Source organism: Hyperoodon ampullatus, assembly GCF_949752795.1.
Source record: "Hyperoodon ampullatus genome assembly, chromosome: X".
Classification (NCBI taxonomy): Eukaryota; Metazoa; Chordata; class Mammalia; order Artiodactyla; family Ziphiidae; genus Hyperoodon; species Hyperoodon ampullatus.
The window spans coordinates 112,666,321-112,738,409 of record NC_136913.1 but is presented as its reverse complement, the minus strand read 5'-3'; the positions used below and the strand labels follow the sequence as shown (position 1 = coordinate 112,738,409).

Here is a 72,089-nt window from a genome sequence, read left to right as displayed (position 1 = left end):
GTAATCCAGTAAAGATCTGTGGAGAGCCCTCTTTTCTGATGGCTTGGACTTCTGTGAATTGCAGGGACGCTTACAGAGTTTTTGAGAGTTTTACACCTCAGAAACACTACCAACCTGGACTGGAAGGAACAGACAGGGACAAAATGAAGGAAGAATAACTGGAAGAGCCATGGATGCAAACACCTGGGCCAAACTTGTGGTTTTAGAGGGCAGAGCCACCAGTTCCTTCTAGAGGCCAGAGCCACTGCCCAGGCATGAGTGTGTAGGGCCATCATCAAGGAACGAGGGTGTGGAGCTGCTACTCAGGGCTAGGGGACGGGGCCACCACCAGAATCCAAGTGAGTGGGGCAACCGTCAGGGTTCCAGAGGACAGGGTCACCGTGTAGGCCTGAGAGGGTGGGATCTCTGCCCAGAGATCAGGGGGTGACGTCACTACCCAAGGTTCAGGGGGCAAAGTTGCCACCCAGGATGGAGGCAGGCTGCCAGCCAGGGCCAATGGGACTGGCCATGTTCTGGGTTCCAGAGAGTAGGGCTCCCTCCTGAGTCCAGGGGTTGGGGTCTCTGGACAGAGCTAAGAGGTACAGACCTCCTCCTGTTCCGAGAGCAGAGCCTCCTTCTGGGTTCCAGAGGGAGGGGCTAACTCCTCTGACGCAGAGGGCAGCATAGCTGCCCAGGTCGGAGGGGGCAGAACTTCCATCCAGGGCTCAAGGACACCACCAAGAGCCAGAGGGCCAGGCCATCTCTACTGCCAGATGGTGGGGCTGAGGAGGTGGGCCAGTGGACAGAGCCACAGAGAATTATTCTAAAGCTATTAATCCTAATGGAATTTGCCCTGTTGTGTTACAAACTGCTTTAAACCAGTGACAGCTTTTTTCTTTCCAGTTTCTCCCTTTGGGAATGGAAATGTTTATCCTATGCCTGCCCCACTATTATATCTTGAAAGCAGATAACTGTTTTCTAGGTTTCACAGATCCATAGTTGGAGAGGAATTTTGCCCCAGGATGGACCATGTCTTACCCATATCTAATTTAGATGATATTTACATGAGATTTGGGGCATAAGAGTTGATGCTAAAATGGGTTAGGACTTTGGGGGCTATTGGAATGGGGTAAATGTATTTTGCATGTGGAGAGGACGTGGATTTGGGGGGAAGGCATAGGGCAGATCATTATTGGTTGAATTGCGTCCCCAGAAAAGTATATATTGAAGTCTTCACCCCCAGTGTCTCAAGATGTGACCTTACTTGGAAATAGCATCACTGCAGACATAATTAGTTAAAATAAGGTCATACTAGAGTGGGTCCCCAATCCACTATGACTGGTGTCCTTATAAGAAGACAAGCACGTGAAGACAGAGACATGCCAGAATTCCATGTGACAATGAAAGCAGAGATTGGAGTTATGCTGCTGCAAGTCAAGAAACACCAAAGATTACCTACAAACATCAAAAGCTAGGAACAGTCAAGGAAGGATTCCTCTACAGGTTTCAGAGGAAGCATGGCCCTGCCAACCCTGTGATTTCAGGCTTGTAGCCCCTAAGACTCTGAGACAACAAATTTCTATTGTTTTAAGCCATCCAGTTCGTGGTACTTTGTTACAGCAACCCTAGAAAACTAATACAGACTCTGATACTCCATGCTGTCCCACACATTGCTAATCCCCCATCCTACTCATGCTCTGAATCTCCATGCCAGATCACCCTTCCATGTAAATACCCTCATTGACCGGCTTGGGCTCTGACACTCCACACTGAGCTGCTTGTAAATTGCTCATAAATGTGGATGCCTTCTTCTCTCATCCTGGATTCTGATTCTTTACACCAAACCAACCCCCATAGAAAAACCTTTTCACTCTTCTCAGGCTCTGACTCCACTCCAGGCTGCCTTCATCTGTGGTTTTCCACCTTACCACAATTGAGCACCCCCACCCAGAGCCGCTCCTCTGCATGGACACCTACCTTGCTCTGTCCCATCTATTTACTTTAGGAATAAATTTTTATAGAAGAGATGGGAAGCGAAGGAAAGGAAGGGGTAAAAGAAGAGTCAGACTTGGTTTTAAGCAATAAAATATGAAAGATGAAGTCAAAATCTCTTTCACATTCCTTCATGATCTCATTCACCTCCCTTTTTCCCCAGGGGACTACTATCCTAAATTTTTCTCTTTTTCATGTCGAATTTTATACTACTACTACATAACTGGTTATCCATAAACATGATTCAAACTTCAAATAAATTATATCATTCTGCAGCTTACTGACTTTTGCTCAACATTATGTTTTTAAAGTACATGTTGTTAATATATGTAGCTCCAAGTCTTTCACTTAAGCTACTGTATAGGCATGAGTACAGCATAATTGTTATTTATCCAATCTCCTGTTGATAGGCATTTAGTTAAGTCTCACATTACAACTGTGGGTTTGTCTTTTTCTCCATTCACCTCTATTATTCTTGTTTCATGTATTTTGAGGCTCTGTTTTTTGGTAAATGTACATTTTGGAATCATTATGTTTCCTGGTGGTTTGATCCTCTTATCATTATGTAATGTGCCTCTTTGTATCTAGCAAGTGAAGTCTACTTTATCTGATATAAATATGGCCACTCTTGTTTTTAATTAATATTTGCTTCAATAATTATTTCCATTATTGTATATTCAACCTACTTATTTCATTGTATTTGAAGTGCATGTCTTATAGACGGCATATAGTTGGAGAATATTTTTAATCCACTCTGCCAATCTCTGTCTTTTAATTCATTTATTTTTCTAGTTTTTTTACTGAAGTATAGTTGACATACTATATTATATTAGCTTCAAGTATGCAATATAGTGATTCAACATTATATACATTGCAAATTGATTACCACAATAATTCTAGTACCCATCTGTCACCATACAAAGTTATTGCAATATTACTGACTATATTCCCTATGCTGTACATTACATCCTTGTGATTATTTTATGTTATTTTACAATATTTTATTATTTTTAAATATCTTTTTAAATTAGTGTCTTCATTTTCTTTGTATAAACACCCAGAATTTGAATTGCTGGATCGTATGGTAGTTCTATTTTTAATTTTTTGAGGAACCTCCAAATTGTTTTCCATAGTGTCTGCACCAGTTTACATTCCCTCCAACAGGGTAGAGGCTAGAAAAGCAGCAAAGAAAATGTTAGTAAAGGCTGGGAAATGGGTGAACAAAGTAGAAGCTCTAAAAGTGGTGAGGAAACTGTAATAGAAGGTTGGAAAATGACATCTCATGTCATGTAGTAACAAAACAATTAGCAAAACTGTCACCTGCAGTAATGTGGAAGATGGAAAAAAATGTACCTAATGAACTTGTGCATCTAGTTAAGGAGAATGTCTAGTCATGAAGAATGTTGAGAGTGTCATTTGACATTTAGCTGCACATCATAATGTACAGAAAGAGAGAGGTAAGCTTAACAGAATTTACAAAAAGAATTTTAGAGGAAATATAGAAGGGCAAAGATTTTCTGGGTCAGAAAATGAAACTGTTTCACATTTTGAGTTTTCCAAGCCATCAAAGATTAAGAGTGTAACTGTAAGATCCTTTGTGAAGACACCAGAAAGATATAAGCTGGTGCCTAAGAGACAATTTCAAATAGAAAAAAGTCATTGTATGTAGGCAGAACACTCTTTGACATAAATCGTAGCAATATTTTTTTGGATCTGTCTCCTAAGGGAAAAGAAACAAAAGCAAAAATAAACAAATGAGACCTAATTAAACTTAGAAGCTTTTGCACAGCAAAGGAAACCATCAACAAAACAAAAAGACAACCTACTGAATAGGAGAAAATATTTACAAATGATATGACTAATAAGAGGTTAATATCCAAAATATATAAACAGCTCACACAAATCAACATCAAAAAAAACAAACAACCCAATTAAAAATGGGCAGAAGAACTGAATAGACATTTTTCCAAAGAAGACATACAGATGGCCAACAGGCAGATGAAAAGATGCTCAACATGACTAATCATCAGAGAAATGCAAGTCAAAACCTCAATGAGATACCACCTCACACCTGTCAGAATGGTTATCATCAAAAAGACTACAGGGCTTCCCTGGTGGTGCAGTGGTTGACAGTCCGCCTGCCGATGCAGGGGACACGGGTTCGTGCCCCGGTCCGGGAGGATCCCACATGCCACGGAGCGGCTGGGCCCATGAGCCATGGCCGCTGCGCCTGTGCGTCTGGAGCCTGCGCTCCGCAATGGGAGGGGCCACAACAGTGAGAGGCCCGCGTACCGCAAAAAAAAAAAAAAAAAAAGACTACAAATAACAAATGTTAGCAATGATGTGAAGAAAAGGGAACCATAGTACATTGTTGGTAGGAATGTAAATTGATGCAGCCACTATGGAAAACAGTATGGAGGTTCCTAAAAAAACTGAAAATAGAAATACCATATGATCCAGCAATTCCAATCATGGGCACATATCCAACAAAAACACTAATTCAAAAAGATACATGCACCTCAATGTTTATAGCAGCAATATTTATTGATTCAATAGTAAAGATATGGAAGCAATCTAAGTGTCCATCCAACAGATGAATGGATAAAGAAGATGCTTCTTTATGGAAGCATCTTGGAATATTATTATTTATATCATTATAAATAATATTATTTATATTATTCATATAATAATATTATATAATATTATTTATAATAATGTAAATATTATTAATATTATAAATTATATTATTTATATTATTATAAATAATAATGGAATATTATTCAGCCATAAAAATAGAATGAAATTTTGCCATTTGCAACAGCATGGATGGACCCAGAGGGTATTATTCTTAGTGAATCTTAAGTCAAAGAGAGAAAGACAAATACTGTGTGTTATCACTTATATGTGGAATCTAAAAAATAAAACAAATGAATAATATAACAAAACAGAAACAGACTTACAGATATAGAGAACAAGCTAGTAGTTACCAGTGGGAAGAGGGAAGAGGAGAGGGGCAAGATAGAGGTAGGGGATTAAGTAGTACAAACTATTATGTATAAAATAAATAATCTACAAGAATATATTGTACAGCACAAGGAATATAGCCAATATTTTATAATAATTTTAAATAAAGTATAATCTACAAAAATACTGAATCACTATGCTGTACACCTGAAACTAATATAATATTGTAAATCAACTATACTTCAATTTAAAAAGAAAAAGGGCATTGTCCCACAGCCCTTAACATGCTACCCAAAGTAGAGAGAAGCCCGTCTCAAAAAGTGTTCCCTGGTGGCTTCCCTGGTGGCGCAGTGGTTGAGAATCTGCCTGCTAATGCAGGAGACATGGGTTCGAGCCCTGGTCTGGAGAGATCCCACATGCCGCAGAGCAACTAGGCCCATGAGCCACAACTGCTGAGACTGCGCGTCTGGAGCCTGTGCCCCACTACAAGAGAGGCCGCGATAATGAGAGGTCCACGCACCGTGAGGAAGAGTGGCCCCCGCTTGCCACAACTAGAGAAAGCCCTCGCACAGAAATGAAGACCCAACACAGCCAAAAATAAATAAATATTTTTTTTAAAAAAGTGTTGTGGGGGGGGGGCTTCCCTGGTGGTGCAGTGGTTGAGAGTCCGCCTGCCAATGCAGGGGACATGGTTTCGTGCCCCGGTCCGGGAAGATCCCACATCCCGCGGAGCGGCTGGGCCTGTGAGCCATGGCCACTGAGCCTGCGCGTCCGGAGCCTGTGCTCTGCAACGGGAGAGTCCCGCATACCACAAAAAAAAAAAGTAGAAATCATTAAAATAAAGACAGAAAGAAGGTGACTGATAGCTGGATACAGAGTCAGCCAGCTAGGCAGGTGGATAGGTAGAACTGATTTTTAAAGGAGGAGGCAGTAGTAAAGACAAAAGAAAAAGGTATAAAGAAAAGGAGAGGGAAAGAAAGGAAATGCTTTGAAAGAGGAGTAGTATAAATTAAGCAAAGAAAAATGGAAGGAAGGAGGAAGGGAAGAAATAAGAAAGGGGAGAGAGGGAGAAACAAAGAGGCATGAAAGGAGGAGGAGACAGGAATGGACAGAAGGACGGAGAAATGAATGAAAAAGGACAAGAGGGAAAGGGTGGGTGGATGGATGGTGAAAGGAAAGGAGGAAGCAGGAGGAAGGAAGAAAGAAATGAAGAAAGGTAAAAGGATTAAGGGGCAGGAAGGAGATAGTAAGGGAGGAGGAAGGGATGAGAGAAGGAATGAAAGAAGGGAGGGAGGAAGGCAGGCATGCATGCAGGCAGAGAAAGAAAAGAGAAAGACAGAGACCATGAAAGAAATGGAGCGAGGAAAAGACAGAGAAAGGGTAGGAAGGGAAGGAAGGAAGGAAGAAGGAAAGAAGGAAGGGAGGAAGTAGAGAGCAGGGAGAGAGAGATCTAAAGAGGAACTCAGGTAAAATCCAATAAAATAAAGATAGATGGATGGATGACATCTAGGTGGTTTGGTAGGCTGATGGATAGATAGGTAAGTAGACAGGATTTTATATGGAAGATCTGGTTTTTAAAAAGTCAATATTAAAAAGATAAAAGGAGAGAGAGTGAAGCAAAGAAAAAAGTTTAAAAGAGGAAACCAGTTTAAAAAAAAAGTCTAAGAGGGAGAGAGGGAAGAAGAGAGGGAGGGAGGAAGGAAAGGAGTAGAAAGGAAGGGAAGAAGGAGGTAAAGAAGGCAGGAAGTAGGGGGAGGTAGGGAGGGAAGGAGGAAGACAGGCAGGCACTAAGTTTATAAAGGATGAGTCAGTAGAGAAGAAGAGTTAAAGAAGGAAAGAGAATGTAGGGTGAAAATGCAGGAGCCGTTACAAAAATCAAGAATAGTCATGTGGTGGTGGACAGAGATTTTAAAAGTAGGAGTCAGAAAAACAAAGACAAAAATAAAGAGAGAAAGACAGATGATTGATAGCTGCATAGATAGGTAGGTAGGCAGTTATACAGATCATAGGTAAGTAGCAAAGTAGGTAGGTAGATAATTTTAAAAGTGGAAGCCAGTAAGGAGTGAAAGCCAGTATGAAAAAGAGAGAATGAGAGAGTTACAGCAGGAAGAAAAAAGTGTTAAAAGGGGAGCCAGGACAAATGGTAAAAGCAAATATATATATGGAATCTAAAAAAAAAAATGGTCATGAAGAAACTAGGGGCAAGACGGGAATAAAGACGCAGACCTACTAGAGAATGGACTTGAGGACATAGGGAGGGGGAAGGGTAAGCTGGGACAAAGTGAGAGAGTGGCATGGACATATATACACTACCAAACGTAAAACAGATAGCTAGTGGGAAGCAGCCGCATAGCACAGGGAGATCAGCTCGGTGCTTCGTGACCACCTAGAGGGGTGGGATAGGGAGGGTGGGAGGGAGATGCAAGAGTGAAGAGATATGGGGATATAAGTATATGCATAACTGATTCACTTTGTTATAAAGCAGAAACTAACACACCATTGTAAAGCAATTATACTCAAATAAAGATGTAAAAAAACGGGGGGAGCCAGCAGAAAGAGAGTAAAAGGAGAATGGGAGGAAGAAGAAATGAGGGACAGAGTAAAGAAGGTAAGAGGAAGGAAGGGAAAAAAAGGAGAAAGGAATGAAGGAAGACTAGAGGGAAGGAGGGAGAGAGGAAGGAAGGAAGATGGGAAGAAAGGATGATGGAACAGAAGTAGGAAATAAGAAAGAAAAGAGGTTTATAATGATGAGTCAGTAGGGGAAAGTGCTACATAAAGCAGAAAAAGACAATGTGAGAGTGAGGGCGGGGGGAGCCAATAAGAAAATCAAGTACAATTGTGTGCAATGGAAGGGGGCGGATTTATAAAGTAGAAGTCAATTTTTTTAAAAGACAATACAAAAAAAAATGGATAGATAGCTAGGTAGGTAGAGGGATAGATAAGGAGATAGATAGGTAGATAGGTAGGTAGATAGATGATACATAGATAGATAGATAGACAGACACAAAGACAGATAGAACTGATTTGGAAAAGGAGAAACCAGTGAGAAGTCAGTACATAAAAGGTAGAGAGTTGGAAAGAGAAGAAATGAAAACTTTTTAAAGTGGGTCGGTAAATAGAGAGTAAAAAGAAAGAGAAAAGAGAGGACAGGAGACAAGAGGGTGGGGGAGGGAGGGGACAGAAGAGGAAGAGGGAAGGGAAAAGAAACAGAGAAAAAGAAGTTTTAAGGGAGAGCATAAAAGGCCTTTTTTAAAAAATGAGTGAGAGAATGCGTTCGAGAGAACGTTTAAAAAGGACCAGCCAGTAAACGTAGACAATGTGAGAGGGAGGAAGGAATGAAGTTTGTGAAGGAGGAGTCAGTAAGAAAAGCTCACAGTTCAGTTCAGTGATAAGATGAGCCTGTAACCTTCTGCCTCTGGGACAGTACATCACTTTAGCAGCCAGATTGCTCCTTCCATCTTCAACTGTTAACTTCTCCTTCCAGTAGGAAGAAAGTTTCAGGTAAGCATCTTTTTTTTTTTTTTTTTTTTTTTGCGGTACGCGGGCCTCTCACTGTTGTGGCCTCTCCCGTTGCGGAGCACAGGCTCCGGACGCGCAGGCTCAGCGGTCATGGCTCACGGGCCCAGCCGCTCCGCGGCATGTGGGATCTTCCTGGACCGGGGCACGAACCCGCGTCCCCTGCATCGGCAAGCAGACTCTCAACCACTGTGCCACCAGGGAAGCCCCTAGGTAAGCATCTTAAACAGTGGCCACCTCAAATGCTTTTTGAAAAAGAAAATATAATAAGGATTTATGTTCACAGCATTACAGAGGTGAAAAGAGAATGAAGATGTCTATTTCACATATGAAATTGACTTACACCACTGTAAGAAGCCCATCATTTTCTACCACGTGGACACCACGGGATACACAAAACTCTAATGAAAACCCAATTAGCACACATATAGTTTGAAATCCTCTTGTCTATTTCTAAATGATGAGAAACAGAAACGGTAGTCACCTTTTTCACAAATCGGGTATATATATATGGTTACCTCAGTCAGGCTCTGAGGCACAACCAAGAATTGTCATGGCCACTGCGGGGTCTCCAGCACATGGCCTACAGGGCCTCCAGCACAGTCATTATGCTGGTCTGCATCCACACACAAAGAAAAAGCCATGTTCTTCTTGAGCAGGACGGAGGGATGGAGTTTTTCCCTTCTGCCAGAAGACAACTCTGTCCCCCCAAGTATAACTTTAACTACACAAGATAATATTATAAAAGTGATTGTCCTGCCTCCCCATCACGTCTGTCCTAGCATTCCTCAACCTCGCCACTATTGGCATGTTGTGCTGGATAACTGTTTGTTGTGGGGACCATCCTGTGCATTGTAGGATGTTTAGCATCATCCCCAGGCTCTATCTGCTAGATGCCAGGAGCAGATCCCCCTCCCCAATTTGTAGCAATCAAAAATATCTCCAGACATGTCCAAATTCCATTAGCCCCTGGGGTACAAAATTGCCTCCCATTGAGACCCACTACCTATCCTCTCTAAGTCCTCCCCACAACCCCATATACAGATTAGGCTATGGCTCCCTCCTGTTGGGCATGAAAGGATTAATAGAATCTATCTTGAATAACTTTGTCATCGCCACTATTAAAAATAAATCTTATTGTGTTTTTTTAAGCTTCTTATCCAAAGATCAAGGAAATGAGTATCACTGCCGGTCACCAGAAATTACACCAAGGACAAAAACGTAATTGTAATATTATGATTAGAAATACTAAAATAGTAATTTGTGTAAAGACTGGATTTGGTACTGATTGCTTCTGCTTATAATGTGGATAAATCCTCTGTCCTCTGTCATAAATGACGGATTTTGAGTAATGCTTACCAACGATGCTACAGCCACTCTTGTGGTCCTAATTACTCAGTTGGAGTCACTGTCTCCACATGCCTCTGAGCAGGACAGCCCACGTTTTGCAGCTGACAACTCTGCAAGCCCAGTGCAGAGCCCTGTCCCCTCCACACACAGCCTCTGCTCCTGATCTCATTTCTGTAATTCTCCATTCCCAAAAAGATCCCAAAGCATTTTTTTAGGCTGTGCTTCACTGATTGCTGCCACCACAGCTCCCATACCTTGCTCAGCAGTTCTGCCTCCTAGGGAAGCTCATTGGTTTCACCTGGAGCATCATCCTTGCAAATTGCTCACTGGAGGTGCTTGCTACTCATGTTTCTGAAGCCTATGGCCCTAAAGACCTCGTGAGGATCAAGACCCAGACCAGTGCTTTCTCTCAAAACCCTGCCCTTCCTTAGGCTTTGGACTTTTCAGGCCTGAAGTAACTTCTCACTTTACTAGCAGCAGACATATTTCATTCTGCCACATATTTCTCTGCAGCAGTGGCGTGTGCAATCAGTGTCACCACTCTTTTTTTTTTTTTTTGCAGTACGCGGGCCTCTCACTGTTGTGGCCTCTCCTGTTGCGGAGCACAGGCTCCGTACGCACAGGCTCAGCAGCCATGGCTCACGGGCCTAGCCGCTCAGCGGCATGTGGGATCTTCCCGGACCGGGGCACGAACCCGTGTACCCTGCATCGGCAGGCGGACTCAACCACTGTGCCACCAGGGAAGCCCCAGTGTCACCACTCTTACTCCCCTGTTCCTTTTAGAACTGCCCAACTGAGTAGTAGCTGTTGCCATTTTAACATTTCAACCTACTTCTTGAGTTGGCTTCTTTAGCACATGTAGGGCTAGCACTATTTGCTGGATCTAAGTGCCTTCCTTTCTTTTGTTTTCTGGCTCAGTCATTGATTTTTCTAACATACTCCTCTAGATTCTGCCTTTGTGGGGTCCCCAAAATGGCTCAAACCTTCAGAGAGCTTCCCCATTGTTCTGCTTCTTTCCCAAAGATGTTGTCTGGGGCAAGAGGTGTGGCTTATGTTCTTACTCCTTTAAGTGTCAGCAGTATGGGCACTTATTAGAAATACAGATTCTCAGGCCCCACCCCAGACCTACTGAGTCAGAATCTGCATTTTCGTAAGATCCCCAGTGTATTATATGCACATTACAGTTTGGGAAACACTGGCTTCCATGACCTCATGGAGGTGGAATAAAGTAAGGGGGCTTGGATGACTTTTTTGTCCTCTGCCTTCTCTGGTCTTCAGAGAGATGCCCTTATCTCCACTGAGATAGTGCTTGGCCTGTTGCCATTCACAGTTGATTTGGCCATCACTGCCATGACTCATGGTCTAGTCTCGCTTGGCTTAGTAGAATCCTCTGGCTTTCCCATTCCACCTCAGTTCTGGCTGGCTGCTCCACTAACACTCAGGATGGAGCCCTCTTACCCCCAGCCCAGTGACTCCCCATGGCAAGCTTCCCAGCTAGACTCTCAGCCCTTTCTGGGCCATGTGTATACCACATGGGAACCAAGAGTATACCACATGGGAACCAAGAGTGGCTTAAGAAAGCAAAACCTCAAGGGGAAATAGGGAGAGGTGGGTAAAAGGGTACAAATTTTCAGCTATAAGATGAATAAGCTCTGAGAAGCCAATGTATAACATGGCGACTATAGTTGAAAACACTGTTTTGTATAATTAAAATTTGCTAAGAGAGTAGAACTTAAATGTTTTCAACAACAACAACAAATGTAAATATGTGAGGTGATGGATGTGCTAATTAACTAAATGGGGGGAATCCTTTCACAGTATACATATATATCAAATCACCACAATGTATATTTTAACTATCTTACAATTTTATGTCAGTTGTAAGATAGTTAAAGCAAAACTTCAGAGAGAGCCTTGCTCTGCCTGACCACACTGTATTGCAAGGTTTCTGGGTCATGCCCCAGGTGAGGAGGAGGAGGCAGGGGTGGGGGTAGCCGAAGAAATCTCTTTCTAGAGTCCAAAACAGAGAGCAGAGCAATAGCTCTTCTTTTCTCTCCATATTAACCTCAATTATCTGAAGCACCAAGGCCCAAATGTGAAGCCCCATCTGATTTCTTTGCTCTCCAGCCTCTCCCACCACCTTTCCATTTTCCCACCATCTCTGAGCTGCTAAAGGAGTGGGCTTTTTTCCCCCTAACTTTCCTTAAGTCATATCCCTTCTTTCTGAGCCCAGATAACTGTTATTGGTGGGCTTAGGGTATCTCCAGTACACTAAAGGAGAATTTTCTAAGTATTCCAGGCTCTTGCTACACAAAAAAGAAGATAAAATTTAGGGAAATTCTTGAGACAATTGCATGGCTTGCAGGTCATACTGCCTTGGCTGTGTCATCATATTTTGGGATGACAGGTGCTGAATATTACCTGGGTGTTTATTGTGGCATTCCTCCTGTTAAAAATTCTAACCTCCCCTCCTCTAGCTCCACCCCCAGGCAGGTGGATGCCTATGGAAGACTAGGGTAGAGGTCTTGTACTTAGAGAGTCAAAAATGAAAAAAATAATATACAATTTAAAAAATAGCCCTGTTGCATAATGGCTGTTTCGCATCTGTCAAGCCCCAAAAGTGAGCACAGCAAAAGATGGTCTCCAGACCTATATGTAGAAGGCATGATCACTGTAAAAAGTGTAAAATATAGAAAAACATGCAATATATGTAATGTGACAACCTAATAAACTTGGGCAAAAGGCATGAACAACCATTTTACTGAAGACATACAGATGGCAAATAAGCACACAAAAAGCTGTTTAACATTATTAGTCATTAGGGAAATATAAACCAAACCACAATGAGATAACATTATACACCCTGTAAAATGTCTAGAATTTAAGTAACTGACCATACCAAGTATTTGCAAGGACGTGAAGCAACTAGAACTCTCTGACATTGCAGGTGGGAATGTAAAATGGTACAACCACTGTGGAAAACATTTTGGCAGCCTGAGTTAAACTTACATCTACCACATGATTCAGTCATTCCACTCCTAGGTATGTGCCCACGAGAAATGAAAATATATGTCCACATAAAGACTTGTACATCAATGTCCATAGCAACATTATTCATGATAGCCAAAAAACTGGAAACAACCCAAATGTCCTTCAGCGGGCAAATGGATAAACTGTACTGCATCCATACCATGGGATACTACTCAGTAATAAAAAGGAAAAAACTATTAATACAGGCAACAATATTGATGAATCTCAAAATAATTATGCTGAATGAAGGAAGCCAGATCACCCCCCCAAAAAAAAGATTAGTACATCCTGTTTGATTCCATTTATAGCAAACTCTAGAAAATGCAAACTAATTTATAGTGAAACAGATCAGTGATTTCCTGGGGGACAGGAGTAGAGAGAGGGGTGAACTACAAGGAGGCACAAGGAAACTTTTGGGGGTGATGTAAACGTTTATCTTGATTGTGGTGATGGTTTCATAGGTTTATATACATGTCAAAACTGAACAAATGGTACATTTTAAATATGTGCAGTTTATTGTACTTCAATTATAATTCAATAAAGTTTAAAAATTAAATGATTTCTCTTTCATTTGCTATAGGACCATCTCACCATTTGTATAGTTCTGTAAATATTCCTGAAAAAACATCACCCTCATTATCTTCTCCTCATGATGTACAGAGTAACACAACAGAACAAAAGGTAGAAAGCTGTATGTCTCAGGTGCTTTGTATTGATCATTTATTTATCTGGTTAACTTTCCTGTCTATGGGATAGCCCCTTCACTGGCATGGTACTGATTGATTAGAAATAATGGTGTTCTACACAGGTCTGGACCCTCTCCTTGGCAGAGAAGGTTCTGAGTCAGCTTCATGCTAAATGTACCATGTAGTTGAGCAGAAACTAACAAATATTCGATGATGATGATGATGATGATGATGATGATAGCTAACATTTATTGAGAACCTGCTGTGGGCCAGGTCCTGTGCTAAGCTAGAAGGAAGGAAAAGGGGGGAAAGTAGGTGACATAGGATACAAAGATGGAAAAGACATATCACTGCTCTTGAGGACTCATCTTCCAGGGTTCAGACACACATAAAACAGAAGTCCTTACAGTCAAAGGAGAGAAGAGTTTTGATTTGTACAAAATGTAGAAGCACAGAAGATTTAGAGAATAGTGCTGCCAAGAGAAATCTAAAAATGCTTTATAAAAGGAGGGCTTAATTGAATTAGGTCTTGAAACATGAGTGGGAAGTTTCCAGATGAGTAGATGTGAGGATATGGTGAGGCCGTATTGCAGACAGGCTTAAAGTGTTAAGTGAAGGCATGAAAGTTCAAGCCAACAAAACCATGGCAGAGGAGGAAAGCAGACTAAAAAGGTAGGTTGAAGCCAGAACTTAGTATACCTTGCTGAGGTATGAATTTATTCTCTCAGGAGTAGGGAGCCGATGCAGGGTTTTGAGTAGGGGTGTGAAATAAGAATGATTTGGGTTTAAAAAGATAATCTGGTTGCAGTGTGTGAGATAGATACATAGAGAGAAGAGATTAGAAGCAAGATAGTTTTGAGTCTACTGGGATAGTCCAGATAAAAATGATAAAGGCCCGAACTAAAGCAGTGACAATGAGGGTAAACAGGAGGCCACAGATTTAAGATATTTCAGAATCAGACTATGTCAGGATTTGGTGACTCAATAGATGAGTAGAACCAGAGAAAGGGAGATGACAGTGATGATGATGATTTAATTTTTGTGTATGGGTTTTCTGTGCTCCCGTAGTGCTGAGGCTTACCTCTATCTCAGAACTCATTATACTCCATCATATTTGTCTGTCTGTCTTTTCTACTGGATGATAAACTTTTTTTTTTTTTTCTTTTTGCGGTATGCAGACCTCTCACTGTTGTGGCCTCTCTCGTTGCGGAGCACAGGCTCCGGCTCCAGACGCACAGGCTCAGCGGCCATGGCTCACGGGCCCAGCCGCTCCGCGGCATGTGGCGTCTTCCCGGAGCGGGGCACGAACCCGTGTCCCCTGCATCAGCAGGCGGACTCTCAACCACTGCGCCACCAGGGAAACCCTGGATGACAAACTTCTTTTTTTTTTTTTTTTTTTTTTGAGGTACGCGGGCCTCTCACTGTTGTGGCCTCTCCCGTTGCGGAGCACAGGCTCCGGACGCGCAGGCCCAGCGGCCATGGCTCACGGGCCCAGCCGCTCCTCGGCATATGGGATCCTCCCAGACCGGGGCACGAACCCGTATCCCCTGCATCGGCAGGCGGACTCTCAACCACTGCGCCACCAGGGAGGCCCCTGGATGACAAACTTCTTGAGGTCGGGAATTATGTATCTTATTTCAGTTCCAAGCCATGTACTCAATAAGCATCAGATTGGATTAAACTAGCCTTATCTGAAATAAACGGAACAATTCTAAGCTTTCTGGAATGGAGCGCTGGATGGATTGTTATGCCTTTAACCAGAATATGGAAGACAGAGAAGTAGCAAGTTTGGAAAGATGGGAGTACCTGGGTACATGATAAGCTTCATTTTAAACTAGTTAAGTTTAGGTACCTGTAAAAGATATCCAGTTAAGAGGTTAATAATAGATATTAGCATTGAGACCAGAGCTTAGGAGAGAAGTAGGAGATGAGGGGAAAGGGGAGATACTGTATTAATTTGATTGCTCTAGAGTTAGCAAAAGTCTCTTTTAGAAGGCTGAGTACTAATTAATTTTTTGGCTTGTATGTTAAACCATACAGAAAGATAGAGAAACAATTAAGACATCATATCCTTTAAATGATGGAGGTAAGAAAATAAACAATATTTGTAATTGCTCTGATATCTTCCAGTTAAATAATTAGTTTTATCATATAGTTTTCCAAGTTATGCTTTTTTCCCTGATTATAAAATCTATGATTAATTTGATAAAGGAAGATATAAAAATTATTCATGATTGTATATATTAGTATCACACATTTTTGAGTGATTGCTGGGTGAATAGGCTCTTTGGAATTGGCAAAGAAAGCGTGGGGAAGTTAGACCCTCTGCTGTGGCTGCCTATATAAATTCCCAACATACTGCCATTAGGGAGTCCTACTGCAGAGAATTCTCCCCATGAAAGTCTCTACCCTCTAATGCCATCTTTTCTCCCCAGACATAAAAATACATCCTGTTTCCCATCTCCCAGGACTGGGCTAGAGGTTAGCTAAGTCTCTGTTAGTCTCTGCAAAAGATTCCCACGCATATCCTGCACACTCACCAAGAGCACTAGGACATCTCCACCTGGGCAGCCCACAAGCACCTCAGACCCAATGTGTGTAAAACCAAATTCATCATCTTCTAGTCACCCCCAAACCCGTTCTCTGCTTCTCCTAATTTTATTCAGGCACAAGACCTGAGTCATCTTTGACTCTTTCCTACTGCTCATATTCTACATCCAAAAGTTGCCACCTTCTGTCCAATCCACCACCTTAAATTCTCTCATAATCTTCCCTTCCTTTCCATTCGTGCCACCCATGCCCTTAAGCACTACAATAATTTGCCTCCAATCTCTTCTTCCTGTTAATCTAGCCTACATTTTGCTGTGAATGTAATCTTCCTGAAATACAGCTTTGGACATATGATTCCTCTACCAAAAAGTCCTCAGTGGTTCCCCCTTGCCTACTGAATGAAGTGCAAAACAGTTCATTCTAGGGCAGGGGAGTGGTGGGAGATTTAGCTGGCAAAGTAATTTAGGGCCAGAAGTTAGGGAGTTCAGGCTTGTCCCTGATGGCAGTGGTGGGCCACTGGAAGCTGGTAAGCAGGGGACTTCAAAAAAAGGCCTTTTATACTTGGAGATATTGCCTTAACTTCCATAAATAAATACATCGTTGACTATGGTAATTCTAGACATTATGGCAGCCCAACAAGGAGAACTATATCATTTTTTTCTTATTTAAAGGTACCTCTTCTTTCCCCCAGAAATTACAAGTAGTACTTCACTTCAAACTCCAGGTGTTTCTGCAAAAACAGCAAATGTCTATAGACACTCTCTACAGGATACTTCAAAACAAGAGGCAAGTAATATTTCTTTTGTCCCAGATACAGAAAGAACAAATGAAATATGAAATTATGATCAAGATTGGCATAACACAGTTTCATGTATTAAATGAGAATTCAGAACAGCCTTATTCCCTGAAATTAAACACCCTATAGTAAGATTTTATAAAAATTGAAATGTGAACCCACAGGAATAATCCTGTGCTACTTCAGACTTCCAGCACTCATGGTTATCAGTTATGTTAGTGTTGCCATACTCTAAGTGTAGGGAATATCAGTAACAAGCTGTAAGCTAACAAAAGAAAAATGGTGAGCCTGAGAGTTTAAATGTGTTAAATAGATCCAAAATTTGAATATTTGTCTCAATTCTTAATAGAGATTTACCAGAAACAACTTGAGTGTTCCCACTTAGCCCTTAGGTTATAGTCTTCCTAAATGATGAGCTTCAAGAGCTTCAAGGTCCATACCTATGCCCTGCAGAAGAATCAACATATTGGGCTTTTGTGAATCATTTCTCTTCTAGTGCTGATGGGTTGTGCAGAGACAGCCATACTGCCTCGCCCTATCCCCTTTGTGACCAATGATCACTCATCTGATGGCGGGAAGTTGGCAACAGACATTCAGGTTACCTGGTCACAACATATATTACCTCTGTGGGTTGCCAATTTGTCATTCATTATAAGAATCAAATGTACCTCCTTGGCTCCGTTAGCACTGCATTAACTGGCTCATCTGTTCTAAAGTTAACATATTTTGCCATATTCTGTGTCAAATGCATAGAAAGTGACAGACTCAATTATATATAACTCTTCAAATGTAGCATGTTAGCCACAATATGCTTCTCTATATAAACAAATATTTATAAAACACCTGCTGTGTCCAGGGCACTGTGCTACTGTGCTAACATCCATAATCTGCATGCTTAGTATCTGATTAAAGAATCTTCTTAACTACTTTAAGATAGTTTAGTAGTTGCACATCAGGAATTAATAACTTTTTTCACTAGCCTCACTATACAGTCAGAAAAAAAGTATTCTCTGAGTGTAGAATGGACGGCAAACTTAGTACTACATATGTTATCAAAAAAAACCCAATAAACGAATTTAGACCATCTGTTTCTAAAGAAGGCTTTAAAATACATTGGACAATATGAGTAAATCAAATGGTCACAAATACCTAATTTATTTTGAGAAATAGCATGACCACTTTTATTACAATAGAATCCAATGCTATTTTTCAGCTTATTTCACCCATCCCATCAGTGTCAGGAAATGTACTTCTGGTGGCTTGTGTTCAGCTCTCAGGCCTGGAAAACAAATAAAGTCTACTCTGTTGGATTTATCTTCCTGTATAATTACCTAAGCAGGTAGAGCTCTTGGCCAAATCAAAGAGTCACATCCCTTGTGTGCAGAAAACCTGCTCTGTGCTTTCCAGCTCTCTCAAAACATTTTCCCTATAGCTAACTTTCTTTAATAACCACACATACTCTTTTTAGCTATTCAACTGATTACCTTCCATGCTGATCAGTGCATTCCTCAGTTAGTTAATTTTAATATACTAATGAATTCTATAAGCCTTTGAATTCTGTAAGTAATGTACGTAATGTAAACCAAATGAAACACGTGTATATTATAAATGGACTTTTTAAATCACTTTATTAAATTTCTGTGAGAAATAGATGATGTTCAAATTCTTTGAAAACTCATTTGAGGATTTTCTTTGTTTTTTCTTGTGGCATGTATAGGTGACATATGCTGATGTGAATGGGGAAAAGGCCAAGAAATCAAGCTTAAACTATGAGTCAGGTAAACATTAACAATAACTATTAAGGAAATCCTGCAATCCATTAATGCATTCATTCAACTAACATTTATTGAGCTTTTGCTACATGCCATGCACTATGCTAATTACTGAACACATGAAGTAGAGAAGCCATGGTCCCTATCCTGGATTTTACAGTTCAGTGTAGAACAGTCATGCCAGTAATCACAATCCAATATGATAAGTGCAATAAAGGAGGTATATACAAAGTCCACTCTCCATAGGGAAGCCAAGGAAGCTTTTACAGAAGGTGCCACTATTGAGCTGAGACATGAAGGATGAGAAAGAATTTTTTAAGCAGACAAATGGAAAGAGAACCTTCCAGGAGAAGGGAATACATCTACTAAGATATATACATTAGAGCATAGTGGGTTTGTGGAAATAGTTTTTTTTTTTCAGAATTGCTTTAACTAAAAGTTCAAGTTAGAGAGTTACAGAAGATGAAGCTTGACTGGTAGATAAGGGTTGGATCATTAAGATTCTGGTAAGCTGTGCCAGGAAATCTACCTTTTATCCTGTTATCAAAGGGCAACTATTCAAGAATATTCGCAGGAGCATAATATGGTCAGACTTTGCCTTTTCTGCTCACAGACATAGAAAACAAACATACAGTTACCAAAGGGGAGAGTAGGGGGGTAAATCAGGAGTTTGTGATTAACAGGTACACACCACTATATATAAAATAAATAAAATACAAGGACCTACTATATAGCACAGGGAACTATATTCAATATTTTGTAATAACCTATAATGGAAAAGAATCTGGAAAAGAATCTGAATCACTTTGCTGTACACCTGTAACACAACATTGTAAATTAACTAGACTTCAAAAAATGACCAAAAAAAGGAAAGAAAAAAAAGAATTTGCCTTTTATAAAAAAGGAAAGTGGAAGTAGACACGAAGAGACTGGAGGCAATGAGACAATAAAAATAACAGTTAGCATATTGAACACTTACTATGTACCAGGGACTATACTAAACTATATTCTCTCATTTAACCCTCCCAACAATAAAAGTATTTTTATCTAACATTTTACACATAAGTAAACTAAGTCTCAGAGTGGTAAATTATCATGCCCAAGATTTCACATAATATGTGGCAAAGCCAGGGTTTTAACCTAGGTCTTACTCAACCAATCCTAACTGCAATACCATACTGCCTCTTATTACAATTAAGAGGCTATTACAATAGTGAAGGCTAGAAATGAGTCCTGAACAAAGTCAGTGGCAGTGAGGATGAAGAGCTGGGCACAGATTTGACTCAGACTAAGAGGGTTGAATGGATGAGATTTGGTTACTGATTGAATATGGGGGAAGAATGAATTGAAGACAACTCCCAGATTTCTAGTCTGAGCAACTTAATGGATAGTGAATAGTGGTGCCATTCAGTAGACAGGCAATACAGAAAGATGAACAAGTTTGGAAGAGAAAAAATAAGTTCAGCTTTGAATATGTTGAGTTTGAGATGCCTGAGGGCATCCAAGTGGGACATCTAAGTGGAACAGTCAAGGAGGCAGTTGTAGATATTGGTCTGGGATGCATGCGAGAAGCAGTGAAAAGAACACCTTATATCAAAACCTATGGGAAATAATAAAAGCTGTTCCCATAGGTTTGATATAAAGTGTTCTTTTTAAGGTAGATTATACTTTCTCCTTTTTATTCCCTCTTTGATCTAAGAGTTATCCATAAGTATGTTTCTTAATTATCAGGAAATTAATATTTTGGCCACATTTTTAAAGTCAGGTTCAGAGAATGTAGCCTGTAGATTTTTAACACATTGAAGTTGTTAATGTTTTCTTTGTGGCCAAATATGTGACTGATATTTGAAAGTGTTCCATGGACATACAAAACAATGTGTAATTCTCTATTTAAAGGATATAAGGCTCTAAATGAATTTTAAATTATATTTATTGATTATATTATTCAATTATTATGTCTCTACTGATTTTTTTGTCTACTAGATTCTTTTCTTACTGTCTGCTAGATGTGTCCAGCCATCAAAGAGGTGTATGGAAGTTCTACACTATAATTGTATTTTTATCAAATTCCCATTGCATTTCTAATAGGTTTTACACAGTTAGGCTCTTTAGGATATTTAATGCACCATGTTGCTAGAAACCATAGAAGAGTCCCTTATTCTTTTAACCGCACCATTATTTATCTATTGCTGAATAACCAAAAAAACCCCTAAAACCTGGCAGCTTAAAAAAAATCATCTCACAGTTTCTGTGGTTAGGAATACAGAAGCAACTTAGCTGGATGGTTCTGATTCAGGGTCTCTCATGAGGTTATGGTCAAGATGTCATCCAGGGCTGCTGCAGTCATCCTAAAGGCTTGACTGTGACTGGAAGATTCACTTCCAAGGTTTCTCACTCACATGGCTGTTGGCAGGAAGTCTCAGTTCCTCACCATGTGGGCATCTCCATACATCTCTTGAGCATCCTCATGATATGGCATCTGGCTTCCCCCAGAGTGAGCAATCCAAGAGAAACGGGCTGAAGCCAAACTATATTTTACAACCTAGTCTCAGAAGTTATACACCATCACTTCCACTATATATTCATTAGAAGCAAGTCACTAAGTCCAACCCACACTTAGGAGAAAAGAATTAACCTCCACCACAGGAGGGAGTATTATGAAAGAATTTGTAGACATATTTCAAAAACACCACAACAGTATTATCTTCACACGTTTTTTCAGGTTTGTTCACTATTAATTCCAGCTCCTTCCTTTCCAAAACTGTACACACTCAAAAACATACTCATACACAAAGAAACTCAAGAAGGTACATAGAATTTAAGTAAAACTTCTATGCAGATCGCTGGAATTTATTGGTTATTCACAATACACTTTACATTTATTGGGAGAAAAATAAATAGATATTTGACTTTGAACTGGCTTTAATTGGTAATACTACCAATACTTTCTAATACCTTCTATTGTCTAAGACTGTTTAGTCATGATTGTGCACAACTGACATACACCATCCCAGTATTCCTATGGATGTATTCTACATGAAGACTTGCTTTAGTATCATTATCCAGAAATAGTTACTAAAATCCACTTATAGAAATTTGCTAGATGGCATACAAAGCATGTTAGACAGTATTTGAGTGGGAAGAGATTAATGACAGGCAGAATAATGAACAAACACTGAGCCAACGCATGTGTTAAAGAATTAATTCAAGGGACTTCCCTGGAGGTCCAGTGGTTAAGACTCCGCGCTTCCACTGCAGGGGGCGCGAGTTCGATCCCTGGTCGGGGAACTAAGATCCTGCATGCCACGTGGTGCAGCCAAAAAAAATGAATTAATTCAACAAATAAATGTTCTTGAGTGCTTAGTATATGCCAGGCACTGTAATCTAGTACTCACAATACAGTATAGTAAGTCCTATAACAGAAGGATGTATAGGGTGCTTCAGGAGCATTGACAGAGAATGCGTCTATCTAGGCAGATATCAAGGGAGGCTCTCTGAAGGAGGTGACACAAGCTGAATGAGTCCTAAAAATGAGAAATTTAAGAAGGACACTAGAGTTACAAGGGAAACAGGGCAGAGGCAAAGGGAACTGCGTGTTGTTCAGTATCTCTGGAGCATAGAATATATGTAGAATGGTGACCAGAGATGAGGCTGGTGAGGAAGGTAATCATCCCAGATCTTAAGGTGTATTTGATGACTGACTGGTAGTCCCTGGAGGGTTTAAACAGAGCATTGACAGCAGGGAATAAAAGACCTATTAAGATATGTTAATTACCATTTTACAAGTAGCCCATGAAGGATACCAATAAATAGTAATTTTCTTTTTCTCTCTGAAAATTCACCTGCAGCTCCCAGAATCTTCTTTTCTCACAACTCATCAATTAAGTATCTAAGAAAACTTAATAAAGTAATGTGTTGCTTTAAATTAATATTTAAATAATTACACAGGAGTGCTGTTTGAATCCTCCATTCTTGTAGTTTTACTTGTCTGTAGTAAAACTCTCCCCTTGTGCAACCTCTCAGGACTAAGCTAAAATTGTAAAGTAGGCAAAGCTAGCTGTTCACGCTCTTCCACCTCCTCTCTCTGTTCTCCCTTTAGTCCTGTGCCCCCCTGATAGACAGTATTTTCACTCCCCTTTCAGGGAGCACTACTTCTGGGATCTGGATCTATTCTTTTCCCCTGTCCCCACTCAAAAAAGCTACATTACTTTTGCCTTTTGAGGTTACTGGTTTTCTAATGATGATAAATTAGTTTACTATTTATTTATTTATTTACTTACTTACTTACTTACTTATTTTTAACATCTTTATTGGAGTATAATTGCTTCATAATGATGTGTTATATATATAGTATTAATGACTTAATCTGTTACCCCCCTAAGGATATTTGCACTGTAATCCGAAGTAATCAGTCTCTCATGATGCAAAATAAAGGCCAGTGGAGAACTTTTCTTTGGCCTGGGAGCCTTTCACCCCTCAAACCTTGGTGGCCACCCATTCTGCTGATGTCCTATTCCCCTCAAACTTGAATAATAGTTCATGCACATAAAATAACTCCTGATGGAACACACATACCCAACACCATCATCTTTTAAACACTCAACAAACCAAATGAGGTTCAGGATAGTTTTTATAAATCCCAAACTCTGATGCAAATGGTTGGGTAAAGTGAAGTAATGTGTGGTGGTAAATGGTACTGATGTTCAGACCAAGCTTCTTAGAAAAGGATTTGGGGGTAGGAGTGATAGCAGTCAGCTTGTCTGATTTGCTGAGGGCTCATGGGATACAAGGATGCTGAAGGAAGGAAACTGACTAGCTCAGTATCAAGGTAGTTTCAAGAAATAAAAGTGAGAGAATAATGATTATGTGTAGTTTTATAGAGTGTTAATTCCTGCCTCCCTCTTCCTCCTGCCCAACTCCCACCCTAGACTACAGAACTACAGAATCACTTGAGTCTTTTCAATAGCAAATGCTCTGGATACCCTTTTATTAAAAATCAGCTAAGATGAAGAACTCTGTATATGACCTGGAGCTTCTCTCCCATTCCTCTCAAATACACAGGGTTAAAATACCTTTAGCTATACCTAGGGCAATTCCAGGACACAGCACAAGAAAACCTAGCTACAACACATCTGGTATGGCTCTGCCCATTGCACCCATGTCACATTCCTTTACCTTACAGAAAAGAACCCAGGTTCAAGGCCTTTGGCTTAGTCCTCTTGTTCTAATGTAGCTCTTTGCTTCCCAAGACTCAACTGTGGACACATCATGTCTGTTCCACCATTTACCTCCTCTCTCTTCTCTTCCTCCAACTCCTTGGTTCTCTGTTTTTTCTAATGCTAACAAAAGGACATACACAGTAAGCTTAATAAAATAGAATTAGGAACCAAAGAAGTCAGGACAGGAGGAAGCAAATGTGATAAGATAGCGATGTGGTAAACAGTTGTAATTATTAAGCTTTGCATTTAGATACTGAGTATGTTCTGATGATTGGGATAGAAGATGAGAGGAGAAACAGAGTAAAGAAGGCAGTGAGTTTGTTGTCCTGAAGACTGTGCTCAGAAGTTTGTATTTCACTCATTGAGTGACAGTCTAAGGTTTTGAGGAGAGATGTAATATTATCAAATCAGTAACTTTGCTGAACACCCCTGATAGCATCATATGCGACACATTGAAGACACTTAAGTAGGTGCTGGCTGCAGAAGTCCATTAATGATTTGTAGCCTGCACAGTGGCCTTCATTTGTACACAAAGAGCTAAAATATGTTAAATGGAAATTTATTTACCAAACTTTCTTGAGAACCTACTATGTTCAAAGTATAGTGCTGGCTATTAGACAGATACCAAGATGAATAAAGCACTGCCCCTGACCTCATTTGTGCTTCACAAAGCACCAGGAGAAAAGACAGGGAGACATGAGCAATACCAGAGAGTGAATTGAGGGCAGGACAGTGGATAAAATGTTAGGCAAAGGGAGGGCCACCCATGGAACTACCCTGTTTTTGGCTTATCAGATTGGACCACTGATGTTAGGATACAGAGGTGCTGCTTTTAAATCCCATTCACACTGGAATGAGTAAACGGATTTGGCAATAGAATGGACTACATGTATGTATGATCAGGAGGTATGAGACATCACTCCAAAGCTGTGGGCCTGAGGTACCAGTAGAGGACCACCAGTTACACTAAAACATAGATATTCAGAAGGATTAGGCAGACAGACTAAAATTCAGTCTTGTCACATTAATCTTCAAGGGGTGGTTGGCCAGTTATCTTTTGGACTAAAGTGAGATTGTATGGAGGAGAAGGTTAGGAAGAGAAAGGTTATATTTATAGTTTTATGACATAGCAAGTTAAACGGTGAAAAACTGTGCCTTATCTTTGGGGCTTCTAAACTAATTTTCATTAATATCACCACCCGCTTTATTTAAGAAGTAGAGAGTTGGCAGTACAAATGACCTAAACCTTAGATGCTTTAGTAGCATCAGCCTATTAGGGAAAACCACCTAAGACTAGGGAAAAGTGGATGGAATATTATGGCACTCCTAGAATTGTGGTGGAACTTTATTGTTAATAACAGTGAGTTCATTTGCATGTTTCTGCTCAGTTGACTCCAAAGAGAAGCTGATAATTCATTGCAAATTGCAGATTTGTATCCAATATTACAACTAGTTTCTAGTGGTCTTATATAAGGCTTTTCTGATCTATATGGTTAGTTTTGTTCTTAGTTCTGTGCTATTTCCTTTTATCTAAATGCATGCCTTTGGGACAGAACGTCTGTGGGGACAGGTAGAAACATACACAGGACTCCACTTGCTGCCTGTGGTATAAGATAGGGAGAGCAGAAAAAAAGAATCTGGGTGCATTGGACTGCAGAGGATCTACAAAAAAGAAATTGTGCTGGAGTTGGCCTAAGAAACTGGGTCTTAGAAAAATGAATGAAGCCAAAGGATAGGAATTATGTCACTGATGTGAGCATTCATGTTCTAGGTTCTATATTACAAAAAGGTATTAGTCTGTGGATGAGCTATTGATGCCTAACCCTAACTGAGACCTTTTCCTGCTAGGATTTAGGTTGTAATTTCACAGTCTGACTGTATGTCTCAAAATTAAATTGTTAGGCCTTGGAGGAAAAAGTAAATTTGATAATATAAAGGCAGGCCAAGTAAAAATGAAAATAGAAGCACCATGTTTCCTTTAAGAAGGTCAAGAAGAGAGGCAAGGGATCCATGGAGGCAGAAAAATATGAAAGTAAATCATAATTAGTCTTAAGCCTTGATTTTTTAAAACTTTTTGTTATTATTCTATAATTTACATGATTTTGTTGTTCTCTTGCTACAATTTAGTAAAATATAATTTTGGTTCCATGTAGTAGGTCATAACAAATAATTCTGATTAGAACACAGAATAGAATATTGTGTTACCTAGAAAAGGGGTCTATCTAATTTGGTATTGCATATGATCTGAAACCCGTTATTTTAATCTATCATTGTCAGTGGATCATCCATAGATCTTTTCCTACTGTGGGGCAAGGAGAGGAGATTAGGAATTTTGAGGAGGTGGGTAGAAAGTGAATTATCAGAAAGCTCTGACCAAGCAGGACAGGCAAAAAGGACTAGCCCATCCCCTCTCTCTCCAACCCCATCCGTGCTCCTCTCAACTCACTACAGAACAAACATGGCTAAGGTGGATCAAGAGTGGTTATATCAGATAGGTGTTAGTTTACTCAGCACCTATTATTCTACTCTTTATGCAGCAATTACTCTACTCCTCTGAGTAATTAATAGAGCATGTCCTATACCCAGGGGCCAATTTCTAAATAAGAGGCTAAATAGGAGGGTTAGATAAAAAAATAAAGCTTATTCTTCTCTGTGAATTGCTGGGGAGGAAAAAAAACTCCCAGGCACAAAGTGGGTAATCTGATTCAATGATTAGGAATTTGGAGGAAAGTTACATAAATTATTAACCATAAGAAATAAAATCAATCTCTTTTTACTTTTTCAGGCAACAAGACTACCATCAAAATCACTGTCAAGAAAAAGTATGTACGATGAAACTCACTGATAAAGCAATTAAGGATATTTTCTAATATGTTATTAGAGAAAAATCTGTGAATCAACCAGCAAAATCATCTGCTGATATTAGTCAGTTTCCCTCTTTGCCTTTTTCTCTTCCTTGCCTTTCACTCTCAGTTAATCTTGAGTTTTGCAGAAGTCCAAAATTATTGTTAAAAGAGTTATTGTTAAGGGGGGTACAAAGTTACTGTTATTGGCCTTTTGCCCAGGGAGCTCAGGAGGGTAGACTTGGGGAGGCTTAGGAGGTTTAATCATCACGGGGAAAGCATCAAATACCACAAACCCACTCCATAATGGGAAGACATTAAGGGAAATAACTTTGCAGACCCCTGCAGATCTGGCTCAGGGCTGAGCATCCTGCCCCTCAGGCAGGTGAGCCAGGATGCCTAGATCTGTCTCTTAATTCTCCTTGGAGTAAGAAGAGTCTTAGGATGGCTACTCCATCAAAAGAAGGGACCTGGTCACAAGAGAGCTGCAACTTGGGCCAGGCAGAGAAGAGGGTAAATTTGAAAAGCCCCAACTCTGGGGCTAGACAGAGGAATCATGAACAAGAAAGGGGTTCGGGGGAGTAGCACACTCACACACTCTTTCACACATACACCTGATCAATTCATAGAATGTGCAACAAACACAAAGGCTGAGACATACTGGCACCAAAATGGTATTTCTTGGTTTAACAGTATAGTGAAAATGAGCTGAATAATCAGATTCTACTTATCGCATTTCGCTTCATTAAAAACTTGATGAATGTCCCAATTTTATATGTCAAAGTTGGACATGCTTCTTCTCAGCTACGCTAAGAGTAGTAATGTAGGTCTGCTGTACATTATCTCTGGTGATAAGAAAATAATATATATTGAAATTTTTAATTCATATGTATTGGAACGGATTTAGATCAATTTAGACCAAGAAGGTGAGTAACTTACTTATTAATGTTTAAACGTTATTCTTAGAAGTGTTTGATTTAGGACATTTTACATAAGTAAAACAAGTCTTTTTCAACCATATGCTGTCATTTCAAACTATGTTTTTCAAACTCAGTAGCCATTTTCTGGTCTGCACAATAGGTGAAAAAAAAATACATTACGAGAGCTAGATAGTAGTGATGTTTGTACAACATTGTCAATGTACCTAATGCTGCTGAACTATACACTTTAAAATGGTAAATTTTACGTTATGTGTATTTTATCACAATAAAAAAATGCATTAGGAGATTTGGGAAATGGACTCGAATAAAACAGCTTTTCCTTGAAGTGTCCCTCAAACCTTCTCTAATGGGTCAGGAGAGAATATGCTACATACGGCAAGGTGTTAACTTTGATTGTTGGCCTATACCTGAACAACATGGGGCTACCTTTGGAGATAATTCTGAGGCAACAACAACATTATAGGGAATCGGGTGCCCAAATGCCAGGACATCAAACAATGCACAGCTAAAATGCCAGGCATCCAGCCTTTGCTGCCACTGACTTGTAGCCACAGACTTGAGAAATAGAGTTCCTGTGGAAGGTACACACTCCTGGTCTGGCTGTCTTGAGGATAACAACTTTAAAAAGAATACTGTTTTATTATAGGCAAAAGGATTTTTATGATCCCAAAATATATCGGCAATAAGTACACATACATAAACAGTTATAGAGTTTGGCAGGTGCACTTTGCATCTGCCCCTGGTCCAGTCTAAGCTGTAATAGTGAGCATAATTAACCATGAGGAAATGGCCATTCAAGTCTGGTCCCTGGGTTTCTACTTCAGCTCATACTAAAAGAGCCCCAACTTCCCTCCACTGCTTGGCCTTCTGGCTCTCTGAATAAGAGTTCTGGCTCAACCTTTTTTCCTTCCGAAATTAATGTGTTTCTTTATTTCTTTTTTTTTTTTTTTTTTTTTTCAGTACGCGGGCCTCTCACTGTTGTGGCCTCTCCCATTGCGGAGCACAGGCTCCAGACGCGCAGGCTCAGCGGCCATGGCTCATGGGCCCAGCCGCTCCGCAGCATGTGGGATCTTCCCAGACCAGGGCACGAACCCTCGTCCCCTGCATCGGCAGGCGGACTCTCAACCACTGCGCCACCAGGGAAGCCCTGTTTCTTTATTCCTTGAGCTGTCCTCTGCCTCCCAATCCAAGACAGTTTGCACTGATAATCTTCCGTTGGACCTAAGCCTGTTCATTTCCCTTAAATAATCAGTGATAACCATTGCCCACTGATTAAACTTTAACAACTAGCTGTAGTCATTTGCATATACAAACACAGTCAATTGACAGAGGAAGGCAGCAACAGGCCAGCCACAGAACCCACAGGCTGACCCCTCCACTATGGGACTTCATTTTTTACCCTCATCTCCTAGCTAAATGGATGCCTAAGTAAAAGGAGGCTATATCCACAAAGGCACATAAATGCTTGAACTGAAAATTTGTTTCATGAAATAGTTTGTTAGAGGTAACCTGGTTTGTATTTTTAAGAAATATTGCTTGGGTCATAAACACAGTCTTACTTCTTGCCAGGGCATTTGTTTTCTATGAGCCTAGACACCCACTTGGCTGTTTTTTTTTAACCAGGAAGCCATTTATCCTCAGCAATAAACTTTTTTTTTTTCCTTTTTTGCAGTAAGCGGGCCTCTCACTGTTGTGGCCTCTCCCGTTGCAGAGCACAGGCTCCGGACGCGCAGGCCCAGCGGCCATGGCTCACGGGCCCAGCCGCTCTGTGGCATGTGGGATCCTCCCAGACCGGGGCACGAACCCATGTCCCCTGCATTGGCAGGCAGACTCTCAACCACTGCGCCACCAGGGAAGCCCAGCAATAAACTTTTATAGTTCCAAGAGATTTGGAGGTTTTTTTCTGCTTTATTTTATTTTAATGGGTGTACTATTTTATTAACATTTAAATTTCACCAACAGTGAGCTCAAGTATATGCTAGCCATATGTTCAGATTTTTGAAACAAAGATAAAATGGACAGACAGCTTTAAGGGTGCAATGTATTTAACACTACACAATATATTCAACAATTAGACAATCTAGGTGGTGGTATATCTATACACTTAGGAGCACAAGTATAGGGTCCAAGGGATTTTGAATCAAAGAAAATCTTATTCAAAAAATAGATCACAGGGCTTCCCTGGTGGCGCAGTGGTTGAGAGTCCGCCTGCTGATGCAGGGGACACGGGTTCGTGCCCCAGTCTGGGAAGATCCCACATGCCGCGGAGCGGCTTGGCCCGTGAGCCATGGCTGCCGATCCTGTGCGTCCGGAGCCTGTGCTCCGCAACGGGAGAGGCCACAACAGTGAGAGGCCCGCATACCGCAAAAAAAAAAAAAAAAAAAAAAAAATAGATCACAGCCACAGAGAATAAACCAACTTGAAACTAATCTGGTGTTCTAAATAGATTTCCTATGTTCTCTCTATACACTGTGGCTGGATTGTAGCTATGCATTGTTTGATAAAAGGAATTAAAGGTTAGTCCCTGTCCTTAAATAGAGTAAATTCATATGTGATTTCCCTTGTATCCCTGCTCACCTCCTTTCCAGATAACTTCTGAAGAACTGAACAGTATAATTCAAAATATAATGACCTGCGTTGTGGCTGCAGTGACCAGTGTATTATATCCAGCCATCACAAAATATGAAGAAAGGTCGCGAAATATTACATACCCAATGCCTGATGACTCTACCCTCTCTTCTGATAGTGAGAGTTGCTGTAGCACATGCCGTGAAACATTTCTATATGAAACAAGTAAGATGGTTCAGGCAGAGCCCTGTGCAGAGGCAGGTGACAAGTCAATAGGGCAACCAGTAGCACCGTCAAAATCATCTTCTGCCCATAAAGAAAGAACAGATGTAGAAAGAACACATCACAGGAAAGAACACTCAGAAAAGAAACCTAAAACCCCTGAACCTAAATATAATGAGAAATTTGAACCCCCCCCAAGCTTAAAACCTGTAAATCCAACAGTCACCTTGTTGCACTGATTGAAACAGGCACAAGGAAATGTAAAGATGCTACCACTGGGCTTCCCTGGTGGCGCAGTGGTTGAGAGTTGGCCTGCCGATGCAGGGGACACGGGTTCGTGCCCCGGTCCGGGAAGATCCCACATGCCGCGGAGCGGCTGGGCCCGTGAGCCATGGCCGCTGAGCCTGCACGTCCGGAGCCTGTGCTCCGCAACAGAAGAGGCCACAACAGTGAGAGGCCCACATAACGCAAAAAAAAAAAAAAAAAAAAAGATGCTACCACTGAAACAGATGGCTTAGAACGCCCACTGTCTCCTGATGAAAAAGCAAAAGCTGTAAATGAGATGCAGGAGTTAAATGATGTTTTAGTTAACTTTAAATATCACCTAAAAAAGGAAACTGAGTTGATTTTAGAAAACATTTTTCATGAAATGGTGTCTGAATTAACCCAGACCATCCCCACCCTTTCCTTTGTTACAGCCAAAGCTTTAGTTGACCAAACTGACACTGACAAAGGAGACTTGCTCTCCAGTGTTGATATTTCCTCAGCAGCTGCTGAAATTATGGAAAATGTGCTTGAGAAGCTACAGTCTGCAGTTGGGAAAAAATGTACTGAGGAATTTTCACAAGAAAATGTATCCGTTCACTTTAAATCAAACTTAGTCAGTGGAGAACATTTCATTTCTCCAAAAGAAAAAATTTCCAAAGCTTCACTGCCCTATGCTTTGGAAAACATGAATGATATTGCAGAGAATATGGTTCATGTGATTTTAAAAAAGCTGACGGCTCTTGCATCTTCTAAGCAAAGTGAACTTGTTCATCTTGGAATCACAACTGAACTGGCTTATCAGCAACACAGGGAAGATCCAATATATACATTCCTTCAAAGAGCCAGCAAAAGGAAATCCAGTGTTGAACCTGATGCTGCCAACTTGATTGGCAAGGAAAAAATGCAAAATTTAGTGTCAAATATTTTTTCCCAGTCCTCTCTGGTTGGTTATATAGAGGAAGCAATCAGCACTATACTAGGCTATATACAAATTGGACTTAATAATGAAAGGCTCATTGCAACTGAAGAAACAGTGATCATCCTACTTGATGATACTTGATGATATCTTGGCTCAGCTACATCAGACACCAGTGAAAACAGATGTCCAAAAGAGTAGACACTCCAGAATGAGCAGTCCTTCTGGCACTGAAGAAGAGAACAGACTCACCAGCACTAGAGTAACTAATGCTCCTAGGTATGTGTGCCTATTTCCACCTATTAATGTTCCTGGCATGGTCCTTTATTCTGAAGATGAAAATGAAGAAATAGACAAAACTGTAGAAAATGTATTGATTTCATCTATCAAAGATGAAAAAGCAAAATTACAAGAACAGGTTCCTGATCACTGGTTAAGAAAGGAAAATGCTGGTTTTAAATACAAAAGCAATATGAACTTAACTACAAAGCCTGCTTATCAAGACAAAGTAGCATTTCACGATCAGGGATTAAATACTGACCTTCCAACTTTTAATAATAAGGACCTTTTTAAGGACAAGCCTGGTGTGAATAAAGACATTTTACTTTTCAGCCAAGATGAAACGTATCAAATACAAAAAGCTTCAGAAAATATAGTTAGAAGTATTTTAGCACAGATGCTCAAAGATATATCTTCTGGGCTCTCTGAACACTTAGATTGTAAAAATGGTAGAGAGGCTTCACTTCTTACCTCAGGAAAACCACAAGATCTGTCACATCAAGAATGGATGGACCAGATGTTCTCTGTGTCAGAAATCCATATGGTAGCTCAAGATATTGTAGATGCTGTATTAAAAATACTTCACATGGCTTCTAGTCACATTATCGGACATTCTTCATCAGTACATCAAACTTCTCTAGATAATGCTGACATACCAAATAAAGAGCCATTAGCAACATGGTTTGATAGTAAAAGGAAGAAATTTTTATCTGCACTTGGTGTAGACTCTACAAAACATACCTAGTTAGAACCTGGAGCAAGTGGCTCGACATCTGAACCTGTAGATCACATTAATGATAAGATCATTAACACAATTTTTAAGAAGTTGAACTCATTTGTTTGTCCAAAATTACAAAACTGCTTCAAACCAGAAAGCCATGCTGCCCATTCAAAGCCTGTGCCTGACAAGAAATCTTTGTCTCGATCTCACCTTAGTGTTTATACAATTAAAGTGATAAAAATTGTTTTGGATGCTATCCAGGAAGAACTACAATATAATAAGAAAAATCTAAATCTTAGGAAGAGTAGCCCTCCCAAGAATTTTAGAGATAGAGGATTTTTCACTGACACCGAAAATAAATTAGACTCTGTTGTCACAAAGCTAAGTAATGACATTATGACAAGTTCATTAGCAACTTGCATTTGTGAGGTGTTAAGTGGAAACACAGATAAAAGCAATATTTTACTCCCTTCAGATAAACTAAGGTCTAAAATCTCATATGGAACTGGTGGCACTGATCAACAAAAACTTTTGCCTTCTCATTGCCAGCACATGCAGGAGGAAGTTCACCAATGTACTAGATTGCAAGTGTTAGATAGAATTGGAGATACATTATATGACATGTTATGCAAGCTCATAGGAGACCATCCACATTCTCCCCTACCTGATGAGCAAAATACAGAGGGGATCAATGAGAATTTGAGAACAACCAGTACATTGCAGTCCAATATTAAGCTAATTTCTCATACAATTCTAGAAGGTATTGTTTCAAAATTATGTGGTGTTGAGATAGATTGCATTTTCAAAAATTCAGAATTTAAAGCTATCTCAGAGTATATTGACACTGACAGCCTGTCATTTGCTTTGCTTCTTGAGGAAATGAGCAGAGGCTCTGACATAATCTCCAGCATGGTGCCCAATGTGACCTGGCCAGGTAGCCAAGAGGTGACTAACAAAAAGGGAAAAACTACTGCCCCCAAAACAGGAACCACAGAAGAAAAGCATCTAAATAAACTGAAAATCATGGCTTCAGATATCCCTAAAATGGTTTTTGCTAAATTGGAAGGGTTTGCCAATGGAAATTTAGAAACTCTGGATGCTATAATCAGTGGAAATAAAAAGAACAGCAGGACATACTGGGAAAGTGAAAATACCAACATTTGTGCTAACACACGTGAAAAACGATTGCAGTCGACTTTATACATGCATGCAAAGAAAGTGTCAAGTACTATTTTGAAAGCTATTCAAACTGAATTAAACATGAGCTTGCCAGATTTGGAAACAGGTATAAGCAAGCCACTACAAGAGAAACAAACGCTTAAGAATTTAGTCAATTTCATTTTGGATGCAATTTCTCCAGATATGTTTAATGAAACTGAACCAGAAGAGAGAGGCACTGAAAATTATAGATACAGGCCAAACTATGGAAATTTTCTTCCTGGAGGAGCTGACCCAGAGTCGTATCTAGAAGACCCTGCAGAAACAGAGAAAGAAAGTACTGAAGAGGAAAGACCAACAGAAGAAGAAACTAAATCAGATTCTCTTAAGCAACGGGAACTCGAAAGAACATTAAAAAAATTTGAAGTAGAACTCAAAGAGCTACAAACGTCCCCAGTCGTGCCCATTATAAGAAATATTTTGAATGAAATTTTTCAGAATGATTTAATTGATCAACCAAATGTGCTTCCTCTTCTCCAGTCCCATTTATGTGACATTCCTCATGCTGGTGATGAGCCACTTGCTCAAACATCTGTTAAACCCCTGGATAAAACAATAGGCCCTTTAGTGTCTGAAGCGGATGTAACCATTGTTGCAGATAATGTTGTTAGAACCATATTTCAAAAACTTTATTCTGCTGCTATGACAGATAGAAATGAAAATGAAAATAGGTATAATACTATCACCTTTCCAGCAAATATCTCTTTTACTGAACATACCAGTGGAGGAAAGTCCCGTTTATTCTACCATACTGGACAGAAATCCATGTACACTTCAGTCCACATTCAATATTGGTAAACTGACCAAAATAAATGTAGTTGAAGATATTATACAGTCAGTATTAACAAATTTAGAAACATTTGCTAGTACCAAAGTAAAAGCCCTCTTTTGTCCTCTTATCAATTTCACAGTTCCAATGGCTTTACCTTTACAGCAGGATGAGACTGCTTCAAGCCAACCATGCTTATCAACCAAAGATTCATATTCTGATGACCAATTTTCTTGTTGCTCAGTGGATCATAATAAATCAGGGAAGACCACCTCAATATGTCAACTGAGTGACTCTAAATTAAATATATATGCAACAGAAGTGGCTAGACAAATTTTACAAGGAATCAAACGTAAGTTAGATAAAGAAATAAAACGTCCATTCTTAACTCATAATGTTGTGGCTTCTGAAAGTATTCGAAGTCAGGTTGTTAACACAATGTCAGATATTGTGCCTACTAAAGGCAAATATGAAAAGAATATATTTGACAGAGAGACTGATCCAGGTCGGCCAGAAGATATTGTTGAAAAGCTGTTCAATAAAAGTGATTATCAAGAAAAACTTCAATTTCAAATACTAGATACCATTGAAGGTATCTTAATTGACATCTGTGAGGAAACAATGGATGAGAATAATCTCCCACTTGCTGTATCCACTCTTAAATGTAATGTAAGTGGGAGACATTTAAAAACAAACTCTGAAAGGGACCCTGAGTATGCAAATAAGGCTATTCTTAGGCTTTTAGTTCCTAAGGAGTATGTTGCTATGATTTCCAACGGTATGGTGGATATTGTTCTTCAAAATCTCACTTCTGCTATCATGCTTGCAGTAAATGCAAAGGATTCTATTTCTCCAAGACTTCCTCTGATATTTTCTGACGCATTTCCCATAGCAGAGGTCAACAATCTCCTGTTATAGACTCAACGAATGAAAGGAAAAGGGAGAGATTTCCATTTGCAAGAAAGGAAAGAGATGTACAGCTGAAATCAGCTTATTCTGATGATAATCAGACAGCTGTACTTAAGAAACAAGATGCTGGACTTCCCTGGTGGCGCAGTGGTTAAGAATCCGCCTGCCAATGCAGGGGACACGGGTTCGAGCCCCGGTCGGGGAAGATCCCACATGCCGCAGGGGAACTAAGCCCGTGCGCCACAACTACTGAGCTTGCGCTCTAGAGCCTGCATGCCACAACTACCAAAGCCCGGGCACCTAGAGCCTGTGCTCCGCAACAAGAGAAGCCACCGCAATGAGAGGCTCACGCACCGCACGGAAGAGCAGCCCCCGCTCGCCACAACTAGAGAAAGCCCGCGTGCATCAGTGAAGACCCAACACAGCCAAAAAATAATAATAAAATAAAATTTTTTTAAAAAAAAAAGAAAGAAAGAAACAAGATGCCAAGAAATCTGCTCCTGAGCCATGTGAGGAAAATGCTCATTTCATTACTAAAACTATTTTGAATAGATTAAAATTTTTGCCACAGAAAGAATAGATTTGCTACTTATTCCTGATACGGAGACTAGAGAAAAACCATATGTTGGATCAGAATTTACAAATTGTAAACAAGATGACAGCGTATTTCTTGAATCAAACCAAATGCCATTAGATATGAATATCCTGAAAATATCAACAGCTAAAACCGTTCTCAGTCAACAAGTCACAAATTACGTATTTGCTAATTTCAGAGAAAAACATGGACCTGCAATTCGTGTATCACAAGCTAGTCTTAAGGAATATGCTGACATAATCACCAGTACCATTTTGACACATAAAAAATGACATATACCTAGACATCCAAAAGATGTATACGTATCAAAACAATACTTCATTCCAAGAAAACATCATTGCAAGTGAAACTGTCAACAACATCTTAAAGAGTTTACATGATAAAATATCTTTAAAGGCAAGTAGCTTTTACTCAAAGCAGGACCCTGGTCTTTTTACACAACTAACTGTACAAAATGAAATATTGCCTGGTCAAAGAAAAATGGAAGACAACACTCAACTGCCTCTCTTTTCAAAATGCTCAGATCAAAACCAAATTATATCAGAAGCAGAAAACCAGAGAAGGACTTTGGAAGAAATATTTAGAAATGGAGAATCTGGACAGGAAAAAATAACTTCTTTGTTAAGTGTAGTTAAGGATATTTTAAAGAAGGTATATCAAAGGGTAATGGAAGATACAGACCATTGGCCTCCATTTAATGAACTCCCCCACTTTACATCTGATTCTAAAATTAAAACATCAGCACAAAAAAAAGCCTTCCAGTCACATATAAACAGTGTCGCAAATGACATAGTTGAAAGTGTTTTCAGAAAAATGTTCTCAATAATTATGACATCTTTATATGAAAACAGTGAGACCAGGGGAGAATTGGAAGCATCTGGCAATGATGAACTGCTGATGAATCCATCGTGCTTTAGAGAATTGAAACAAGCAGAAAAAAGAAGTGTTCCCCCTGAACCTGTGATACTACAAGTTTATCCTTACACAGGTATTGGAAGTGTCACTTCATTGGAAAACATTTTATTGCAATTTTCTCCATTGCAACTGGGTGAACAATTGGTCCAAAAGGTTCTCAAAAAGATCACAGATTTTGCTTTGCTGAATCTAGAAGAGAGTTCATCCCTTAAAGGTCAATCTGATGAAATTCGATATCTGAGGCCACGCAGTTCTAAAGCTAGCCCCAAGGGCAGCCCTAAGGCAAGTTTTTAAACAAATTTTAAAACAAAATCAAAAGTTACCTCTTTGGCTAAATTTGGAACAAAACCACAGCTAGGACCTGGTGGAGCTAAAGCCAAAAGCAAAACCAAGTTAGGTCTTAGAGAGAAGACTCTAAGAGGCAACCAGTCCAAAACTTCCATTGGGCTACCAGGCCTGCTATCCATAGGGGATGCCAAAAATCCCTCAGTGAGAGCAAAATTCCCCACTGTGGAGCTAAAAATATATTCCAGGGATATAGTAAGTAATATTCTGGAAACAACTGTGAATGAATTTCAAGAGATAAGGCAAAATAGAGCAATGGTAAATGCAAACACTTTACCTTCTGATCAAATTGAGATAGCAAGTGAAATAGTTGATGCAGTTTTGCAAGGATTATATGGTATGAAGAATAATTTGGCCCATCCAATAAAAGGCTCATACTCAGATGATCTCAAACTTTCACAGGGATATTTTAGTACAATCTCTTTTGCAAATCCAGAAGCCCATTTCTCTTCGGAGAATGTTCCTTCACAACTAGAAAAAATCTTTCCTAAAGAAAATATTTTTAAACAAATTTTTGATAAATAGCAAAGAGAACCAAGTGACATGGATAGCTTAAAAATAAGCTATCGACGATAGCTGAGGCTGCTTTGAATGAAATTTCAATGAGAGCAAAAGAATTAGAACAATCTGTTTCACTTTTAAATTTGTCAGTTCTTGAGCCTTGTGAAAGCAGGCACCATAATTTTAAAAGAGCTGCTTCTAGAGTTGAGGATTCCCAAACACAAATTAATACATTTGGCCAGGAAATTGTTGAAAAGCTATTCGAAAAATTAGAGTTGTGCTTCTTGACTCAGATGTTCACAACAGATAGTAAATAAACACTAGAAAGCAAGAAAGAAACTGCTGCTACAAGTAAACATAGTTCCTTGAGAACAAACAATCTCAATTATGTACCAACTTATAACACAAAGTTGAAAGACAGAAAACTGGGGAGCTCTGGCCACCAAACTGCTCAAGAGATCTTGGAAGGGGTTCTGAACACCTGAGTCATTTGTAGACCTACAGTTTAAACATGTCTCTACATATGCTTTTTCTAAAATTGTGAGAACACCTATTGAAAACATTTTTTCTGTGCAAAGGAAACCATTAATGAAAACAATATTGCCCAAGTTACAAACACTGAATAAATTTCCTGATGAATCTAAATCAAGTAGTATGATTTCCCAGGAAAACATACAGAATACCCTTCAACAGCTTTACTCATTCCACTCAGAACTGCTTACTTATACTGTTAATACTGTCAATGACATGCTTAGTATAATTAAGAACAAACTAGACAAAGAAAAATGCCATGAGGAACCATCTTCAATTAGCATGTTTGAAGAAAACATTGTAGCAAGTCAGATCATCAGCACACTGATGGACCAGTGCACTTATTTCTATGAGCTGATGAGCAAAAGCCACCCAAAGGAAAATCTGCTCCAAGGAGCTAAAAATGCCTGCACTGCTAATTGGTCCAGATTTGCAACTGGAATGGGAATGTCCACTTCAAAGTCAAAGGGAATTAGCTTCCGGGATGATCCTCCACAAATCCCTGCCTTGTCTTATTCAGAGAAAGATATGAAAATAAAGGACAAGACTTCCTCAAATATACCTTCAGATGTCAGATACTCTGCAGGAAATTCAACTAAAACCACAGAGCCAATGGAAGGGCTCGAATCAGACCTTAAACCATCATCTTCTAGAAGTGAAGCTCAAGTCTTCAGCCATTTTGATCAAGCTGTGAAAGGATACTGCTCTCTCCTCGAAGGCACTGTCTTACAAAAACCATCTCAGAAATCTAGTGACTCTGCACAAGCAGCACTAGAGCACCCCATGTCCTTCAGAGAAATGGAAGAAGGTGAAAATCAAAGAGTGCTTCACTATGATCCCCCCAAACCAGTTGTTAATCCAAACCAAATACAGACAACCATTTCTCCATTCAAAATATGTTTAGCTGCAGAAAATATTGTCAATACCATGCTGTTGAGTTATGGCCTTTCAAGTCAAACCCCACACACTAACGAAAGCATGGAAAGTATGAAGCCATTTTTTGTATCAAAGGAAACACCTTTCTCTGTGTGAAGAACAAAAGGATGAGAAAAGCTTGCTTAAAATATGAGGAAAAAGAAACAGCTATGGAATTGAAGAAGAAAACAAAAGATTTGTGGCAAGTGGAGAAGATTCCACTTTACTGGAAAAGTGAAAAAATAAGTACCCAAAGTTAGAGAAAATAGCAACTCTCAAAGAGGCTGAGGTCATTGCTTTTGCAGATCAGGAACTGGGACCACATGAAATCCACCTAGTAGCAAGATATGTTACTATATCTGTGGTCACACATTTCAAGAACTTTGAAACTAGAGGTGAGTGAGGACTGACTTATAAAGAGTTGGCATCATTTTAGGGAAAAAAATCATTGATAATTCTAAGAGTTTTATTTTTAACCCTCACATGCAAGAAGCTACATTCACTGCTTCTCTGAAAATAGCCTTAGATTTGGGTTGGCTGTTTATTTACTTGTGTGTTTTTCAACTGGTCAGTATGCTAAAAGAAAAAATGTTACCCATTTACATTTTTTTTTTTTTTTTTTTTTTTTTTGCGGTACGTGGGCCTCTCACTGTTGTGGCCTCTCCCACTGTGGAGTACAGGCTCCGGACGCGCAGGCTCAGCGGCCATGGCTCAAGGGCCTAGCCGCTCCGCAGCATGTGGGATCTTCCCGCACCGGGGCACGAACCTGTGTCCCCTGCATCGGCAGGCGGACTCTCAACCACTGCGCCACCAGGGAAGCCCCCATTTACATAATTTTTATATGGAGGAGTGTTTTTCAGTTTTCCCTATCTACAGATGAGATTAAATGGGCATAATTTAAGGTGGGATATTTTGGTTGGGCATGAGGTATGGCTATGAAATGATGTTTTGCTTGGGACATACAACTGCTCTAAAGGCAATTCCCAAACAGAAGTTCCAAGAGGGTTTTTTTAAAGTTCTTTAAAAAAAGACTTCTTACATTATAGTCAGACCTCATGAATAGTTAATTGACTGTAATGATCCAACTTCTTTTCGAGGTATACAGTTAAAAGTCTTTACAATTATTGATGATAGCTTATAAGAACAGTGGCATTAAACTTCTTGTTCTGTTCATGTTCCAGTGTTCTGACCTAAATCCTTTTTAGGTATAATACTGTAAACCCATGCTTACGAGTATGATATTTGCACTCCCTTTCTATGAATGCTTACATGCATATATTGGGTTGAACCATATGAAATAGCCATTTTTATATGTCAAACATCAGCAGTTTCATTCTGTTCTATTTATTATATACTATTTAGTCCCAAATGGGATAATTAGCTGAATAGCCAAAAAATGTTTTCAAGAATTATATGAGATCTCTAGATATCACTGGAATCACTCTAGGGCCTTGTAACACTAAAAGCTAGAAGTCATTTCTCTGCCCCAGGATTTCAGCTTCTTAAAGCAACATAGCTATCCAAGGAAAAAACCAGCAATTAGCGATTTGAATTCTAAATGGGCTTCCCAGCAGAAGTAAAGATACCACAGGTGGGAAATAGAGATTTGAAGAAAACCCAGCTCCTTTCTTGACTAGATTTTCCTATTTTTTGAGTGAGGTACACCCAAAGTGAAATTCATATGTAAAATATTGCCAGTATTTTGAATGGTCAACATTTTTCCTTAATGCATGTTAATAATACCAATGTTTTCTGTTTCAAGGTCCTCTTGATGAAAAAGTGTCTATTATTTCCATGATGTTAAGCAAAAAATACGAATCAAAACAGCCTCTAAGAAGCATAAACAGTGATTCTTCACTTAATCAACTTTGTGAACGTCTCACTGAATTGGTTATTTCCTATATAATTTCAAGCATTTCTGATTGCACCAAAGATGGTGGAACAATACAGAAATCACTGGAAAACCAAGATGCAACTTTTAGCAAGGTTATTTTAGTTCATTCCCAAGTGTTTGAGAGTCAGTCAATTTCTATCAGAGGACTTGCTTTAAGCATTTCTGAAATCATTATTCGAAGCCTTTTAAATAGTGACATTTTAAAGGCAGACGTTACACAAGTGGTTTCTGTAAAAGCAAAATACATTTATTGCCCAAAACCAGCTGTGGCTGACTTCAGCGATCTCTTTCAGGATCTCTTAATAGGAGTAACCCATGTTCTGTCCAAAGAAATAGGAATAAATCATCACCTTGATAGCAAAGGAAGAAACAGATCACCATCCACACCTAAAAGCCATAGTTTGCCCATTTGCAACAAAACCAAAACTATGAAAAGACAGATAGGTGCCAGAGGTTGGAAATCAGCTCCTACTCACCAAATTAATCAACTAGCACAGAAAAATAAACTAAATTCTCTAGCATGTAAGTTAGACATTCTGGTTGGCAGCCTAAGAACTCATGAATTCAAAGAAGTAGTCAACAAAATTTTCAATATTGTTTTCAATTTGTTTTTGCCAGATGAATGCCCAAATTGGGATACAGATTCTGGTAAAATACCAAGAGAAATGTTCCTATCTTCAAATAACCAGCAAAGTCATAGAATTCCTAGAAATAACCTAGGGCTCTCCCCCAAATCAGCTTTTCTTCTGAATGTTGTGTGTGAGAAACTTATTAGAATACTCTTGGAAGAATGCACAACCAACAACTTCCTTACAGATGGTCCTCTTTCTGATGAAATATCAACAGAATGTCAACTGTTCAACATACTTCAAAATGTAGAGGATTATTGCAGGGGAACAATGGACTATGGCTTACCAGTTGAAGGATATGACATATTAGACCTTTTGGAAAATCTGGTGGAAATAGATCAAGAATCTATGCTTAGTATTATTTCCCATAGCTTGGTAAAATCCTTAATGGAAAAATTGTCATGCGGTATACAGCAACCTCCCAGAAGTCTACCACTTACAAACAAGCATTTAGCATAAAGGACAAGAGAGAGACCTAGTTTCCCAAAAGCAAAAAGGCCAGAATTAAAAGAATCAGGACAGGGTAAAGACTCTGAGAGATTCATGAGTTATGACAGCAAGCCTCTGACAGGACCATTGAATAATCGTAGAGTGATTCATTCCAAAATGCAAACCCCATTTCATAAGCAATTTTCTGGAAAATTCCCTCTCTACCTCCTCTTCGAAGACCAGGTAAAAAGGAATTGAATGCAACAGACTTTCTTAACATGCAATATCCAGGAGGCATAAACACAGGAGTATACTCTGCCACATTTCTGGAGGAAATAATTGCAGACATTTTTCTTAATGTCACCACCTCAGTGCAGGGCAAAAATGTAAATATCACTGAAGCCCAGCTCAACGAGATGAATATATTAGATGTCAACTCTGTGGTGAATGAGTTTAATAATGCTCAAGTCACTGTTTTACAGGATGTTGAAGAAAGGATATGTTTTCCACCAATCTATAAAGAAACTGTTAGTAAGATTGTTGACTCTTGTTTATAATGATGTATTGTGGGACTATGCATTTCAAGTTACCTGTGGCAATCATCTGGCACATGCTGCCACGTCAATAGCAGAACAGATAACTAATGGCATATTGAAAGAGAGTATAGACTACCAACTCCCATTGTGCTTTGTTGGAAAGCTCATGCCTAATTCATATTACCCTCTCAAAGCTGAAAATATACTACAGAAACTTCAAAACAACCTGAGTGAACTTAATTACCAAGGTCAACATTCAACAGGCTATACTACCATCCTAACACACGCATTTTTAGAAGATGTCATCAGAAGACTATTATCTCAGCTCATTCCTCCACCCAGCGAAGCTTCATGCTTGGGAAAGAAATACTTAATGACTTCAGATTTTAATGAGATGGCCACCTATATAATAAATAAGGTTTTGTTAGCCATTTCAAAGCATAAGATTTGGCTCACTAAATACGATTGTCAATATCTATATACAGAAAACAACCTTCAAAATATGGTGGAGTCTGTTTATAATAATATTTTGCAGATGTCTGGCTTGCTTGCGTCAATACAGAAAAGTATAGAAAGCCAAAGACCAATAATAGTTGACCAAATGGCCAGTCTTATTATTCAAGAGATTATTGAAAATCATCTTCAACCCTTTTTGTGTGAAGAGGGCTTACCTCATTCAATGACTCCATTGGATGAAATATCAAATATGGTTAAAGAGGTTCTCAGTGAAGTCACAGGGTCACACAGACCCCAGAAGCCATCATCACTAGGTATGGACTTTTATCCTAATGCATTTGTAGAAGAAATTGTTGCCAGACTACTTTCAAAGCTCTTCGATCCAAAATATAACACTGAGTGTGATTTGGATAAAGTGCAACAAAAAATAGTAAACTCAATAAACAACCATTTTAACAAAGCTAAAATCTGCATTCTTCATGAAGACCAAGAGCAGCCATTCCCCACTGTAGATACAGACACTGTGGATGAACTTGTCAATCCAGTTTATGAAAATGTTCTGAAACAGCATGGGCTGGCCCCTGAGGGTGATAATAAAGAACTCAAAGACAGTGATATTTTTACAGAAAACATTACCAATTTAATCATAGCAGCTATTTCTGATTATCTTTTTCACCCACTGTTTTCTGGGGATTTGTCGGCTTCTTCCAATGCTACCTTAACAGCAGAAAACATTATTCAGAACACCTTTAGTGGCATCACTGAACCTACACAGCCAAGCCAGCATTTATCTCCATATAACACCTTGTTGCCATACACATTTTTAGAAGACATAATCAGAGTATTATTATCTAGAATCTTTCCTTCTTCATCTAACATGGTGCTATACAGTGAAACTCCAAAAGATAGATCAGGAATTAATCGCAGTGAAATCTCTTCAAAGTTAATCAGTGATACTAGGATGAAAATTTCCCAACATGAAATTCGATTTTCAAAAGATGAAGATGAAACCGAATCTGTTTATTCAGAGGATGATGCTCAGCGTCTCGTTGATTCCACATTCAGAAATATCTTGCAAAACTCTGGGTCTCAAGAAGCAGTTGAGCACGATAACACAAGCAGTGACAATATTCTTATTGATAGAGTAGCAGGTTTTATCATTAAAATTATCTGTCAACAACATCTTCATCCATTTGTGTATGGAAAGTTGTCATTTCCCTCATCATATGCATACTTTGATAGTATGAGAAGAAGGCAATGTTTTTTTGCCAGTGTTTATTCTTCAGCCTTTTTGGAAGATGTGACCTCTGGGGTTTTAAGCAAAATATTCCACAGGGTATTAGGTATTGTGCAAACAAAATCACTAAGAGATTCAGAAAAAGAACTGTTGGAAACAACTGAAAAACTCATATATTTGATAATGGAAGAATTCTCAAAAGTTCAAGTTAGCATCCTAGAAAATGCTAAGAAACAACTGTGCTTGCCCCTAGTAGATAGAGACATAGTGATAAAAATTATTGACACGGCATATAGCAAAGTTTTACAAGCATGTGAACTGGAACCTAATAAAGGCCTTCTCGGTCACACCAAGACACTGGCTGAGAGGGTAACTAAAATTATCCTGGCTGAAGTTTTTGATTTCCGAATTCCTCCACATTTCATAGCAAAGCTGCCTTTTAAATCATATTCAAAACTCAATGCTGATGTTTTGATAAAGAGAGTTCATTATGCAATCAGTAAATCAAGACTCTGAAGACAGACTTGTACAATACATACCACCATATTATCATATACACATTTGGAAAAAATAGTCACTCGGGTTTTTTTGGGTTTTTTTTTGCGGTACACGGGCCTCTCACTGCTGTGGCCTCTCCCGTTGTGGAGCACAGGCTCCGGACACGCAGGCTCAGCGGCCATGGCTCACGGGCCCAGCCGCTCCACGGCATGTAGGATCCTCCTGGACTGGGACACGAACCCGCGTCCCCCGCATCAGCAGGCAGACTCCCAACCACTGCGCCACCAGGGAAACCCAATCACTCGGGTTTTATCTCAGATATGTCCATTGAACTGCAGTGCAGAAGACCCATACCTTTCTCAGTCACACTTCAGCGACACAGCTGTGAGAATGATCGATGAAATCATGTCAATAATTTCTAAACATGCAATATGCATTATTAAAGATGGAAGTGAAAAACAAAATGTGATTTCAGAAAAAGATATCCAGGCTATGGTTGATGCCATTTATAATGACATTTCTCATTCAAATCTATACCAGTCTCTTTCAAAAGATAAAAAAGGCATAAGTAATATACCTGTTACAAAAACAGCAAGTTATATTTATTATTATTTTATTATTATTATTATTTTTTGCAGTAAGCGGGCCTCTCACTGTTGTTGCCTCTCCCATTGCGGAGCACAGGCTCCGGACGTGCAGGCCCAGCGGCCATGGCTCACGGGCCCAGCCGCTCCGCGGCATGCGGGATCTTCCCGGACCGGGGCACGAACCCGTGTCCCCTGCATCGGCAGGCGGACTCTCAACCACTGCACCACCAGGGAAGCCCCGCAAGTTATATTAAGAGGGAAATATTTAACCATCATCTTGAGTCATTCTTTTTTTTTTGCGGTACGCGGGCCTCTCACTGTTGTGGCCTCTCCCGTTGCGGAGCACAGGCTCCGGACGTGCAGGCCCAGCAGCCATGGCTCACTGGCCCAGCCACTCTGCGGCATGTGGGATCTTCCTGGACCGAGGCACGAAGCCGTGTCCCCCACATCGGCAGGCGGACTCTCAACCACTGCGCCACCAGGGAAGCCCCCATCTTGAGTCATTCTTATCTGGAGATAAAACTCTTCCTTCAGGTACAGTGGACCAAACTTATCAACAGAGAGCAATAGATCCTAAACAAAGAGAATTATCTTTCATTGTGAATTCGGCCATCTTTTTGGAGGAAGTAATTTCTGAGATTTTATGCAAAATCCTTTATGTATTCTCACATAATGTCCTGGCTGCCGAAAACCCATGTAAAGCAAAAGCCAATGTTACTGATATTGTTACAAGATTAGTAAAATCTATTGTGCTGGAGTTCACCACATCACAAATTTTAGTTGCAGATCACTTGGATGAAATCTGTATTTTTCAGAAGGATATAAAGAAATGGTTAAAAAACTGTCAACATTATTTATGAAAAAATATTAGATGATTATCAATCTCTGGTTCATGTTTATAGAGCTATACAAAATGATGCTGTCAATTTGGGGAAAAATGTATTATTTGCTGTTAGGAGAAATTTATGATTATCAGGTGGAGTCACTAGTTACAGAAGAATTAGCAACTTCTTCCTATTCCTCCCTCCAAGAGGAGAACATCATCAGAAATGTACTTGACACCATCAATGATGATAGCCATGACTTGCCATCATGCATCACTGTATTGCCTCGTTCTCTTTTAGAAGATATGATTTACGAGCTTCTAGCACATATGTTCCCTTCATCTGAGACTGAAACAGAACCAAATGAGGAAGAGGTGCCACCAGATTATGAGTTTGTGAACAGTGCTTCAAAACTAACTGATGATATCATAACAGAAATTTCTGAACATGAGATTAGACTTGCCAAGGCAGAGGAGCATGTGGAGAGTTGGCAATTAGGGGTAATCGATAACTTCGTTGACTCCATATGTAACAATATTATTTAAAAAATTAAGTTTGAAGATGAAGTACAGAAAGATACATGCAAAAGAGGAGGCTCATTTCTCGGGAGAATAGCTGGTTTCATTATGAAGGTAATTGTGGACCACCATCTGCAGCCATTTTTATGTGAGGAAGAATCATTTCCCAGTGACTTACCCCAAAATGACCATGTCACTGAACTCTTGAATCCCATGAAAGAAAAAATACAGTCCTTCCCACAGGTTTCTGTATACTCTGCTGCATTTTTGGAAGATGTTGTAATTGATCTTGTTCGCAAATTTTATACTCTACCAAGTATTGCTGAAAATCCTAAGGACAAAGAGATATCAGAAAGAGGTATCATGGGCCTAGCTATAAAATTTGCAAATGCCCTGATAGGGGAATTTAGGAAAAGTGAAATTAAAGTTCTAGCAAATGCTGAAAAAATGTTTTCATTTCCACCGATAAAGAGACAAGTCGATAAAGTATCTGATTCTGTGTATGATGAGGTCATAGACATATATGGATCTAAAAATGTTCAGGAACATGATAGAAGTAACATTGTTATAGAGATGATTGCTGTTTTGGCCAAGAAGGCAATCTCTGCTTTCCAGATTCAACCACTTTTTTCGGGAAGCTGGTCTTCCACCTTCTTTTCATTTCTAGATGTGGATAGCATCATCCAAAGAGTTCAACACCTACCATATAAAACCTTTACAAAGATAAAGAGAAGCTTGAAGGAGAACCCAGTTTCTTCACTAGAACAATTATCTACACTTATTCCTCTAACCTCAGACCTGAAAGACAAAATGGACCCTTTGGAAATAGATGGAAGAGCACTTAATGGAAAAGAGAACTTCAAAAAGGAGAAGACATCAATGAAAACAGGCAGCATCCAGAAGCCAGTATGTACCAATATATTAGCATTATGAAGAGCGAAGTAACTACCCTAGCATCAGGGTGAGTTGGAGGTGTGCCAAAGAAAAAGAAAGAGGATGAAAAGAAAAAGGAAAGTTTAATTGGAAAAGATAATGAGAAGGTATCAAAACTCACTTCAACAACAACCAGTGTGAAAAGTAAAGATACTCAGGGGCCAGATTTGGGTACAGCACTTACAAAGAATGAAATCAAGAAGAAAGACCGTTTGGCTAGAAAAGATGAGAAAGGGAGAGGTGATGAGGTATACCAAAATCTTTCACCAGCTATCGATGATACAAAAAACAAGGTTGTCCTGGAACCAGATTTTAAAATAGATGATAAAAAGAAGAGTGACAAGAAAAAAGAAAGTTCATTAGGAAAAGGGGATAGACCTTTTGAATTACCATCTCTGAAATCCAAGGTGAGATACAGAGAGATCCAAAAGAAGAGGCGAGATTCTCCAGCTTACGCAGTTACAGATGACAAACAGATCTTGCATTCTAAACATGCCCAAAATGTCACTGGAATCATTTACAGAAATGTTTTAGAAATATCTTCTTTCCAAGGACCAGTGGATGACTCAAAATCCCCAAATCCTCTAGGTGATAAAGCAGCATATGTAACTCAAGCGGATGGCAAGGATTTTGCAAAACCTGCTTCAATGAATTCAGCCAAACAGAATGCTCCTGCAAAAGAGGAAGAGAATGAGAAAAGTAAAGATAAAGAGATTAAAAGTACACCTAGTCAACGGGACAATCCTCAGAACCCACCAGAAAATAAGCCCGGGATTTTCCCTGCTAACTTTTTAGAAGATGTTATCTTTGAAATAGTTAACAAATTGATTTTTTCGGATACAGATGATGCATGTTAAAATGTAAGCAAAGGTGTAAATCAAGCTGAGCTCTACGACATGGCTATGAAACTGATTGATTCCCTGTTAAAGGAGTTTTCAGATGCTCAAATTAAAGTATTAAACCCAGATCAAGGAAGTAGTTTCCTACCATGTGAAGATAACATTTCATCAGTTCATAAAGTACCTCTCAGGCAAAAAGAACTGTCTGTGGAAAAAAGACCTCCCAAGAAAAAGGCAATTATGGATAATATACCACCCATGCATGACACGGCACCTGCAACTAAAATACCTTCTTCAGATCAGGCACCTTTTATGGCTAAAATACCATCAATCAATAAAATGTTGGTCAATAAGATTGTTCACTCCTCTATATGCAATATTTTGCAGGAATATAGATCTCAAGACTCCATTTGCGAGGACATAAAGAGTAATAATAAAATAACAGAAATATCAGAAGGTTGGATTGATTTTTTTAAATTCAAATTAGATAGTATTTAAAAAGAGACTGTTCATTGAATTGATGAATTTTCCTGTCAAACCTAAAGTTAATATTGAGCCTTCCAGTAGGTTGATCTACACTGGGGGAGTACTGGGTCAGTTAACTAGTTAACATGAGCCAACTAGTTTGCTTTTTCTGAAACACTAATAATATTTCATTAATAATTTTGGTGGAAAGTATGTGGTGTGACTATAATTATGAGCTTACAACTACCAGGCTCCTGTGGGAAATATCTAGGAAATAAGGGTTTATCACATCTATATGTGGACTACAGCCCATGCTACTAGGATTTAATCATCTCTTTAACAGTGTATGTTTGTATTGAAAGTGATGAAATGGAAAAACCTAAAAGCAAGATTACTCTACCCGGCAAGGATCTCATTCAGATTCGACGGAGAAATTAAAACCTTTACAGACAAGAAAAAGCTAAGAGAATTCAGCATCACCAAACCAGCTTTACAACAAATGCTAAAGGAACTCCTCTAGGCAGGAAACACAACAGAAGGAAAAGATTTACAATAAGAAATCCAAAACAATTAAGAAAATAGTAAGAGGAACATACATATCTATAATTGCCTTAAACGTGAATGGATTAAATGCTCCAACCAAAAGACACAGACTGGCTGAATGGATACAAAAACACGACCCATATATATGCTGTCTACAAGAGACCCACTTCAGACCTAGGGACACATACAGACTGAAAGTGAGGGGATGGAAAAAGATATTCCATGCAAATGGAAATCAAAAGAAAGCTGGAGTAGCAATTCTCATATCAGACAAACTAGACTTTAAAATAAAGACTATTACAAGAGGCAAAGAAGGACACTACGTAATGATCAAGGGATCAATCCAAGAAGAAGATATAACAATTGGAAATATTTATAAACCCAACATAGGAGCACCTCAATACAAAAGGCAAATGCTAACAGCCATAAAAGGGGAAATCAACAGGAACACAATCATAGTAGGGGACTTTAACACCCCACTTTCACCAATGGACAGATCATCCAAAATGAAAATAAATAAGGAAACACAAGCTTTAAATGATGCATTAAACAAGATGGACTTAATTGATACTCATAGGACATTCCACCCAAAAACAACAGAATACACTTTCTTCTCAAGTGCTCATGGAACATTCTCCAGGATAGAGCATATCTTGGGTCACAAATCAACCCTTGGTAAATTTAAGAAATTTGAAATCGTGTCAAGCATCTTTTCCGACCACAACGCTATAAGACTAGATATCAATTACAGGAAAAAATCTGTAAAAAATACAAATACATGGAGGCTAAACAATACACTACTAAATAACCAAGAGATCACTGAAGAAATCAAAGAGTAAATCAGAAAATACCTAGAAACAAATGACAGTGAAAACACGATGACCCAAAACCTATAGGATGCAGCAAAAGCAGTTCTAACAGGGAAGTTTATAGCAATACAATCCTACCTCAAGAATCAAGAAACATCTCAAATAAACAACCGAAACTTACACCTAAAGCAATTAGAGAAAGAAGAACAAAAAAACCCCAAAGTTAGCAGAAGAAATCATAAAGATCTGATCAAAACTCCTGTATTCAAAATGACATAATTGAGAGCTTTATTATAAAATGATAAATATGTTGTACGTGAAGTGCCATGTTTTGAAGAATATAGGCTGGCCAGGGCACTTTCGCATTGATAGAGGGTGATAAACTACATCTCAGAATTGCATCTCAGAGTTGAGCAGTGACCAAGGACAGCCTGCAGAGTTCAGTGGCAAGTAGAAAAGATCCCATCTAGGTTTCTAACTAGCATGTCCAATCAAAGAGTAAAATCATTCTTCTGTGCCTTTAGTTTGACAGGGACACCTCCTCCCAACCCCTGCATTCTGCATATTACAGGAACTCGCTGGGAAGCAGTTATAAATTCAAATAACATATTTTTGCTCTGATAAGGGCTTTTGGAGGAAGAAATGCAGAAATGGACACCTTGTGCTAAGATGCTCAAAGTAGTAAAAGCCCCATAGAGGATAATTTATTAGAAATTACAATGATGCCTGTTTATGAAAACCCACAGTAAAGGGGGGACTTCTGGACCAACACATGCCCATTATAGCTTATGGTGTATTTTTTACAGATAGGGTTTTATTGGGAATCTAAATCAGTTCATGGTGAGAAGTGTTATTCTATAGCACTTGGCATGCATCACAGCCCATCCACCTTTGCCATAAACACCCCAGACATGTCTCTCTTCAGAGTGACCAGTGCCAACCAGGAGAACTCCACTATGCTGCCCACAAGCTGATCTGAGCAACATCAGGGTGTCTTGAAGGAGAGCTGGTCTCACCAACCTGGCTCCATTTTGACATATCTAACTCCTACTTCCAATACACTGAGAATGCCACACCTACTACTTGATTTCTCTTTTCAGCAGCTTTACTTTGAAAGGAATATGACTTGTTAGCCAAAGGGTTCATTGTGCCCCTAGGGATGAACTTTGTGTGTGCTGTTATTCTAGCCAGTGCCAATCTTGAACAATATGCAGAATCTATTAGTGACTGCAAACTAGGGGCAGTGTCTCAAAGTGTCATTCAGAGACTGCTTGCACCAGCATCACCCAGGATGCTTATTTGCAGAATCCTGGCCCTTCTCCAGACCTGCACAGTCAGTATCTCAGGGAAATCGTGTCCAGGCATCTGCATTTTTAACAAGACCCACAAATTGCAAAAACAAAGCTTCATTTTTCCCCTCAACATTTTCAGAATGTGGCTTTGCGGTACATGTCTCAATCCTGTAACTAAGTCTTTGTCTTGCTTTTTCAGAGGAGATCTCTCCATTCAAGCCTTTATCTTTCCCTCTGCAGATTTTGGCTTTTTCCTTATTAATTTCTTCATTGTTCTTATTTTGTTTAAACTACCAGCACATTCCAGTACTGCATTATTAATCTGAAAACCTGAACTATTTTCCCCCTTATTTGGGGGTAAATTTGCTATCTGCTACCTTAGTTTTAATCATAGATCCTTGAGGTTCCTACGGTTATACTGCTGGAGAAGATAAAAACTAGGGAACTGCAAGAGGTATAGGAGAACTTTGTCTTTTACTAGAAATAAGAAGGTATGTGCTTTATTGCCCTGTGTCTTTTCATGACATCCTGTCATGATGCATCAGCAACATAGATAACTGCTCATTTCTGTCCTTACAGATACAACAATCATTTCGTTAACATAAACTACGATATACTTTAAATAAGAGCCCTTTGCATAAAACAAGTGGTGCAGAAAAATGGGTCTAAATGGAGACTCTTATTGGCCACACAAGTCCTTTATAGCTCACACAACAAACAGATCACTTGGGGCTAGTCAACTGAAAATTTACCCAAAGTGAGTGAGAAACGATAGCCTTTTTAAATGCACTGCTGCTTCTGCCTGGATATTTTGAAATGGACACCAGTACTGCTGAGAGTTGAAAGTTACCTTTTCATGTGGAATTAGCTCATCAGGCTTTTTTGGATAGTTATCTGCTAGCACGAGGGAGGCAAGGCACTGCTGAGCTGGCTCAAGAAGCATCAGGGTGCAGGGAGTGCAGAGCTGGCCTGCACATCAGAAAGCCTGGGCCCTAGGGCAAATCTGGCCACTTTCTACCCACGTGACCTTAGATGAGGCATCTGACCTCACTGAATTTTTCCTGCTTCCTTCCCAGGGCTGTCAGAAGGAGAAAAATACTCTTTGTGAAAGCACTTTAAAAATCAAAAGCTATTATATAAATACTTCTTTCTGAATCCAAAATTATCACTCCCCTTGCCTGACAGCCTCAATTGGAAAGCCTGATAACTGACCACATTTCTCTTTTGGTTTGTTCACAGACTCTGATAAGCCCAGTACTTCCAAACAGGGGTCTGAAATGATGAGGAAGGTATCATCAGCTCTCTCCAAAGTGTTTTCAAGATCTAACGCCAATGTTCCCAAACCTTCCTCACCCTAACCCTCTCACCAAGACACAAGCTGAGGCTGCTACACCTGATATCAATTAGCATGTTGACCTTCCTCAAAAAATAAATGGTTTTTGAAGCATGACATTGTGTCCTACACGCTGATTTTTATAAATACTGAAAACAAGAGCAAAGAAAGCAAAAAAGGCAGCTGGAGAAAAGGAGGGTTTGATAAATACTTTTGATAAGCATTTTGGGATGAAAAGAGAAGCTGTGCCTCACGTATAGATGCATCTAACAGGCAGTGTGGGGTTTAAGCTCTGCTCTTGAGGGCCCTGCAGCCTTGCTGAGAAGATGAGACTAACTTAGAAGCAACAGTGTGACACCAATAAAACAACGTGTCATCACATATTTCAGGTGCCGTACGGGTTCAAAGAAGGGAGTCATTGCTGTGAGCTGGAGTGGTAAGGATAAGTTTCCTGAAGGAACTAGAATTGAGGCAACCCTCAAAGGACCAGTAGGATTAGACAGGCTTGGAAAGCACCAGGAAGGCTTTCCCCTTAGGTCACATAGCTGCATACAGTGCTGCCAGGCCTGAACGATTTAGTCAGCACTGTCCGATACGATGTTCTACGATGATAGAAATGGTCTATATCTGCTCAGTCTGATATAGGAGGCACTAGCCCCACGTGGCTATTGTCACTAGTATGATTGAGGAACTCAGTTTTTCATTTTGATTTATTTCAATTTAAATAGCCATATGGGGCTATTGGTTCCCTTATTGGACAGTGCAAGTCTAATTGGTACATGGCCTCAGGGCCACCAGCCAATTCTGATTAGGTTGAGGGATTCCCTGGAAGTTCACTTCCAAAGTCTATCCTCAAACACCTAAAGCAGTGTAGAGATCTGACTCCTCAGGGTGGGGGCTTTGAAGCCTCTAGGCATCCTCTTGGTCCCTTTAAGAGACATGAACCACCAATGTGGCCAGAGGGAAGTTCATGGTTTCCAATTATATTTGTGCCCCTGTACTTGCCAAAACTCAACTGATGGAGAAAGGATAGGCCCCACTGAGAACACCAAAGTCAAGGAATCACAAATAGCACATCGGAACCTCACCTGCCAGCTGGCCTCAAACACTGCTTGGCTAAAAACTGCTTCCATGGGACAGAAACACATGACGAAGATCACTCACTAGTCATCCTCATACCAAGGCTTTATCCAGGAATTTAGGCCAGTGGAAGGTCTCATATTTATACAAAATGCCCAAGGGAAATATTTCAAGGCAAGTAAATGTCTCTTATGCTGAACCTGTAGACCATAAATGTTATGTTAACTGAACTTTAGTAAATAGAATGGCAGGCAGTTCTGCCCAAGTATCACATATACCCAAATTTGGCTGCCTTCATCTACTCGCTCATTTCTGCCCTTACATACTGAAGTTCATCACAGGCAGCAGCATAAGTTTTAAAGTTAGTTTGTAAAGGTCCACAATAATGACCAACACTGGTCTTACATGTGGCTTTGTTTTTATTAAAAAGTAATACCAATCCAGTTTGGAATTCAAAAGTTACAAACGGTAAAGTGCAAAGTAAGGCTCCTTCCCTCTCCTCTCCCAGCTACCTGGTTCTCCTCTCCAGAAGCAATTTCTATTACCAATGGATAGAGTACCCTTCTCGAGATAGTCTATGGATAACAAGTGTATTATCGTATGACTTTAGAAAGAAGTATAATTGAACATCCTCCCTCAAAAAGGCAGAAAACAGAGAGAGAGGAAGAGAGGGAGGGAGGTGAGAATGGAAGGAGAGAGAGAATGTGCACATGCTATCTGACAGCTACTATGTCCTGATGGCACTGCTTGGGTCTGTTTCAATGGCTGCATTCGTAGCTTCAAATAAAGTCAGTCCTCATTTTTTAAAATGCTCTTTTGTCTAATGAACTAAATGCCAAAAGGTGAGCAGCAGAGTGGTAAGAAAGGCACCTACCATAGCTGTTCAAAGGCTGCTGGCCAAAATACATTAAGAATGTATGAGCTTGCAGCTCAATATCAAAAAAACAAACAACCCAATCCAAAAATGGGCAGAAGACCTAAACAGACATTTCTCCAAAGAAGACATACAGATTGTCAACAAACACATGAAAGAATGCTCAATATCATTAATCATTAAAGAAATGCAAATCAAAACTACAATGAGATATCATCTCTCAGCAGTCAGAATGGCCATCATCCAAAAATCTACAAACAATAAATGCTGAAGAGGGTGTGGAGAAAAGGGAACCCTCTTGCACTGTTGGTGGGAATGTATACTGATACAGCCACTATGGAGAACAGTATGGAGGTTCCTTAAAAAACTAAAAACAGAACTGCCATACGGCCCAGGAATCCCACTACTGGGCATATACCCTGAGAAAACCATAATTCAAAAATAATTCATAATCCATAATTCACAATGCTCACTGCAGCTCTATTTACAATAGCCAGGACATGGAAGCATCCTAAGTGTCCATTAAGAGATGAATGGATAAAGGAGATGTGGCATATATATACAATGGAATATTACTCAGCCATAAAAAGGAACAAAACTGAGTTATTTGTAGTGAGGTGGATGGACTTAGAGTCGGTCATACAGAGTGAAGTAAGTCAGAAAGAGAAAAACAAATACCATATGCTAACACATATATATGGAATCTAAAAAAAAATGGTCACGAAGAACCTAGGGGCAAGACAGGAATAAAGATGCAGACCTACTAGAGAATGGATTTGAGGATGTGGGGAGGTGGAAGGGTAAGCTGGGACAAAGTGAGAGAGTGGCATGGACATATATACACTAGCAAATGTAAAATAGCTAGCTAGTGGGAAACAGCCACATAGCACAGGGAGATCAGCTTGGTGCTTTGTGACCACCTAGAGGGGTGGGATAGGGAGGGTGGGAGGGAGGGAGATGCAAGAGGGAAGAGATATGGGGATGTATGTATATGTATAATTGATTCATTTTGTTATAAAGCAGAAACTAACACACCATTGTAAAGCAATTATACTCCAATAAAGATGTTAAAAAATAAAAAAAAAAATTAAAAAAATAAAGACCTTCACCAAGAACAGGCACAGATGCTCAGGGCCCATGGTGGACTGCCTCTCCTGAAAGAAACATTCGCTCTGCAAAATGTTCTTACAACTGCACCTCATAGTCTAAGAATTTTCCTACCCACCACTCCTTCATTCCCTGTCTTCCACTGGGGTTACACCTGCACCTAGTCCGACAGCTCTCCCCTGACTCCCTCCCCATTCTCCTTCACAGGCATTTACCCTAATATATCTCTCATGTGTTTAATCCCATCTTGGCACCTGCTTCTCAGAGAACCTAAACTATCACAAATGGTGCCCATGGTGGTCCAAGAAAACAGGCTGTGTAAGATGGGGTCTAGGACTGCTTCAGTCACTGCCTGCTGGGAAAAATGGACACTGTCCTGAGGGGGTAGGGGGCATAGATAGTCCCAGGCATGGAGCACCCAACTGCTAAAGATTTCTCTGGATATGACCTGGGAAAACTCAAGAGGACAGACTTACAGATGTGGCGATTCAGACTTTTGAAAACAGGGGAGGCAGGAGCTGGGACAAAGTGAGAGAGTGGTAGTGTATATATGGACATATATATACTACCAAATGTAAAATAGATACCTAGTGTAAAGCAGTTGCATAGCACAGGGAGATCAGCTCGGTGCTTTGTGGCCAGCTAGAAGGGTGGGATAGGGAGGGTGGGAGGGAGGGATATGCAAGAGGGAAGAGATATGGGGATATCTGATTCAGTTTGTTATGAAGCAGAAACTAACACACCATTGTAAAGCAATTATACTGCAATAAAAACGTTAAAAATAATAAAATAAAATAAACCCACCCCCCCAAAAAAAAAGAAAATAGGGTAGGAATAAGGCCTACAGAAACAGTGGAAATGGCTGGACAGTGTTAAGTTGTACTGATGCCCTGCAGCAGGGTAGTGAGAAATGGATGAGAGTTAATAAGTAGCTAAAGGCTAAGTGTGAGAGCCAGAGGGCCTCTGTGGAGCTTCCAAAAAGGTCCTTAGTTCCTGCAGTGGAGGAGTGGACACAGCAGAGCAACCAAGAGGTCATAAGAGTTGCAGAACTCCAGGGAGATTAAATGCTCAATATTTAACATGTGGCAGGTCTGCTTTGCTGCAGTCAGGGCCACATGACTTCATGTGCTTGGAAACCCTGAGACCCTGAAACATGGGGTAGGAACATCTGGCCAGACATCCCTGAAAGTGTTGGTTCTGCAGACACCCCCATCCAGCCCTCAGTTTGCAGAGGGAGCCACTCTTCCCAAATAAGAGCTAGCATACCCCATGCTGGAAGATGCTACAGCGGCTGCTCCCCACATCGGGCAATCGGTCCCACCCCCTCCCCCAAGGAGCTGTGTCCAGCCTCTCTCCTGGCTACCAAACTGATAACTAGGATTAAATTCCAGCTTTACCTGGCTGGGGAAGTACCGGGCCTAATAAAGGAGAGAGTATACACCAAAAAGCTGCAAGAATTAACTGGCAGGTACTGACAGGAACCAAGGAAACACTGGGTTTGCCTTTCAAGGGTGCTGTATCAAGAGGGCCAGAAAAGCAAGAATTTAGACTTGGGAGCACTTTCTCAGTATACAGGATTTAACCCCCTCCCTGGCAAGGACTGCTGGGGGTGAGCAGTCTCTACTAAGGTGGCTCTTAGAGGACTGGAGAAAGTGCTGGCCACCACTAAGCAAAGGAGAAACACCTGAGCTGTCCTGGCAAGGGACCAAGGAAGGAATGAAAAGGCCGAGGGGAGTAGGTATGCTGGAGTGAAGAGATTACATGAGGTCAAAAACCTCACCAGAGGGTAGTGTTCCACAGGGGGGCCCAGAAGACATCCCATTCACCGAGGCCATCAGGAACACACTGGTGAAAGGGGCACCAGCATCACTAGGTTCAGAGGTGGCCTCCTCTGCAGGCCAGGGATGGCAGTAAGAGACCATCACAGAGCTGCAGCCCCAGAGTAAGACACCCAGGTAGAGGAGCTTATCCACCAGAAGCCAGGAGGCCACAAATACCAAAATGAACCACACGGTCTGAAGGGCAGCCAAGGGGGCTTTACCCAAAGGGACTCGTGGAGATGGCACGAATGGACCATGGTGTTCCTAGAAGCAATACCGAGAGCCAACAAGGGTATCACTCAAGATCTACAAGCTGAAAAAGACAAGAGTGGAGAAACAGGGGGTTGAGGGAGGGTCCTCAGGCAAAGTGTGAAGATTTCTGCATCACATGTTAACACCCATCAGAAAACATCATAGAAGAGGCACTGAACCATCAAGCAGATACAATGACTCAGCCAGGTGCAGGGGCCTTCCTCAGTTACCACACAATTGGCATGATGGACACATAAGAAGAGTGGCCACAATGGCTGATGGAGGCCCAACAGCAAGGATTCCTGCTTACCAAGGCTCATCTAGCAGGACTCCTCTGACAGGTGTCTTTGTCTCAAGGGCTCACCACTGGTCTTGCTGAAATATTCTTAGAACTCCACAGTGGTGTAAGACTTTTCCTACGCAACTTCCTTCCTTCCTTCCCTTTCTTCTCCAAGAAGTTAGACCTACATCATTGTCTGACAGCTTTCCCAGACTCCTCCAGTTCCCTCTCCTTTTTCCTTCATGGGCATCCCAACCCCCAGATTTCTTGCACATCTAATCTAGGACCCGTACTAACACACCACGTAATCTAACTTAGTGCATTCACTATTAAAGCTCTAGTCCTCTGTTTTACAGGGTCACAAATTCCACTTTAATAATTCAGCAGGGGTATTAAGGGCCTGTGAACTACTTACCAAACTCATAAGGGATTGACTGAGAAAAAAGAAAAAGAATCTCAAAATGAGAAAGAACTACCAAGCAGACCAGCTAGATACACAATGGAGCCGACAAAATGTGCCCATCTCATCAAGAGCAGCTACTCGAAAAGCAGACTAAGCCCAGAAGCAGTCTGGTATGTCTGGAACATGAAAAGGGAACTGGCTAGCCAAAAGGTGGAAACAACCCACATGTCCATCCACTCAGGAATGGGTAAACAAAATCTGGAATATCCATACAATGGGACATTATCCATAAAAAGGAATGAAGTACTGATACAATATGGATGAACCTCAAAAACATTATACTAAGTGAAAGGCACCGAACACAAAAGGCCACATGTTATATGATTCCACTTATATGAAATGTCCAGAATAGGTAAATCTACAGAAATGGAAAGCAGACTGGTGGTTGCCAGGGACAAGGAGGAAGAGGGAATGAGGAGTAGCTGCTTAATGGGTACAGGGTTTCATTTTGGGATAATGAAAGTGTTTTGGAAGTAGATAGGGTTGGTGGTTTTACAACACTGTGAATGCACCAAATGCCACTGAATGTTCCCTTTAAAATGGTTAATTTTATGTTAATTTCTTCTCAATAAAATAAAGTTGTAAGGAAAAGATGTGGAGACATATCAACCAAAACAAAAACAAAAACAAAAAAATCTAAAATTTCAAAAAGGCGGGGGGAGGGGAGTTAGGAAGGGAGCAGGCTGATGTTAAGAATCCTTACCACATTCACCGCAAGCTGTCTGAGCCTAGTGAAGCCACACTTCTCTACTCTATGGTTATACCTGCCAACTGGAAAGGTTACTGCAAGGGTTCTAAATATCTCACAAAGACTGGAATTCTAGAATTGCCTGGTATTTCCCCTTCCTGGCCATTTCATCATAAATTGGGGTCACAAATTCAAGGGCCATATTTATGAACCCAAATTTAGGATACATACTCTGGTTAAGTACCAAAAGTACCAAGTATACTCCCAGGGACAATGGATTTTGCTCAAAAATCCAGGACATTTAGCTGTTAAAAACTACAGCTCTCTCAATGATTCTAACACTCAAGGGAGTTAATAAAAGAACTCATCCTCAGATATTTTACGTATAGAAATAGTAAAAGCATAACTGAATTTCATTGCATTTTAAAAACACAGTTCAGGGGCTTCCCTGGTGGCGCAGTGGTTGAGAGTCCGCCTGGCAGGGGACACGGGTTCGTGCCCCGGTCCAGGAGGATCCCACATGCCACGGAGGGGCTGGGCCCGTGAGCCATGGCCGCTGAGCCTGCGCGTCCGGAGCCTGTGCTCCGCAACGGGAGAGGCCACAACAGTGAGAGGCCCACGTACAGAAAACAAACAAACAAACAAAAAAACACAATTCATTTCCAATTCTACCATGCAGTTGAACAGGCTGTGGCTTCAGTGATGCCTGTGGTCACTAGGATTAGAGGACTCCCGGTCCCGGGAGTGCCGGGCCCTTTTACGCCTGTGGGATTTATCTTGACTCCTACTTCTACTTCTGTGACTACGCCCCTCAGAGTGCCCACTGTGCCGGCTGCAATGTGCATCTGAGCTTCGACCTCTGTCTCTATCTCTGTTCTTATCTTCTCTCTCTTCCCTCCTGCTTGATGACTTGTGTTCGTGCTTGGGCTTCTCCTTCCTCGGCTCCCTCTCTCGGTCCTCTGTTCCACCACGGCAGGTCATCCTGATCTCAGGGGAGCTGGGGTGGGGCTTCCATACCTCCCTGGACTCTGACTTCTGACCCCTCTCTGAGTTCTTCCCACTGTGCTTTTTAGAGCCAGGGTCATCCTTTTCCTTTATCATCTTGCTTCTGGGTGATGAAGAGGAGGCTGGCTGCTCTGCCTGTACCTCCTGGTCAGTCTTCTCTTTTTCTTTCTTTCTTTTCTTTTTTTCCTTTCTGTCTGGAGGAAAAGAAGGGAAAAATAAGAAAAGGAAGATGGAAAAGATGGAGGACATGCAAAAGGAAAGCATCCTTGGCAGCAGCGTGAAGCAGTCACAGTCTCTACTTCCAGAAAAGTGCCTCCGAGAAGCCAAGCTGGATGTCTGTCATCCTTGATAAGTCGAGTTGCTGTATAAGGCAGCTCCCACTCTTAATTATCTCTTTAAAGACCCTACCTCCAAATACAGTCGCATTCTGAGTTACTGGGTGCGGGGGGGCGGTTAGGACTTCAACATATGTATTTTGGTGGACAGAATTCAGCCCATACCATTAGCCTTCTGCTGATACCTCTCCTCTCCCAATTAAAGTAAGCTTCCCCACACCTTCCCCCTTCACACTTAAGAACTGATTATCAACTCTCAGTGAATGCTAAGAAGAGCAAACACTAAGCCTACCCAGAATCTTCTCTTGGGCCTTAATGCTTTACCTTTTTTGTGTTTTCTGGTGGGTTTGCCATCTTCAGAGCCCTCAGATGAACTCAGTGAGGGAGTGTGAGCCCCGCAGCCCCTCTCCTGCAGCTCTTTGGTCACCTCATCCATTTCTTCTGAGTCCTTAGGAGCCCGATAGTTAGACACATGATCCACTCGGATAGTTCTTCCTTTGATCTAAGACAGACAGGCAGTGCTTCAGCAAAGACAGCCCTCCTATCTAACTATTTGAACCCAGCTGCAGAAATCCATGGTTTGAACCATACCCATTACCCTCCCGCTATTCTATTTCTCGGGAAATCTCGAAAGCAGACCTGCCCAACTGGTGTGTCACAGCACATATCCCTACACATTAATTCGCTCAGCCCTTGGGGCAGCCAGGTGGGGCCTGGGGCAGCTGGAGCCCCCAGGGCAGTTGTACTAGGCAGCCTCATCAGTTTACCCCAGAGTGCCATACTAATATCTTCATGTTCTACGTGTGTCATGAAGTGAAAAGAGCCCGGGAAGTACTGCCACAAAGCACAAGCAGCACGGAAAACTGTAAGAGTTCAGACGCACAATGAATTACCCTCAATCTGTAACACCCACAGTGAAACACACCATGAAAAAGCCTGGCAGCAAGAGGGAATTCCTGAAATTGAGCTCAATGCTACAGCTGCTTTCTCGACACAGCAATTAGGACGAGGCCAGAGCAGACCAATAGTTGGGAGGGGAGAAGGAATCTAGAAAGGACTTTTTTTTTCCTTAAGCCCTCATACCTTGCTCTACCCCCACCATACTGGAACAACTGGCTCACACTGATACTATCGCTGCAAAGCACAACTCTCCAGGTGAGCAACAAAAAACTGACCCCTTACTTAAAACAAAAACATTCAGGCAGATACAGACTTATTCTATAGACAAAGCCATCTGAAATTTGAAATGTCTGGCTTTTACTGTTCCATTCAAGAGCAAGTTTTTACTCTTACCTTTAAGCCTGAGCACTTTCTATCATCTATCCTATTCCCCATTTCAAAACATTTTTGAAAACCTTCCCTTTATGGTGACTCCCTTTGACTGCTGGCTCTCTTAAAAATCAAGCCTAGAACCTTTTCCCACCCTGTCCTATAATCTCCAGTTGTTCCACACTGGTGCAGTCAGTGACAAACTCTCCAAGTCAAGAGTTACCCCTCTGACCTGTGACAATGCTCGTTCAACGGCAGTGCTTTTCCTAAACAAGCAGAGGGACCACGTGGAGCACAGATAAGCCTGACTTGCCCCATCCCCTTCTCTCAGCCAAACGTCTCACTTACAAGGGTGGAAGAGAGAGGGGAACAGAGGAGAGAAAACTTCAGAATGAGTTACTTTTATAGAATTTGTCATCAGATTTTAACTAGAGAATTTCCAGGGCCCAGTACTGCTAAGTCAGTGGAGACATATGACAGATATACATGGCTATGTCCTCAGCCATGAAACCATGATGGAGCCCCGAATTTCCTGACACAGGACAGCATGGAAGAGCAGCGTTTGCTAGTCTCTTTGTTCTCCAGTATACCAGAAATGAGAGTGGAGTGTGAGGAGGGAAAGGTGAGAAATGGAGGCCTGGTTGGGTGCCGGGTGAAGGGGAGTGGGGGGTCATGGTACCTATGCTCCTGAGGAGATGGTTTGCTAAGAGATGGGTAAAAGGAACAAGTGCTGGAAGAGTCATGAGCCAATGGAATTATTTCCTGGGATCATCTCCTAGTCAATATGTCCCCACACCTCTGCAACCCTCACAACACACCCAGCTGACCAATACTGCCCTTGAGCCTGTGGCTATCAGGTGGGAAATGAAACTGAAGCCCTACATGAAGGAAAAGTTCTGCTTAGTAAGCATACTCACCTTGATCCCATTAAAATTGTCAACAGCCAGAATTGTGCTCCTCTGGTCTTCATAGCAGAGGAAACAGAATCCTTTGGATTTCCCAGTCTTCTTGTCCCGTACCAAATTAATGTTAACAATTTCGCCATATCTATTTATTTTATAAAAGAGTAAGACACTATTGATTTAAAATGTAAAAACTTTCAGATTGGATAACAAAACAAAATTCAAATAATATAGTCTGTACGGGAGACACATCTAGAACAAGATGACAAAGAAAGGTTAAAAATAAAAAGTTAGGGCTTCCCTGGTGGTGCAGTGGTTGAGAGTCCACCTGCCGATGCAGGGGACGCGGGTTCGTGCCCCGGTCCGGGAGGATCCCACATGCCGTGGAGCGGCTGGGCCCGTGAGCCATGGCCGCTGAGCCTGCGTATCCGGAGCCTGTGCTCCGCAACGGGAGAGGCCACAGCAGTGAGAGGCCCACGTAACGCCAAAAAAAAAATCAAATTAAAAAATTAAAATAAAAAGTTAGACAAAGATATATCAAGAACACCCAATTAAGAAATGGGTGGTAGGGCTTCCCTGGTGGCACAGTGGTTGAGAGTCCGCCTGCCAATGCAGGGGACACAGGTTCGTGCCCCGGTCCGGGAAGATCCCACATGCCGCGAAGTGGCTAGGCCCGTGAGCCATGGCCACTGAGCCTGCGCGTCTGGAGCCTGTGCTCCGCAATGGGAGAGGCCACAACAGTGAGAGGCCCGTGTACTGCAAAAAAAAAAAAAGAAATGGGTGGTAGTATTAAAATCAAAGAAGAATTCAAGGCCAACAAAAAAAAAACATTTACATGTGACTAAGAGGGCTCTTTTGCTCTGAAAAAGGTCCTAATACATAACAAAAGTCATGAAATTTTATGCATAAATCAACAAATCAAAAATTATAATTAAAAATAGGATGAGCAAGTAAGAGTGAAAGTTATGAGAGATTTTAACACACCACTTTGAGTTCATAACACATGAAACTGAGAAAAACAGGCCAGAGGAATTAATTAATATAAAATTATATAATATAAATACAAATAAACATATAACTAATAATATAACAATTATATTGTTAAAAATATTAACATCAGACTAGTATATGTACAGATATATTTGATTGTACAGAAAGATGAGACTTTCTTCTCAAGAATCCATGAAACACATATTAAAATTGACTGTAGACTAGGTCTCAAAGTAAACCTCAATCATCTCTAAAAACAGCACAGACCATATTCTCCAACCACAATGTTAAACAGCTGGAAATAATATATTAAAACAAAAAATACCCTACCTAGAACTTGAAACCTATTCTCCAAGCTAACAAACTGGATGAAAGAGAAAGTAAAACAAAATAAAGAAAAGAAATCAATGGCAGACTATTTAGAAAATAACAAAAATGGGAATATATACCAAAATTTATGGGATGTGGCTAAAACCACACTCAAGAAAATCTGTAGGTTGTACATCCCCTAAAAAGTCGATGTTACCATAACATAATTTAAACATATGAATAAATGAATGCATAAAAATTAAAAAATAATAATTTTGCATAGCAAAAAGATCACAATAAGCAAAGTCAAATGACAAACTAGGAGAAAACGTTTGCAATTTATATCACAGGTTAAGGACTAGAGAGCCATTTTTTTATTTTTGCTATAAAAGACATTATCAGGACAACTGGTGGAGTTGAATAAAGTCTATAGATTAGATAATAATACTGCAACAGTGTTGATTTCCTGAATTTGATCACTATACTGAGGCTAAACAAGAGAATGTACTTGTATTTTGGGAAATACACATTGAAGAATTTAGGAGTAAATGTGCATCGTGTCTGCAACTGACTCTCAAAAGGTTAAAAAAATATGTACAGGTGGTGAGAAATAATAACAAAGCATATGTGGTAAAATGCTAACATCTGGGGACTCCGAGTGAAGGGCGTACAGGTATACTTTATACTATTTTATAACTTGCCTGTTTTAAGCCAGAAATTATTTCAAAATAAAAAGTAAAAGAAAAACAGAATACAGGAGTTGGCTCGAAGGGACTACTACAGACCAAACTGGGACAATTTGAGCATCAAGAAATAATAATAACGGCAATGTAGTATAACACATCAAATAAAAAAAAAAGTCCACAGCAATACAATACATGATAAAGTGTTACAACAATAAGTTAATACCCTTAACACATGAACGGCTCTTGTAAAATCAGTAAGAAAATGAGGGATACACTAATAGGGAAAAAAATAGGCAAATGATATTAATAGACAATTTACAAAGAAAAAGAAATAATAAAGGCCTGTAAATCTATGAAAGGATGTTCAACCTCCCTGATGATGAAATAAAGGCAAAGTAAAATAATACTGAGAGGCTGTATGGCAAATATTTTTTTAAATAACCATTACTGATTTGGATTCAGACAAATGAGCATTCTAGTGAGAGTGGAAATTGATACAACCTTTTCAGTGGAAATTGAAACAACCTTTTCAGAGTAATTTGGCAATGTTTATAAAACATCTTAAAAATACTACCATACTGATCCAGTAATTTCACTAAGGAAGCCATCAGGGATGCATACAAAGATGTATATATTACAATGTATATTGCAGTATAATTTATAACAGCAAAATGTTAGAAATAACGCCCAACTTTGAAAAGAAGACAATAAAGAAAAACACCAAGATGTTAACAGCTTTTCCTTAAAGTACATTCTATTTTCTTTATACTTTTTCTTTTTGCCAAATGTTCTTTTTTTTTATAACTATAAATTTTTTAACATCTTTATTGGAGGACAATTGCCCCACAATGGTGTGTTAGCCTCCGCCCTACAACAAAGTGAATCAACTACATACACATACACACACACACACACACACACACACACACACACACGTCCCCACATCTCCCCACTCCCGCATCTCCCTCCCTCCCACCCTCCCTATCCCACCCCTCTAGGTGGTCACAAAGCACCAAGCTGATCTCCCTGTGCTATGCGGCTACTTCCCACTAGCTAGCTGTTTTACGTTTGGTAGTGTATATATGTCCATGCCACTCTCTCACTTCGTCTCAGCTTACCCTTCCCCCCCCATATCCTTAAGTCCATTCTCTAGTAGGTCTGCGTCTTTATTCCCGTCTTGCCCCTAGGTTCTTCATGATCATTTTTTTTTTAGATTCCATATATATGTGTTAGCATACAGTATTTGTTTTTCTCTTTCTGACTTACTTCACTCTGTATGACAGACTCTAGGTCCATCCACCTCACTGCAGATAACTCAATTTCGTTTCTTTCTATGGCTGAGTAATATTCCATTGTATATATGTGCCACATCTCCTTTATCCATTCATCTGTCGATGGACACTTAGGTTGCTTTCATGTCCTGGCTATTTTAAACAGAGCTGCAATGAACATTTTGGTACATGGCTCTTTTTGAATTATGGTTTTCTCAGGGTTTTGCCAAATGTTCTACAATGACTATACATTACTCTGATAACCAGAAAACAAAATACTTTTTGAAAGCCACTGTTATGAGTCGCAAAGGCAATCTTCATGGAGAGCAACGTATATAGCCAGAACAGAGAACTGGAATAAACACACACACTAGCTGTGTGAAATAAACACACTCAATGCAAATAAGACAAAAACAGCTCCCAGATGGAAGGCTGGATCAGGTGGAGGTATCACAAAGGGGTGGTAATTATAGGCTGTACCTGCTGTGAACTTCCCAATACCCAGGAGTTGGAGGAAGCAGCCTCTGTCCCTCTCAGGGCCCTCTACCATGGCCTTCTTCTTGCCCAATTTCTTTCCCATGGTCTTCTGCCCTATATGCTCCCCAACCATTCTGCCAGAACCTGCTGCCCCCTAAGTTGCCCAACCACTCAGCCAGGCCCCTCTGCCCACTGGATGGCCCAACCATGCCCTGCCACGGAAATGACTCTGCCAGGGTGTGCTAGCAGTGTTTGCTTGCCCAACCCCTTTTACCATGGTCCTCTGCCCCTGAGGGCTACACAGCCCAGGGGTCATGGCCCTCTGCTCCTGTGAGCTGCCAAGGCCCTCTGGCCCTATGGACTAACTACTCTATGTAGCTCTGGGGTTGTGCCCAACCCCTCTCCTACCAGCTGCCACTACTAGTGTGAGCTGCCAAGACCCTCTCCCACCCAGTGCTGCTGCTATCATCCCATAGCAGAATGAAGAATATAACATTCTCCTATACATTCTTATTCCTCAGCAGCCTGTGATTCTCAGCCTCCGGTTAAAGAGGCTGGCTCTGCTCACTAACCTTACACTAATCTAGAAACAAAGCAAGCAAACTATTGACTAAACCTCTTGCTTTTTTCCCAGTTCCTCTGTGCTTTGCCCTAATCCTACAATGCCACACAGGTGTGGGCCCAGAAGGGCCCCGTGATCATGAGTTACCACTAGTTTGTAGGAGCCCGAAGAGATGGGCCAACACAGTACCTTCCTGGGAGTTCCAGCCTGTTCCAGTGTAGGCCTCAGTAAAAAAGTAATAAAAATAGACCAGAATCCCCAAGACAGCCTCCTAAATCATCCAACTTCTTGGATCTTCCACATTGGGAGAGTACCAGAACCATGTCCTGGGACTGATCTAAACTAGAGCAGAAGCTCCAGCCCTCCCCATGCAGGGAGGCCAGTCAGCCGAGAATTAAAATAAATGGTTTTTGTGATGCCATAAAATGTGTTATGGAAGCAAACTATTCTGATGACTGAGAAGGCAAAAAATGAAAGGGGACTTACTGTGAGAACACACAGATGATGTCCCCTTCCGTCAGCTCATAAGGAAGCCCTCCTAGAAGAAAAAAAGACACATTTCAGTTCAGCAAACATTTACCAAGTGTCTACTATGTGCCATGCATGCATCAAGCCAGGCACTGGGGGTGCAAAGAAGAGTAAACAACAGGGCCTGCCCTCAAAGAACTCACAGTCTGATGCAATGACAGAAACACATAGAAGATGTAGCAGTAGTACAGAAAAAACAGTGATTAACTTTGAGTGGAAAGATCGGGGCCACCCCTAACCAAACTAATCCTCCTCACATCCAAAATCTTCTGGACAAAGCAGATAGTTTCCAGCACAAAACTTGGATTCCATAAACATATCTTGAACTCATGTGCTCTTTATCTACAAATTCAACAGCTAACATCCAAAATCAGTTTAAATATGCAAATATTAACCCCAACTCACACAGACTAAGGATTATAAAGTCAATTGTTAAGCATTTCATAGGAAATAAATTCCCCTGCAAATGTTTCCTTCCTCATCAGTAGAATGGGGATATTAGTATTTACTTCACAGAATTGTTATAAGAATTAAATAAAACAATGTTTATAAAATGCTTAGCACAGGGCTTCCCTGGTGGCACAGTGGTTGAGAGTCCGCCTGCCGATGCAGGGGATACGGGTTCGTGCCCCGGTCTGGGAAGATCCCACATGCCGCGGAGCGGCTGGGCCCGTGAGCCATGGCCGCTGAGCCTGCGCGTCCGGAGCCTGTGCTCTGCAACGGGAGTGGCCACAACAGTGAGAGGCCCGCGTACCGCAAAAAAAATAAATAAATAAAAAATAAAAAAAAATAAAATAAAATGCTTAGCACAATGTCTGGTGTAATAACCTCTTTGAATAAACTGAAATTACTGGATGTGACACAAGTGAATACAGAGATGGTGATATGACCACGGATAGAAGGCAGGAGCTAATTAGATGAGGAAAATAAATTCTGAGGGAAGGGGAATGGGGCGGGAGGGAGTTGGCAATAATATGGGATGGGGCTAAGACCATGAGTTCTAGAATCCCATAGTTCTGGCTGTTCCACTTAATAGCTATGTGGAAGGAAGTCCATTAACTTCTCTGCAACTCAGTTTCCTTAGCTGTATAAATGGGGGTACGGGGGGTGATAAAAATGGTCTCTGAGGGCTTCCCTGGTGGCGCAGTGGTTGAGAGTCCGCCTGCCGATGCAGGGGACACGGGTTCGTGCCCCGGTCCGGGAAGATCCCACATGCCGCGGAGCGGCTGGGCCCGTGAGCCATGGCCGCTGAGCCTGCGCGTCCGGAGCCTGTGCTCCGCAACGGGAGAGGCCACAACAGTGAGAGGCCCGCGTACCGCAAAAAAAAAAAAAAAAAAAAAAAAAAATGGTCTCTGAGAAACCAAGTGGCACGATTCTTAGCATAGTGAATGACAAGCAATACCTATCATGAGCACTGACTTGGCAGAGAGAGAAAACTAGAAATGGGGGAGAAAAAAGACATGGAAAACGGATTCACAGGCAGAGAGCGGAAGGAAATAAAAGTGAGTGATGAATGTCGGGAGGACTGAAGGGCGGGAATGCTGAAATGTTAGGGAGCAGGTCAGGAGAGAATGAGGAGCCCTACGGGAGAAAGATGTGGGCCTCACCCAAGAAGATCCAGGCGCTGTCCTTGTACTCGGAGTGCCAAGACACCTTCTCCGCTACCCCCAGCTGGACCTCACGCTCATTCAGCTCGTTGATCAGTTTAACTTTAGTTAAAGGGCTGCAGAGGGAGCGGAAAAGCGCACAAGTAAGCGCGGCCCGGCCTGAGGTAAAGGAGAGCAAAACTGGGGGACTAATTTTCTAGTTTCCCCGCCTCTCCCGCCCCTCAGCCCCGGTAGGCCACCTCCGGCTGACCGTCCCCGACACCTCCCCTCAGAGGGAAGCTCTGGGGCCTTACTTCATCTCTGCGGGTTCACTCTCAGAAGCTAGCAACCGACTTCACGCTCAGAACCTAGGAAGCGACTTCCGGGAGAAGCCGTTAGACGCATGCGCAGCCCCGGCGCCGCGCGCCCATTGGTCTCCGCGGAGCTTGCGCCGCCCCGGAAGAGCGCAGCCGCGCGCCCATGGGTCTCCGTGGAGCTTGCGCCGCGCCGGAAAAACGTAGGCGCGCGCCCATTGGTCTCCGCGGAGCTTGCGCCGCGCCGGAAGAGCGCAGCCGTGCTGCGGACGCGGCGCCTGCGCACTAGGTCGAGAAGCGGCTTTCCTGGTTTGGTGAACTCGTTCCTTCAGAGTTTTTCTCTGGTCCCTCCCTTCCTCTGTGAAATCGGGCAAGAGTGCGAGCCTGGTCTGTTACAGGACTCCTAGCTCTTGGACGACGCCTGGCATTGATTGGGTTAGCTATAAATGTTTGCTGAATTAAGACTGAAAAAGGTGCCTGATACGGCGACTTGAGTCCCAGCCTTCGCTCCCAGGGCTAATTCCCACTCCATCCTTCACTCTAGCCGATTACTCACACGCACACCCCCATCAAATCATCCCTGTTCGGGAGTGACGGCAGAAAAGTGAAGAAGATACGTGAGGGGGTAAATCTTTTTTGTCTCTCAAATCCCAATGCATAGGCAACTGACAAGTGTGCCTCCATAGGCTGAATTGAATACCCAGATTTGTGTGAAAGCTGCTACCCCTTTTCCATAGTCACTCTCCTACTCAAGCGGGAGGTAGAAATTCATATTGTTAAATTAATAGCTAACGGTTGAGCAGAAAATGCTAGATTGTGTGCTAATCAATTTACATGCATTGGCCCTCTATCCTTGTAACAACCCCGTGAAGTCTATAGATACAATTATGCTCCCCATTTTATAGAAGAAACTGAGGTTTAAAGGAGTTAAAGAGCTTGAAAGGTACTCTCTCTCTACCCATCAGGTCTGGCTGATTCATCAGTCCTTACTGAGCACCTGTATTTGTCCTGTACAGAAAGTCTGTAGACAGGATTGTAAGGTTGGGTTCTCTGCCTTCAAAGAGCTATAATATCATCGAGGGGACATGGTATATTTACTTGATAGATTTTACTCCAGAAATAATCAGGAACATGTAGAAGAGGTGGTGGCATATAATGTGTGAATAAACCATATTGAAGACTTGAATCCATCTTGCATATGTGGACATCAGTATCTGGTCTCAGATCATGCATGGTCTAAAAGTGAAATTCCAGAGCTGTGTAGTTCTCTGTGTAGGCCTAGCTCAGAGCCCCAGAAACTAGGCACTTCAAAAAAGTACTTTGGTGACGATGGTGATGATGACAACTGTACCCTCAGTGGTTCACGATGTACCCAATGACTTGCCAAGAAGCAGAACAGAGGCTGCCCATAAATGACAGTTTCTCTTTATTCATTCTGTGGCTCTTCCCCTCCCCTACTCCAACCCAGCTATTCATTAACTTTGTAGAATTACCTTGGCAATGAAAACTAAACAGTGACAGATTGCATATGGGTTTTATCTGTTCCTAGAAACCTTAGGTTGCTTAGTTGTAGGGTTGAAGTAGTCACTGCAGAGTGGTAAACTAGCATGCAGTATTATCTGGCTGGATTCATCAGGCAACTGTGAAATGAGAGAATTGGAGCAATACCTGGGCCTCAGTCATCAGAGTTCAAAAGGAAGATGAAGCAAAAGAGGAGAATAAGATGAATGAAATAATAGCCACCTTGGATGGCAAACGCTGGTCCTCCTCTCAGACATTAAATTCAGAGGGTCCTCTGGACTCCCATCCCCTTTCCACTCAGACTTATGGAAATCTCTAGGCATATCTTACCTACCAATTCCTACCAATTGGAAGCGCATCCATGGAGATGTCCCAGGTAAACTGGGAAGATTTTTAGCTCTCCCAGCTTCTACTCCTTTCTCCACCAATAACATTCATTTAGCACCCACTGTATGCAGAGCTCATTTCTACTTTCAGTGGGTAATACTAAGGAAACTGAAGGCAGTCCCCACATTCAAGGAAAAGCTGAACGATATGTCTAGCCAAATTCATCTCTCCACTTCCCACCACCACACCACATCCCAAAACAGCCTTCCCTCACATCAAAACGGTCTTCCCTCCTGACTTCTCGATTTCAGG

The 72,089-nt window shown here is 40.8% G+C and overlaps 5 protein-coding genes and 2 pseudogenes across 8 annotated transcripts; 6 read left to right on the top strand and 1 right to left on the bottom strand.

Moving 5' to 3' along the window:
* Positions 1–16,566: 16,566 nt before the first annotated feature.
* LOC307069795 (fibrous sheath-interacting protein 2-like) lies at positions 16,567–32,635 on the top strand (the record flags this gene model as incomplete). Its single annotated transcript, XM_079728112.1, is given in 4 exon segments — positions 16,567–16,593; positions 18,581–18,641; positions 30,920–31,739; positions 31,741–32,635. Coding segments are annotated over 4 exon segments (1,803 nt in total).
* A 597-nt stretch (positions 32,636–33,232) lies between these two features.
* LOC307069794 (fibrous sheath-interacting protein 2-like) lies at positions 33,233–35,516 on the top strand (the record flags this gene model as incomplete). Its single annotated transcript, XM_079728111.1, is given in 2 exon segments — positions 33,233–34,563; positions 34,565–35,516. Coding segments are annotated over 2 exon segments (2,283 nt in total).
* Positions 35,517–35,630: 114 nt separating this feature from the next.
* On the top strand, positions 35,631–39,712 carry LOC307069793 (fibrous sheath-interacting protein 2-like; annotated as a pseudogene). Its single transcript has 2 exons — positions 35,631–35,646; positions 35,975–39,712. The product of its transcript is annotated as a fibrous sheath-interacting protein 2-like (transcript).
* A 519-nt stretch (positions 39,713–40,231) lies between these two features.
* Positions 40,232–45,389, top strand: LOC307069792 (fibrous sheath-interacting protein 2-like; the record flags this gene model as incomplete). The annotated part of the gene is given in 6 exon segments (XM_079728110.1): positions 40,232–40,236; positions 42,294–42,466; positions 42,469–42,809; positions 42,811–45,003; positions 45,007–45,072; positions 45,327–45,389. Coding segments are annotated over 6 exon segments (2,841 nt in total).
* Positions 45,390–45,879: 490 nt separating this feature from the next.
* On the top strand, positions 45,880–46,944 carry LOC307069790 (fibrous sheath-interacting protein 2-like; annotated as a pseudogene). The gene has a single exon. The product of its transcript is annotated as a fibrous sheath-interacting protein 2-like (transcript).
* An 81-nt stretch (positions 46,945–47,025) lies between these two features.
* Positions 47,026–53,156, top strand: LOC307069789 (fibrous sheath-interacting protein 2-like; the record flags this gene model as incomplete). The annotated part of the gene is given in 4 exon segments (XM_079728108.1): positions 47,026–47,823; positions 47,901–48,704; positions 48,708–49,146; positions 53,038–53,156. Coding segments are annotated over 4 exon segments (2,160 nt in total).
* On the bottom strand, positions 48,506–69,994 carry RBMX2 (RNA binding motif protein X-linked 2). Of its 2 annotated transcripts, XM_079727854.1 has the most exons (7): positions 69,930–69,994; positions 69,637–69,752; positions 67,988–68,039; positions 63,222–63,351; positions 61,360–61,537; positions 60,368–60,894; positions 48,506–48,522 (listed from the first exon to the last, which is right to left on the bottom strand). In XM_079727854.1, exons 1-6 carry the CDS (start codon positions 69,932–69,934, stop codon positions 60,392–60,394), a joined length of 984 nt encoding a protein of 327 aa, XP_079583980.1. In that variant the 5' UTR covers positions 69,935–69,994; the 3' UTR covers positions 48,506–48,522; positions 60,368–60,391. The 2 variants fall into 2 exon arrangements, with proteins under 2 accessions (XP_079583980.1, XP_079583979.1); XM_079727853.1 differs by lacking the exon at positions 48,506–48,522 and having other exon boundaries at positions 60,211–60,894.
* Between the last annotated feature and the right edge of the window lie 2,095 nt (positions 69,995–72,089).

What these genes read in the sequence shown, in the direction of transcription:
- RBMX2 (XM_079727854.1), bottom strand. An exon ending in ACAATTTTAATGGGATCAAG is followed by an intron (nt 61,538 to 63,221) that starts GTGAGTATGCTT and finishes TGTCTGTCTTAG; the next exon opens with ATCAAAGGAAGAACTATCCG. An exon ending in CACCAGAAAACACAAAAAAG is followed by an intron (nt 60,895 to 61,359) that starts GTAAAGCATTAA and finishes CTTTTCCTCCAG; the next exon opens with ACAGAAAGGAAAAAAAGAAA.